General features: G+C 52.1%; 3 protein-coding genes across 5 annotated transcripts in view; 2 read left to right on the top strand and 1 right to left on the bottom strand.

Annotated features, from left to right (window-relative positions):
* The window catches only part of LOC144942923 (carotenoid-cleaving dioxygenase, mitochondrial-like), a 23,307-nt gene extending 13,518 nt beyond the window's left edge, over positions 1-9,789 (top strand). For all 3 annotated transcript variants that reach the window (XM_078869952.1, XM_078869953.1, XM_078869951.1), the window contains exons 6-13: positions 56-158; positions 686-829; positions 1,157-1,320; positions 2,184-2,396; positions 2,951-3,052; positions 4,447-4,635; positions 5,724-5,834; positions 7,067-9,789. In XM_078869952.1, coding sequence (XP_078726078.1) covers positions 56-158; positions 686-829; positions 1,157-1,320; positions 2,184-2,396; positions 2,951-3,052; positions 4,447-4,635; positions 5,724-5,834; positions 7,067-7,183 — 1,143 coding nt within the window. In that variant the 3' untranslated portion in view covers positions 7,184-9,789. The remainder of the gene's footprint in view (positions 1-55; positions 159-685; positions 830-1,156; positions 1,321-2,183; positions 2,397-2,950; positions 3,053-4,446; positions 4,636-5,723; positions 5,835-7,066) is intronic.
* A 2,885-nt stretch (positions 9,790-12,674) lies between these two features.
* On the bottom strand, positions 12,675-30,636 carry LOC144943037 (uncharacterized). The gene is made up of 8 exons (XM_078870204.1): positions 30,385-30,636; positions 24,938-25,110; positions 23,677-23,875; positions 22,532-22,696; positions 18,674-18,796; positions 18,269-18,422; positions 17,072-17,275; positions 12,675-13,507 (listed from the first exon to the last, which is right to left on the bottom strand). The coding sequence occupies exons 1-8, from the start codon at positions 30,518-30,520 to the stop codon at positions 12,901-12,903; spliced, it is 1,761 nt and encodes a 586-aa protein (XP_078726330.1). The 5' UTR covers positions 30,521-30,636; the 3' UTR covers positions 12,675-12,900.
* Positions 30,637-62,621: 31,985 nt separating this feature from the next.
* LOC144943038 (uncharacterized) lies at positions 62,622-67,510 on the top strand. Its single transcript, XM_078870205.1, has 2 exons — positions 62,622-63,039; positions 66,854-67,510. Exons 1-2 carry the CDS (start codon positions 62,693-62,695, stop codon positions 66,957-66,959), a joined length of 453 nt encoding a protein of 150 aa, XP_078726331.1. The 5' UTR covers positions 62,622-62,692; the 3' UTR covers positions 66,960-67,510.
* The last annotated feature ends 3,845 nt before the right edge of the window (positions 67,511-71,355 follow it).

A 71,355-nucleotide genomic window follows, 5' to 3' on the forward strand; every position in this document is an offset into this window, starting at 1 on the left:
CAGGGCTGCACTGTTACCTTTGTGGCTAGCGGTGACCCCACCTTGACCCCGCCAGGTGAACTGGAGCGACCTGGTGGCTGTGAGCATGGCGACGGCGCACCCTCACTCGGACCCTGATGGGACATCCTACAACTTGGGCAACAGCTTCGGCAAAGGTGGTGAGTGTTGCACCCCCCCTCCTACCCCCCCCCTCCACCCCGAAAGGCTTCGCACGGCCAGCAACTCCACTTCCTCTCTTGCCAGCTACTCGCAGATTCAATGCCACAAAATTCGTTAATGACAGTGGCCTTAAAAGTATACAATAGTTGACCTTTTTAGGCAATGGCTCTGCTTCACATCACGTGAAAGAGGCCGGAGAGAGGTGGAGTTGTTGATGAGAGTTGGAGACTGCAGTTTACACCATGCGGCCTGATAAGAATTACATAAAAAATATATTTTCCTGATGATCCGTTTCAAATTGGCATAGCAATCATCATCACTTGCACGTTATTAACAAATATTTAAGTGCTTGGCTCCCTGCGTCGTTCTTTGGTTCAATGGGCCACTGAATTTTGTACAACACCATGGGAGAGAGAGGGGGAGAGGTTCCCCGTTGAGATGCCGCGTGAATCCACAAGGTGCTGCGTGTCGTAAGACCCTCCGACTGACTGTGGCTCTTGCTTCCCTCCACTCGTCCTCTTTGCAGGCCCCAGCTACAACATCATCCGCATCCCGGCCAGCAAGAGCGGCCGGCAGGCGGACGGGCGGCCAGCGTTGATGGAAGGGGCCACTATCGTGGCGTCCATCCCGGCCTCGTCACGGCTCAAGCCCTCGTACTACCACAGCTTCGGTGAGACCCACTTGGGGGTCGGTACCTCGAGACACAATCCGCAAAGCCATTCTGTTGTTGGTACTTCGAGACACAATCCGCAAAGCCATTCTGCTGTTGTCAATCCACTGCTGGACGAGGGCCTCGGTCCCTGCGCCGTGCCGATGGCCTCGATCCCTGCGCCGTGCCGATGGCGAGGGTTGTCGGTAACGAGCGTTGCTTCGACGCGCCGGTCGGGGCCGGTTGGTGATGACGAGAGGAGCGGGGCGAAACGTCGGCCTTCGTAGGCGCTCTCTGAAAGACCGTGGAGGCTACACGGGGCGTCTTTTGCCTTTTGCGCGTGGCCAGGCATGACGGAGAACTACATTGTGTTCCTGGAGATGCCCCTGTGCATGGACATGGTGAGGCTGATGAGCTTGCCGTTCCGCCACAAGGCCACGGTGGAGCAGGCAATGGTGTACGAGCCACGGCGCGGCACGCGCATCCACGTGGTCAACAAGCACACGGGAGAGGTACGCCCCCTCCACCTCCTCGGACCCACCTCCATCGGACCCACCTACTTACCCACGTGAAGAACCACAGTGTTTGCAGGTGCCTGTCCTCGGTGTCTGCAATTAATTAGCTCCACCCCCCCCCATGCACCCTCCCCCCCCATGCACCCCCCCCCCCTCATCCATCGTCACCCTCTCGGTCCTTCGTATACTACCCTTAGTCAGTGAAGTGCGCGCTGTCGGCACCCGCTAACAGCACGTGCCCCAAGAGTCTGCTAGAGGCTATACGGGGGGTGGGCGGGGGGGTCTTTGTCTTAGCACGTGTGTGTGTCCATGTGCGGTAATGTAGCTGTTGGATATATTTTTTTCGACGTGGTTTAGTGATAAAGTTGACACAGTAGGGGGGGGGCACAGGTGGTGCATCAGCCAGTCGTCTCAGTCAGTCGACCCGTGGCACCTGGGTCTGCTCCGTGACCTCCTGCCAGCGGGCGTTCGACACTTCACGTGGCCTCAAGGTGCACATGGCCTGGCACAAGCGTCGTGGTGACGTCACCGCCACTTCGTGGCGAATGGCGGTTGTGTAGCTGGTAGCGCACTGCGAATCTGGCAACCCGGGTTCGATTGCCGTTCACGGTCAACACCAGTGACGATTATCTGAACCGGTCTTGGGCCTCCCCTAGGTCGACTCGGCCTCAAATGAGTACGTAGTGTAATGTGTAAACATCGCCACTAGGGAGACAAAGGCGGCAGGGCGTGGTGTTGGCTACCCACCCCCTCGTGTGCCGTGCCGTCCTTCATAGGCGCTCTCTAATAGCACTTGCCCCTACGGTCTGTTAAGGTTATACGGGGGATCTTTGTCTTTGTGCATGTGCCCACCCGCCCAGCCCGTGCCCGTGGAGTTTCGGACCCGTCCCTTGGTGTGCCTGCACCACGTGAATGCGTACGAGGAGGAGGAGGAGGAGACGGAGGAGCCGGGGGAAGGGCGGCACCGCGTGGCCCGGCGCCTCGTGGTGGACTTGTGCGTGCAGGAGGGCAGCGGCGCCTACTCCGCCTACCACCTCGTGAACATGCGGCAGACGGGCGCCGCCCTGCGGAAGGTTCTCCCCCCCCCGCTTCCTCCTCCTCCCTGCTCCCCTCTGTAAATTGTGAGCGACGACTCGTGTGGCGGTGTGCGTGCGGTGGGGGGGGGGAGAGCGGCGGTGTGGCGGGTAGCGCGCTGCGCTACGAACCCGGCGACCAGAGTTCGATACCCGCTCAAGGCCAATACCGGTGATAAAGATTATTTTATCCGGTGTCGTTCCGGCCTTCTTGGGTGCTGCTTGCTTAAACAGCGCTTGTCCCAACAGTCTGGTAAGGCTACACGGGGGATCTTTGTCTTTGTGGGGAGCAGTCGCACAGTCGTTAGCACTCTGTGCTGGAAACCCGGTGACCCCGGTTTGATTCCCGCTCACGGCCACCACCAATGACATCCGAACCAGTCCAGGGCTCTGCCATGAATTGACTCAAATGAGTGGTACCTGGCTTGGCGGTGTCTAAACATCGCCACTGGGGAGACGGCGGCGGCCGGGTGTGGTGCTTGCTTTCACAGCACTTGCCCCTACGGTCTGGCAAGGTTACACGGGGGATCTTTGCCTGTTTGCTGGCTGTGTAGATCTACCAGAACGGGCCACGCTACGGTCTCCAGCGCCTGCTGCTGCCCCTGCCAGAGGCGGCGTCGACACCCGCAGGGACCCCGAAGAAGACCAAGAGCAAGGTGCGTGCGCGACACGTGTGTGTGTGTGTGACGCGTGTGTGTGTGTGTGACGTGTGTGTGTGTGTGACGCGTGTGTGTGTGTGTGTGACGCGTGTGTGTGTGTGTGACGCGTGTGTGTGTGTGACGCGTGTGTGTGTGTGACGCGTGTGTGTGTGTGTGACGCGTGTGTGTGTGTGTGATGCGTGTGTGTGTGACGCGTGTGTGTGTGTGACACATGTGTGTGTGAGACACGTGTGTGTGTGTGTGAGACACGTGTGTGTGTGTGTGAGACACGTGTGTGTGTGTGACACGTGTGTGTGTGTGTGTGACACGTGTGTGTGTGTGTGTGACACGTGTGTGTGTGTGTGTGTGACACGTGTGTGTGTGTGTGTGTGTGACACGTGTGTGTGTGTGTGTGTGACACGTGTGTGTGTGTGTGTGTGACACGTGTGTGTGTGTGTGTGTGACGCGTGTGTGTGTGTGTGACGCGTGTGTGTGTGTGTGTGTGACACGTGTGTGTGTGTGTGTGTGTGACACGTGTGTGTGTGTGTGTGTGACACACTCGTGCATTGTGTTCGCAATTGTGGATGTGTGTAGTGGAACACGATCGCTGTGAGGTTTTTCCTCGTGCTGAAAGGAAACGAGGGGCTGTGTGGTGTATGTTGAACTTCTTTTGCACCGTACGTTGCCAAACACGTTTAATAGGTGCGGGGGAAGGACAATAAACTAAACACAAGAACAGTTCTAAAGAAATGAGTTTTCAATCTAGATTTAAAAGTGCATAGCTCTTTCGGAGGAGCTTTTGTGGCCGTCTGGAATGTTCTTGCTTGAGATATTTGGAAGCCACTGGAGCTATGTACATTTACATAATCTAGATTCAAGTTTACTCGTTTCGTTAGAACTGCATGTTGTGTTTAGTTTGTTGTCCTTCCCTCTCAACTTCCATTAGCACAGTTGGCTACGTACGGTGCGAAATGAGTTCTACGTACAAAGAAGTTCAACGTACATATAAAACAACGGGCTGTTGGGGCAAGCGCTGTTAGCGAGCAGCACGAAACGAAGGCTGGCGCGCGTTGCGTGTGGAGTGCGTGTGTGTGGCGTGCGTGCGTGCAGTGTGCGTGCGTACGTTACATGTGTGGCATCTGTTGTGCGTGCGGTGTGCGTGTGTTGCGTGTGGTGTGCGTACGTTACATGTGTGGCGTCTGTTGTGCGTGCGGTGTGCGTGTGTTGCGTGTGGTGTGCGTACGTTACATGTGTGGCGTCTGTTGTGCGTGCGGTGTGCGTGTGTTGCCTGTGGTGTGCGTACGTTACATGTGTTGCGTCTGTTGTGCGTGCAGTGTGCGTGTGTTGCGTGTGGTGTGCGTACGTTACATGTGCGTGCGTGTGGTGTGCGCGTGCCCCCCCCCCCCCCCCAGGTGTGGGTGGAGCCTGAGGCGCTGCTGAGTGACGAGGAGCTGTCCCGCACGGGCGGCTTCGAGCTCCCCGCCGTGAACTACGCGCGGCACAACGGCCGCCGCTACCGCTTCGCCTACGGCTGCGGCTTCCGCCACCTGGTGGGCGAGTTGCTGCTCAAGGTGGACGTCGTGGCCAGGGCGATCGCGGCGGTGAGCAGCCGCAGCGAGGCCAAACCTCGGCCGGAGATTTCTATTATTCATTTATGTATCTACTTATTCCCCTCCCCCCCACAACTCAACGTGGGCCCAGTACATTGCACCGACCACAGAACAAGAAGGAGGAGGGGAGGAAAAATGATTCCAAGCAAAATCCCGAGATGGACGCGGCAGGGTTTGGGTGTAGGGGGCTGGGGTTGGGCTTGGTGGGGGGGTGGGGGGGGGCAGCGGAGAAGTGAGGCACTGGGGAGGCGGCCTGAACGATGACGCGCACCACCGATCGGTTATTCGCCGAGAGCCCTTTTCATTCTGCCGAGTGTTTGAAGGCCTCTCTCGACGTGAGGTTCAAAGGAAACATTTCAACAGAGACAAGTGGTGTGAGAGCACCTTGAAAACACAATGATGAAAATGCGGTGAAGGGGAAATGAATGGGGTCGGTAAAATAATCCCAAGATGCCAAAATGCAACCGGAAGGATCAATTGTAGGAAAAGGCCTCGAGGCTTGCTATGAAAGTAGCCGCTGTGACGCGCTGGGGCAGAGTTCCTCGGTGATGGAGCCCAGACACGAGGAGCCTCGGAACCCACAGCAGGCGAGGCCACGATCAGCTGACCGCGATGCACGCCGAGGCTGTTGGGCTGAGTGTGTGTGACCCCCCCCCCCACATAATACCAACCTGCACTCCGGGTGATGTCTCAATTGTGTGTTTGTGTTTTTTGGTGTTAAAGTGAAAAACACATTATTATGGAGTCGACCCAGCCACTGATGTCAGCCATGGTTGAGAATCGAACTCGGGTTGCCGGGTTCGTAGTGCAGCGTGCTGAGAGATGGGAAGAGGAACGCTTGTATTGGAGAATACGCAAGCGAGAGATATCATCCTAACGATCAAGAAATGTACTTAAACAGGTTCCAGACGCGCAGAGCCAGGCAGTCATCCCCCCGGCTCCAGCGCCTGTAGACTGAGCAACACAGAATATGAGCAACACTACTCACATGTTATAGTAAAGTGTGAGTCTCGAACAGAAGTTGAGAGTCGCTGCCCTTGTGCCCGATGTTGACGCTAACGCTGCTGCTGCCGCCGCAGGAGTGGAGGCTGCCGGGATACTTCCCGTCCGAGCCGGTCTTCGTGGAGTCCCCGGACGCCGAGCACGAGGACTCGGGGCTGCTCCTCTCCGTGGTCGTCTCGCCCCTCCCGGTGCGTGACCCCCCCCCCCCCCCCGAACGCCCCCCCCCTTCCACCCCCCCCCCCCTACCGGATCGCGCCACGACGGTGGGACAACGCGGCGCGATGCAGTATCGCATTCTCCGGATTCTAAGACGCTTCGTAAAGTAAAACGCACGACAAACCTTGTGGTCATTTAGGCAAAACAACAACCTTGTTTTACTGTCGGCGGAATATGGTGTTGCTACGGGGAGAGCAGTCCACCTGCACGTGGCTGTGAACGCACCGCTTCTACCACGGAGGAGATTCTTCTCGAAGGCGATCCCGAAGGGGTCGGTGGTGTCATCTGCCCTCTGGGTGGTTGCGTGTTCATGACCTCGTGGGTATCCAGGAGGTCGTGAGTTCGATCCTGACCCTGACGCTTGTATATTTGGAGAGTGCATGTTCACCCCAGGGCTGCGTGGATTCTTCTCCAGGTCCTCCGGTTTTTCCCTCCAAATTTTAGAAACGTGCGTTTAGAGTATTTGGCTGCTATAAATGTCCACGTGATAAGCCACTTCGTTGAGCTATCATTTGTGGCCAGGTCGCTTCTGAAAAAGAGCTACATAGCTCAGTGGGCCTTGCCTGGTAAACTATAAATAGTTTAGGATGAGAAGACCTCATGGCAAGCTGCGTGGCAAGTGAACCGCAGGAGATGAAACTGCCAAAGAATCGACTTAATTTGCGTGTCGAATTCGGGCAACGGAGTGGACGAAACGCCAAGACGGTGACATTGAGAGAGACGAGGTTGTGGGATGCTGATATCGTGATAAACGTCATTCTGTGCTAAAAAAAACCCATCGTGTTGATGTAACATCGATGCGGGATTCCTACTACACCAGTGGGCCCTGTCTAGTAAAATAATAAAGTTTGCCTGGAGAGGAGTTCTCTGAGTAAAGGTGTGGAGGAGGTGGAAAGTGCAAGTGGATGATGAGTAAATGACGCCTCATCGTGGGCAGTAGGGGGCGGCACCGACTCTCAGCGCGATGCGGCGCAGGCAAATAGCCGGGACTCGCACGGGAGGGGGCTGTCATCCAGCAGTGGATTGACAAAAGCCATAGACTCGTACATGACATCGCACAGTATCGACGAGAATGGCAAATGACAAAACGATAGCTCTAGGAATCTCATCGCAAAGAATGAGAAATTACATGGGAATGATCAGAAAATGCTGAGTGTGGTGATTGATGATGGTGATGATGAAAGTTGGTCTGTCCCGTGTTCAGGACTTGCCTGCCTTCCTCCTGATCCTCGACGCTGCCACCTTCGCTGAAGTGGCCCGGGCAGAGGTTCGAGTCGCCATCCCTTACGGCTTCCATGGCAAATACGCTCCGGGGATATGAGTGAACGGGGAGCACCACGTCGGAGGAGGGAAGGAATGAATTCGTGAACAAGTGCCTGGGTTTCCAATTTGAAGCTGAACTCGAACTTACGCAGAGTAATTTCTCCTTTTCACACTCGTACGACTTGACCAATGGTAATGAAACCTTTCGCAAGCCCCACTTCCTCGAGTGTGTGACTTTTGCTCCTATTAATCTTTAGGTTTTTTAATTAGTTGATTTCATCCTAAGCCACACTTTTGCAGAACTTTTTAAAAATATAAATCAAATTCTTGTAATATTCAAACGTCTCCACCCTGGCTGCGATGGTTAAAGATCTTGGACCCTGACTGGTACAGGCACCAGGATCCCAGCATCCTGTTCCGTTCCCCACGCTTGAAGCCTTGAACACAAGTTGCTGGTTGAGTTGGAGCCGTACCAGGGCCCACCCCCAGGTGGACTCAGACTTAATTTGGAACCCAGTTGTGGACTACCTCACCCCCCCCCCACTGCCCTTAGTCACCTCTGCAGTGAACTACACGATTGTACTTTGTTCATGAGTGTTAATTTTGTATGCCTTTTAAAACAACATCTACAGTAGAACCCCTATTTACGACCACCCCTGTAAGCGACTAATCGCTTAATGACAGGCCTCCAGAGCCCAATGTTGATTTGAAGCGTTAGTGATTGCAGGAATCCACACTCTTTGGTTCTTTCGGTAAAGTCACGGAGGTAGAAAAATAGATCACGACGTTTCTATCGCCACACAAGGAACCGTCTTCAAGTGGGAAGACGATTCAGGTGGGAAGACAGACGATTGCTTGTGTGGCGATCGAAACGTCGTGATCTATTTTTAAATCCTTTATATTAAGTTCGCTTGCTTGCTTACGTGCTTGCTTGCTTACGACCGTGCAAATCTTTCGGTCGTTTTATAACCCACTTCCCGTGATCCAATCGAGCTCACATTTTCCACACAGACTCGTTGTGCGAGACAATTAATGTTCGTGAAAAAAAATTCCAAAATGTTTACACTTTATAGGGAAAACAAATTAAATATTTAATTACCAATTGCTTAATATTGGCAGACAATCATCTGACCCATAGGTGGCAGCCATCTCAAGCCAGAGGACGAGAATACTCTAGTCGCCACGAATATAAAGGATTTATAGTGAAAAACTTTGTTTTTACGGGTTATACTTGTTAAATCCTTTATATTAAGTTCGCTTGCTTGCTTGCTTGCTTACGACCGTGCAAATCTTTCGGTCGTTTTTTAACCCACTTCCCGTGATCCAATCGAGCTGACATTTTCCACACAGACTCGTTGTGCGAGACAATTAATGTTCGTGAAAATTTTTTTTCAAAAATTTCACACTTTTTAGGCAGAAAAAAATTATGTTACATTTATTCAAATACAACTCATTCATGGCTTTGGCTGAACGTCACAGTGTAAGGAGCCCAGAGCGTAACCCCTCCACAGGCCGTGGCGGAGTAGCGCAGTTGGTAGCGCCCTCGCTTCCCATGCCAAAGGTCGCGGGATCGATCCCCGCATCCTCCACAGGCGAATATATTTTTAAATCCTTTATATTAAGTTCACTTGCTTGCTTAGGACCGTGCAAATCTTTCGCTCGTTTTTTAACCCACTTCCCGTGATCCAATCAAGCTGACATTTTCCACACAGACTCGTCACAATTAATTTTCGTGAAAAAATTCAAAAATTTTACACTGTTTAGGGAAAACAAATTAAATATTTAATTACCAATGGTTTAATGCTGCCAGACAATCATCTGACCCATAGGTGGCAGCCATCTCAAGCCAGAGGACGAGAGGACTCTAGCTGCCCCGATGCGACGCATATAAAGGATTTATAGTGAAAAACTTTGTTTTTACGGGTTATACTTATTCTACCTCCGCGTCTTTACCGAAAGAACCAAAGAGTGGAGCCCAATGTGTTCGCTTACCGACCATTCCCTTATGAATAACGGGCTGTTGTATGTTAGTTAATGCATGGATTAACCATGTTTATTTTAATAGTGTGCTTATAATGTAGTTAGTAGCTTTCTGTATTAATATCCATTGTTTAAATATTATAAAGAACGTTGCTTGGGTAAAAAAAGGCGTAATTCTTCTATGCTATGGGAACGAATTAAGCCTGTAATGTGTCTTTTCTATACTCTCAAGATTGCTGTGCCACGGCCGTGCAAGGAGTGCCAAGTTATTGTCCCCACGTGGTGGCACAAACAATGTTTTAATCGACACCCATTTCAAAGTGATACTTTTTCTTTTTCCATCGGTTGATAATCAAGGTTAAATGTCTAAAGCAGAAAGAGAAGCCCCCAGGCATCGTGACGAGGCTAACACCGGAATCCCCTCCGCGCCCATTGACAATCGCCACGCAAGCAATCGCCCACGTGGCGCTCACGCGGTCCGCTGGCAGGGTCGAGGTGGACTGCTTCAGCGGCTGGGTTGGCACGAGTCGAGGTGCGGTAATCGTTAGGCTCGTCGCGATGTCACTCCATGCAGTGTTACTTTTCCCCAATGTCGATTATTGGGATATTTTATTGTTAAATGAATGACCATTTTATTGTATTTTGTGCCGTCTTCAAATCCGAATAAAGATTATTCAAAAGGTTCTTTAGACTACAGTTTATGCAACGTGCATCATTTAATCGCAATAACTTCAAACTCCCAAATGCTTATAACAAAACAAAACTGCACATTTTCAATAACCGCTGCCACTCCACCTCTGGCCTATCACACAAGGTCCGTGGCCTGAAACGTCACCTAATTATAGTTTTTCCTCTTCTGAGGCCCGCAGTGTTATTGACGAATGTGAGCTCGTGGTAATTGTGCTTGTGCATCACTGGATAGATAATTCGTCTTATAGCTGAGAACGCATGCACACGGTTACAATAAATAATTCCGTACTCAACATCGCGATGGAAACGAAGACGCCATAGCCATGGCACCGTCAATTACTCTGGACAACATTTACAAATGCAGTTCTTTAATAGGTAAAGACCCCCACCCGCCTGCATGCAGTGCGCTAACCGCGACACTGCCACCCCTACTGCACACATGACACACTACAATCTCCCCAGCCCATCTTTGTAAAAGCCACTTTCTGAACAAAACAATTCAGATCCTTATCACTAAACATTTGCGTAGGGCAACTTTCGACAGCCAGATAGGAGTGATTGATTACAACAAAGTAAAAAAAATCAACTCGCGGCACAAATACGATTAGAATATACAAACGAGGATACGGATTATTATTCAACGAGTTTAATGAGCTATAAAGTTACAAAAGCTATGGCCAAACATTCCACTAAGACCGCGATATGACTAATGCACTGAAAAATAAATCTGTCACTTATTTCTTAGATTCTAGGATCTAAGACGACACTAGGCCCGAATGTGCGTATCGAGTCAATATCAAATCAGTTTCTTACGCTCCTGCTACGTCTGTAATCGTGTCTGAGAATCGGTGTACTAATTATTAAAATACATTGCTATCTATATGCCGTTTGAAAAAAACCGATACTAACGAGACAGGAAAGCCACGGGTCATAACCCACGTGCGTTTGGTTGCACAATGTCCAACGTTTCGCACGGTGTGCCGGAACCTCGGGGAGTGAAAATAAAATCAACTTCCAGCGCGCGGGAGGGGAAAATTTACAGCCGGTGGCACCGCGAACGAAACAAGTGACGATACAATCGGAACCAGGCACGGAGGGGAGGGGAGAGCCGTACCGCAACAGCGAGAATGTCCACGCGAGTTGGGACGGCGAGCACGGAGACGAAAGATTCGGTTGAAGAGCGCCAATTCACGCAGCGCCAGAGTGGTGACGCGATTTAAACGGAACCGTTGCGTTCGGTGGCCGTGAGCACGAGGAACGCCGGCAGATTTGAACTCTGCTGGAGTCATGTGCCTGGGGTGTCGGATGGGATTTGATGATTAAGTCCGAGCAATACGCGAGTTTCGTACACAGACCTCTCCGTGTAGCCTTAACAGACTGTTGGGGGCACGTGCCGATAGCGAGCACCTATGAAGGCCGGTACGGCACACATGGGGGTGGGGTGGCCAGCACCACGCCCGGCCGCCTTTGTATCACCAGTGGCGATGTTTACACACCACATGGCACACGTATAAAATATTATACAGACATCCACTTTGACAATAATCTCCCAAACGACCGCTACCAAAACCTGCTCTTTAAAATCAGACAAAAACACCGAAGAATGCATCACCGCAATGAAAATAATAAAATAAGGTCTCTCTAACGCCTTAATTGCATGAAATTTCAGCAAGAGGATGCTCGCCTAAATCCAGGCAATTTGTTTTAATCGTAGCCGCGATTGGTCGTCACATCACCAAACACGACGGTCACACGCAGGGAACCGGCTCGCAAAATTGGCCAATTGGTCGGCGAAGAAACCCCAAAACCCCCGAGCGCGAAAACTGTGGATGGTAAAACAGTGGCCACGGACGTGGATGGCGATCCAACCGTGGATCTCGAACAAACACCAACGTAAGCCTACATTTTTTCCCAAGACAGCTGAAGCCAAATGAAAAATGACCGACTAAAAAAATCATACGAAAAAACGAATAACGCCGAGCAATAGATGGTGCTAGTAATGTAATGTCTGCAGGACTTTACAGGGTTAAAGCCATCCGCGAAATTGTTGGGTCACAGCCGTCCTGGTGGATCGCAGAGCCCGTTGAGAACCACCAAACTGGATAACAGCGCTGCGTGCATTTGCCACCACTGCTGCTAAGGACGTGGTGGCGTGGATGATGGATACGATGGAGAATTGCAGGTGGTGTCATGGTGTAGGTCATGTGGATGGCGTGTGGAACGTGGAATACGGTTTGTGTAGATGCTGCCGACTGTGCAGTTTATGGACTAATAGTGTACGGTCTATGGGGGTGTAGATGTTGTTTAGTGTATGCAAACGATATCCATCTTAAATAAGCTGCAGATGGTGCAGATTATGTGGACAGGCTAGTTGTATGCGGTGAAGGGCGTGTATGGTGTAGGCGATGCATACAAACGTCGTATACGCTGTAGAAAAGGGGTGAGGAACATTTTATTTACCTAGGACCGAAACGGATATTAAAACATCTTAAGCAGGCAACCACGTGTTGACACACACACACACGCGCACACGCGGTCACACTTCATCCACTGCAGAAGACCCTTGAAGTGCCAGGAGTGCATGCTAAAATTAGAGACCTAGTGTGGCCAGCTCGAAAATATACCCCTCTAGCACCTGATTAGTGTGGCCAAGAAGCATGCATCATCGCCAGCCATGGTCACTTCACTGCTGGATGACGGCCGGGCGAGTGATGATTGTACGAGCGAAGGCGTTTGTGGCGACGGAAGAACATCATTTGCGAGACATTTCAAAGCGGTAGGCCTCAGGTGGCCAGCGGGGCGCGTGGACAAGAACCGTGCGTTGTCCGGCGTTTCCGCTCCACGTGCCGGGAACTTCATCCAATTCCGCTCCCGAAATCCAGACACGCGTCGAGCCGAACAAGCTGGAACCGCATCGGAACGCTGTACGGCGCAACCGCTTCGGGCTCGTGTGCAGGTGGTGCGGGCGGTGGTATGGTGGCAGAGGTGTGGCGGGTGGTGCGGGTGTGGCGCAGGTGTTGCCGGTCTTGCAGGTGGTGCGGGTGCGCTGCGTAGACGTGCGGGCGGGCGTGGACCAGGGCCGGCGTGTCGCGCGCGACCCTCGGGTCACACGTCGGCCGTCGCGTCGGCGTTGCCGAGGATGATTTTGGGTTTGTTGGGCGGCGGCCTGGGCCTGGTGTCGCGCGCCACCGACGACGCCGTCTCCGAGTGAGAGTCGTCGTAGCCGCCGCCGCCGCCGTTGTCACGCCATCGCTCCCCGCCGCCCCCGCCCCCGCGGTACTCGCTGCCCTCCCCGTCGTCTCGATCCAGACCACGGTCGCGGCTCCTGGAGTACGGGCGATCGCGATCGTCGTAATCCAGGTCGCGGCTGCGGCTGCGCGGGCGATCGTCGTCCAGACCCCGGTCGCGACTGCGGTAGTGCGGGCGATCGCGGTCGTCGTCCAAACCCCGGTCGCGACTGCGGTAGTGCGGGCGATCGCGGTCGTCGTCCAAACCCCGGTCGCGGCTTCGGGATTGCGGGCGATCGCGGTCGTCGTCCAAACCCCGGTCGCGACTGCGGTAGTGCGGGCGATCGCGGTCGTCGTCCAAACCCCGGTCGCGGCTGCGGGAGTGCGGGCGATCGCGGTCGTAGTCCCCTCCGTCCCGGTCGTGCCGTTGCCGGGACTGGCGCCCGCGGCTTTCGTCGTCAGAGTCGTCCGAGTATCGCCGGTTCCTGGAGACGGACAGTGGCAGGAGGTTTGTTACGTCACGATTGTTGCTCATTTCAGCCTTTATTATTTTATTTCCCAACAGAACATTTATGGAATACATCATCTTTGTTCTTTCGGTAAAGTCACGCAGAAGGGAAGTAATAAAATAATAAAAATAAAACATAATAAAATCAAAGAATTCTCACGACGTTTCGGCTACAACGCAAGCAGCCGTCTTCAGGTGAAGAATGAGACACTGCCATGCTAGGAGCTTATATATAAGCTGAGTTGGAGGTGGAAGAAGAAGAGAGCCTTAACAAAAGAATGTGCATATCAGGAGGAATTTAGCATATTCATGGGAAATGCGTAGGAGGTGGGCGGGGGGGTTTCAAAGTCATATTATGCCCATGCATTATGCAGGATCAGCAGCACCAAAGGGAGGGGGGGGGGTAGCATTAACAAAGGGAGGGCATGTTAATAGTATGTAGAAGCAATGAAACATGTGAATGGGAGAACGGTGGCAGGAGACCCGCAGCGGTTTTCCCTGTCCCCAGACGACCTGCTTGTCAGTTTTGATGTGGTTTCCTTGTTCACCAAGTATCCTGTGCCTGACACCATCGCAATCATTGAAGACTTGGTTCATCAAGGACTGAATACTGGGGTACCCCCCCTGGTGAGACACTGCTTAACCAATACATACTTCACCTGGAATGGAACCTTCTACAAGCAAACTGAGGGCACCCCAATGGGCTCCCCCCTATCTCCGGTTGTAGCCAACATTTTCATGGAGAAATTTGAGACTGACGCCATCCAGACTGCCACTCTACACCCGACTTTATGGAAGAGGTACGTAGATGACACTTTTGTCATCTGGCCACATGGCCGGCCTGCTCTAGACCAATTTCTCGACCACATCAATTCCATACACCCAGCCATCAGATTCACCATGGAAGTCGAAAAAGATGGCAAGCTACCCTTTTTGGATGTCCTAATTAAAAGGAGACCTGATGGTTCAATGAGCCATTCTGTCTACAGGAAAGCTACCCATACGGATGCCTACCAAAAACCGGATTCCCACCACCATCCATCCCAGAAGAACTCCCTCATCAAGACTCTATACCATAGAGCCCAATGCATCTCCGACCAGGAACACATTGCCAGTGAACTCAAACACGTACGCCAAGCTCTTAAGGCTAATGGTTACTCCGACTACACAATCCGCAAGGCCTTCACTCCAACCGTCAAGAAGGATCCTGCTGAGGAGCCTTTCAAAACCATCACCTTACCCTACATTGCTGGGGTCACAAAAAATATCTCCAAAATCCTGATTAAACACAAGATTCAGGTACGATTCAACACAGTACATAAAATCTGTGATCTGGTCCCGTCTGTAAAAGACGTGGTTCCAGACATACAGTACCCTGGCGTCTACAAACTAAGTTGCCTCTGTGGTAGCAGTTACATTGGAGAAACCAAACGACATGTCTCGGACCGCATCCGTGAACATAAAGCAGACCTGAAACACGGTAGGACAAACACCTCAGCCGTGGCAGATCACTGTTACAATTCAGTGGGCTCACATGACATTGACTTCTCCAAGACAGAGGTTCTCTGCAAGCCATCTGGCTACCATGAGAGATTCGTTCATGAGGCGATCCACATATACAAACACAGAGACAATTTCAACCGAGAAGATGGATTCTGGCTCAGCAATCATTGGAAGGACGTAATAAACCACTTCGGATCTTAACTGATTGTTGTTCACGTTTATGGTGACTTTCAGACCGCAGTCCACTCACTGGCATTAACTGTGTATCTTGTGTTCTCCACAGGGAAGGCATTATTTGCTCCGCTGCGGGTCTCCTGCCACCGTTTTCCCATTCACATGTTTCATTGCTTCTACATACTATTAACATGCCCTCCCTTTGTTAATGCTACCCCCCTCCCTTTGGTGCTGCAGATCCTGCATAATGCATGGGCATAATATGACTTTGAATCCCCCCCGCCCACCTCCTACGCATTTCCCATGAATATGCTAAATTCCTCTTGATATGCACATTCTTTTGTTAAGGCTCTCTTCTTCTTCCACCTCCAACTCAGCTTATATATAAGCTCCTAGCTTGGCAGTGTCTCATTCTTCACCTGAAGACGGCTGCTTACGTTGTAGCCGAAACGTCGTGAGAATTATTTGATTTTATTAGGTTTTATTTTTATTATTTTATTACTTCCCTTCTACGTGACTTTACCAAAAGAACCAAGAAGATGAATCCCTGCAGTCACGAAAGCTTTAAATCGAAATTTATGGAATAACAAAAAAAAGTCACGACTATGATTAAACTTCAAAAGTGAATTAAACAGAGATTACGCTTTAATTTAGCGCTTTGTAATACGAGACCCGTAATTGACGGCGTGGCGGTTTGTACAACGCCACTCGGGGCAGGCGTCCGCCAATTGAATTGCAGTTGTGCAACTTTTAAGCAACCATTTGCATTGAAAGTTCACGCCATATTGCCTTCTAAAATCCATTTGTCCTCAAAAATACAATATTTATTATTTGCGATAATGTTATTGGGTAAGCGATCGCGCATGGCTGGTGGACCTCAGCATCTTGGCCCGAAAAAAATGCTACTGCCTCAAATCGCCAGGTCTTGGCTAAACCTCAAATAAATATTGTCCGATATTCTGTAGGGTAATTGCCCAATTGCAACGCAACTTTAGACTAAATTTTCATTTCAATTTGATCATCCCCATGATAATTCTCATGACCCAACATTACGGGTAGACATGACGGACAAAGTTAGCGCATTAATATTTCAAACATAAAAAAAATGCTATTCACAGTTGTGAGGGGTGATGGGGGGGGGAGAACGAACAAGGCAATAACTATACTCTTTGGTTCTTTCGGTAAAGTCACGTAGGTAGAAACATAATAATAGATCACGACGTTTCGATCGCAACACAAGCAATCGTCATCAGGTGGGACAACCACGGCAAGAAAAAAACTGCTGAAGTAGGCGAGAGATCTGCCGTGGCACGAGGTTATAAAGTAGTGTATAGTGTAGTGTATAGTAGTGTATAGTGTAGTGTATAGTAGTGTATAGTGTAGTGTATAGTAGTGTACAGTGTAGTGTAGTGTATAGTGTAGTGTATAGTGTAGTGTATAGTGTAGTGTATAGTGTAGTGTATAGTGTAGTGTATAGTGTAGTGTATAGTGTAGTGTATAGTGTAGTGTATAGTGTAGTGTATAGTGTAGTGTATAGTGTAGTGTATAGTGTAGTGTATAGTAGGCCTCGGCAGCAGGGGGAAAGAGAAGGGGAGGGAAGGGGCGGGGCAGAAAGTGGACCCCGCGGCAGCACCCGGGTCACTGGAGTAGAGAGATCGGAGAGAGATGCACAGAGAGAGCGAGAGAAAGACACACAGAGGGTCGGAAATAACAGCTGACGTAGGCAGGTATGATGGAAACATCACCACGTGACTCAGAGGATGGATTCCTGCAGTCACGAAAGCTTCGAATCAAGATCGAAGCGATAATTGCTCGTACTCGTCCCGGAAGGCATCCCCCCCCCCCTCCCCCGTGAGCGCGTCACCTGCGCTGGCCCGTGTCCCCGTTGCCGCGCCGCGACTCGCTGTCCGAGTAGTCGTCGTCGTCGTTCCGGTAGCGCCGAGCGCCGCCCCTTTCGCTGCGCTCGTCGTCCTTGGTGACGCGCGGCACGGCCAGGTACTTCTCTCGCGGGACGTCGCGGTCGGCGGCGTGGCCACGGTCGCGCTTCTCATCGCGATCCTCCTGTCCCCTGGTGCGGAGAGAGCCGAGCGTGTTGGTGGAGTGCGTTGGCGGAGTGCGTTGGCGGAGTGCGTTGGCGGAGAGCGTTGGCGGAGTGCGTTGGCGGAGTGCGTTGGCGGAGTGCGTTGGCGGAGTGCGTTGGCGGAGTGCGTTGGCGGAGTGCGTTGGCGGAGTGCGTTGGCGGAGTGCGTTGGCGGAGTGCGTTGGCGGAGAGCGTTGGTGGAGTGCGTTGGCGGAGTGCGTTGGCGGAGAGCGTTGGCGGAGTGCGTTGGTGGAGTGCGTTGGTGGAGTGCGTTGGCGGAGTGCGTTGGTGGAGTGCGTTGGTGGAGTGCGTTGGCGGAGTGCGTTGGTGGAGTGCGTTGGTGGAGTGCGTTGGTGGAGTGCGTTGGTGGAGTGCGTTGGTGGAGTGCGTTGGTGGAGTGCGTTGGCCGAGTGCGTTGGCACGTTAACAGCCAGGAGTCAAAAAGAGCGGTTTCCTCGCTCTGGACAAAAAGCTCCCATGGGGTGAAGATGTACGTTTTAATCGATTTTATATACTTTGAACTAATGTGTACACTTCCTATTGTTTTGTGTTACTTACATTGATTGTATCGATGTAATGTTACGTTTACTTGCAAACTTGAATTTATTCGAGATTGGAAGGAATTACAAAGGTGAGCAAGTGCAAGGGAAGTAGCAGAAAGAGCAGTACTGTGACCTGCAGCATGGGGAGTGAGTTGTTGTGATCTGCAGTGTTGGTGGTTGAATACCGTGTGGATTAGATGACGAGACAAAACGGTCAGTGTCTGGTAGACCCGAGTCCTCGGCATGAACCAATGAGTAGAGTTCAGGGGAACGGCGACTACAGCTGTAGCGATAGACGAGTGACGTGGTGGCGACTGAACCTCGACGGGCTGCTGTTGTCCGGACTCGTTATGGTAATCGATGGGGGGGAAGTTACCGGCCGCCGCGTTAATCGAGCGGACGCTGGCGGTGCGGCGGGCGGGCGCTTGCGCGTACTCACTCCATCTCGTACTCCCCGTCGCTGTAGTAGCCTTCCTCCTCCCGCCGCTTGCGGTTCCTCCTCCGCACGCAGTAGATGATGATGCCGGTCAAAATCAGGAACCCCAAAAGCCCGGCCCCGATTATGATTCCGTACATCATCGCGTTGGTCTGGGCTGCGTTCGGTTAAGGGGAGGGGAGAGGGGTAAACACGCGAGCGCACGCATTCACGCGCAGGTGGTGGCAGCGGCGGTCACAGCGGACGGCGCGCACGCCACGAACCTGGCGCCGACACGCTTCAAGACAGGCACCGTCAAGCCACTAGCGGCGCTGCGGCGAGGCAGAGGGGGCAGCGCAGCGACGGCGAATGTTGTACCGTACTGCTACGCTCCGAACGGATGCTCGGTGCTGGCGGCGAGGGGCTCACGGTAGGTGACGGAGAGCGTGCCGTTGGTCACCACCGTGCCGACCTTGTTTTTTGCCGTGCACTCGTAGGTGCCGCTCGACTGCAGCGTGAGGTTCTTCAGCAGCAGCGTTCCGGCGGCAGGGTCTGGGCGCACACGAGGGGGCGTGGAGAGGTCAGCGCCGGAGGAGGAACGGCAATAAGTGTCAACCGCTGCCCTGTGCCGTACGAAAAACGGACGTCGCTCCAAGGGATATCGGGGATGTAGCGGTGCGATATCCGCCTCAGCGGGTCGCACGGATAGGCCGTGTGAAAACTGGGGGGATACAAATATACAAATAAATAAAAAACGAAACGTTGTCACGCAACTGTGATCCAGCGCTTTGGAGGCAAGGACTGGTCTACGCGGACCACTGCTTGTCATTCCATCAATGTGGGGTACTCCCGTTTTTTATTTCATGATACAAAACCCTCCGATTTAAGATGAAATAGGCCAAAACATCCTTGCGCAGCACTCTCCCAGTAACGAGTTAGCGAGGTTCACTTTCTAAACAATAAATGGTATGAACGTAAACACTTTAGCGAGGACAACATCGTTTAAACGGAGCACGAGACAGGAACGGTGCTGCAGAATAATTAACGCCGTTCTCGCTTGTCCAGTTTTGTTTGCTCTCTTAGCCTTGATGTAACATTAGCACGATTACCTTCTATCATAAATAATTAATCGACGCACGAGTGATTCGAAACGCGTGCCGCGAGCAGGTTAAGCGATTGTAAATTGATCGACAGATGGCGTCCTTACATCACTAATTAACACGATGCCATCGAGATGAGGAATTTTACTTTTTTAACGCTTTCACGTAACGCGAGCGCCGTGACGGCAGCGCAACTTAACCCCGCAGCGCTGCGGGGCCTGGAAACCAGAGCGGGAGAGGAGGGAGGTCGTGTGACGCGACAACGACGCGAGCAATCCGAGCGAGCGTAGCACAACATTCGGGGTAAAACCGGACTGAGGGGGGGGGGGCAGCCCTGGTCACATCGCCTGCTTGCGGACGAGTGTTTTCATGCCCATTACGTCGGCATCGTTCAACTGCCGCGACGAGACGTGAAATGCTTTAAAAAAATCTGCTGTGTTTAACTCAACTTGGGAGCCACCGTGGAAAAATGTTTACTACCTCGCATGGTATGCAGGAGGTTGTGGGTTCGATCCCGACCCTGATGCCTGTATATTTGGAGTTTGCATGTTCTCCCTGTGGTCGTGTAGATTTTTCTCTGGGTTCTCTGTTTTTTCCCACCACATTTAGAGAATGATGCTGCTATAAATTTCCACATGACGAGCCACTTCGTTGAGCTATCGTTTGTCGCCAGGTCGCTTCTAATAAGGAGCTACATAGCTCAGTGGGCCTTACACCTGCTAAATAAAATTAGTTATAGTTTAGTTAATGTGGCATTTGCAGCGAGAGGGGGATTTCTGGGATTTAGTTGGGGTGGTGTTCGTGACGAAAACGGTGGCATGATAGTGTCGGTATGACGTCATTTTTTTACGATAACCCTCCAATTAAATCAAGTTGTCACGTGCGTGATTTGATTGGGTCTATCAAGTGGTGGAGGAGGGTTATCGATAAAAAAAGTTACATCATACCTACACGATGATCTGACCCAATTTAAACTGATAATTAATCATATTATTGGTCGTGAAGACCTACGGATATAATTGGCATCTAATTGAGACTGCGTATTAAATCTTGATTTGAAGCTTTCGTGACTGCAGGAATCTTTACTCTTTGGTTCTTTCGGTAAAGTCACGTGACTTTACCGAAAGAACCCAAGAGTACTTCGTATTAAACTTACGCTGTACAGAGGCAGTGAGACACGGGTAACCTGGGGAAGAGGCGAGGTTATTGATCTTACAGAAGACTGTCGGTCAGTCACAGACTAAAGGAAAAGACGACCGATGCACACAGATGACTGACTTGCAATCGTTATATGTAAATCAATTCTTAATGTGTATTCACTTGTACAATATAGGACCTCCGGAAGGGCCACAGCAAACACACCACTGGCTCTACGTAGTGAACAAACTATCTTACTACGTCTCTCTTCTGCCCTCATCCACCCGTGGACGTTATTGGCTACCTGGGGGGACACGACTCGACTCCCAGTGTATCCGAATCCGCGGTGTAACGAGCCGTGGTACATCATGGGGCTTTTACCGTTGAATAATAATTATTATTCTTTTATTACCGCGCTCATTTGCTCAAGAGAGCCTCACGACCATTTATCAGGAGGGTCCTGCCAGGGTTGTGTTATATTCGCAGTTAGGGGGCGATGTTTGCAATGTGCATTCCAATCGAGTAACCCCCTGGCTTAATTTACCGTGACACCGATTGGGTGTCAGAACGGATTTAGTGCACTGATGTTAATGATTGTCATGCGGCTGTATACTATATTTGTTTATTTAATATAACGAACAAACTGTTACTCATGAACAAGCGTGGACTTTGCGCCCTGCTATCAGAAAGTGGTCAGCTTCCGTTTTGTGTCTAAGGCGTGTGTGCAATACACTGGGTCTGTCTGTTTCAGCGGCCAAAGAATGTGATTGAGTAACAATTAGCTCCAATGCTTATGGCCAAATCGCCCGGAATGCACCCCAAATTCATTCACTCTCAGAAGCTAAGCAGTCCTGAGCCTGTACAGTGCTCCCATGGGCGACCACCGCGCTAAGAACAGGTGCCATAGACTGCTGCTGCCGCGACGGCAAGCTGCACAGCAGAGGGCAGTTATTGTTGTACTGTATCTTCTAGGTTCTTTCGGTAAAGTCACGTAGAAGGAAAATAATAAAATAATAAAAATAAAACATAATAAAATAAAATTCTCACGACGTTTCGGCCACAACACAAGCAGCCGTCCTCAGGTGAAGAACAGAGCTGCCGGAAAAAACATCTGTTTTTCACCTGAGGACGGCTGCTTGTGTTGTGGCCGAAACGTCGTGATAATTTTATTGTTTTATATTTTTATTATTTTATTATTTCTCTTCTACGTGACTTTACCGAAAGAACCAAGAAGATGAATCCCTGCAGTCACGAAAGCTTTATGTCGTACTGTAGTTACATGCTCCTAAGAAGAGCTGCGTTTGTTGGGTTGCATCTTCCCTTTGCCAAAGACCGAATCAGGCCGGACAGACGTGCCTTGATTGTATCTCAGAAGCAAAGCAGTGGGTTGAGCCTGGTTAGCACTTGGATGCTGCCTGGGAATGACCAGGCGTTGCAGGCTTGGGTTGCAGAGTTGGACAGGAGATGGTACTATAGCAATAAAGTATTGAATTCATCTAGATTTGAAGCTTTCGTGACTGCAGGAATCCATACTCTTTGGTTCTTTCGGTAAAGTCACGTAGGGAAAGCCGCTTTCCCACCTGATGACGGACGCTTGTGTTGCGCCCGAAACGTCGTGATTTATTTTATTTTATACCTACGTGACTTTACCGAAAGAACCAAAGAGTATTGAATTCATCTGTGCAGAGCTCAGTGTTACTCTTCTTGCCTGTGTGGGTTTTTTCTCTCCGGTTTCCTCCCACGTGCTCTGCAGTATCAATCCAAGTAATTCACCCTCATTAACAGAACTGGCAAAAACGTCCCAACGCAAGAACCGTGTGAAGACAGTCTTCGGGCCCAGTGAGGCTTTCCTAGATAAACAAAATTAAAACATATAAAAAACTAAATTGCTCCTCACTCGTCGAAGACCGCAAATGTGTCGGCAAGTAAGCCGATAACCTAACTTCCCAAACGAGTCGACGTCTCTGCTCCCATTGTAAATGGGCGCTCACAGCGTGCGCGCGCACGTCCCCGACTGCTGCCGGTTCACCTCGACCACGCGCCCACTTACCGTCCACGGAGCCGACTGGCAACGCAACGGAAATGCCGTTGGCGTCCAAGCGCCGCCAAGAAAACGACGGTGGCGGAGAACCCTCGTCGCAGCGGCACACGAGCTTCACGTCGTGGTAGAACTCGGCTTTGCCCTCCAAAGAGAAAACCGGCTTGGTTGGAGCCACTGCCCGGCGGTGGCGGTTGACAGTGGTGGGGGCCACGAGCAGTTGTGGTTGCGGGTTCGCGGCACGGAAACCGGAGAAAATGGGAGGGGAGTGGGACAGCAGATGAGCCATTGTTGCATTCGCCAATTTCGCCGTTTGATAAAATAAGTGTGGAACGACGCACCGGTTTATTGACTCTCTGTGTTACAGCAAGGCTCACAGAAGTGGACAACAAAGCTTCTGAGATCACTGTAAGTGACCTCTGGTCCACAGCAAGGGGTAGCATTTTTAGACCCGCTCTGTCACTATGACAATCAATCCCACATTTTTAAAGTCATAATTCGAAAATGAAAAATTACATTTAACGCGATTTGAGAACCCGGTTTAATTCAAAGGACAAGCTGCCTGGATTCAAACCCAGGAATTCAGCGGTGCCGGCTCCATGCTGTTGTGACATTCCAGCCACCCACTCACCGCAATTTAATATTTGCCGATCATAACATGTGCATTTTATATGCTGTTATGTTTATGATACTGGCGGGACCAAAAATGAGAGGGGAAAAAAACGAACAATACAAACGAAATGGAAAAAACACGAGACAAAAAAAATTCCAGATTCCAGAATAAAATCACGATTGTGAAGTGTGTTAGTTGATTCAGCGGAGAGTGAAATCGTCACGTGCCTACTAACTAACGTAACCATAAAAACTTGCAAAATTCGAAATGACCCACAAATTACGCAACTACAGTTAAAACAAAGCGGCGATCAACACCCCATCCTGATGGGACTAACGCCCCAGGTCACTCTCGCAAACGAGACGCTAACCTGATCTCTCGAGCTCTCGTCTGGGTTCATCAAAATCAACTTGAAAACCCACGATCGACAGGATCACGGTGAGATGGCTCGAAAGAGAATCCATCTTCGCCGTGTGCACATGTATGTTCGTATGTACGTGCGTGCGCTTGTTTGCGTGGCACAGTGTCGTGCCAACGTGCTCACCCAGGACAATGAGATTGATGTGCCCGTTGTCTGTGCCTGGCATGTTGGTGACGCTGCACTTGTATACGCCATTGTCCTCATTCCGCAGCTTCGTGATCTTGATGCCCGCGTTGTTTACGAGGTAGTCTCCGGCGAACGACACGCGACCAACGAAGTATTCGTCCGACACGGACGTCTGCTTCCCCAAGTACACGATCACCTGCACATGGGCCAAGAGGCAGAAGGCAGTGCCCCCCTACTCAACGGAGCTCCGGTAAGGCCCAACAATAAGACATTTGGTCGACGAAACTAAACTCTTTGTATTTTACTAGGTAAGGCCTACCGAGCTATATATATACTAGCTTTACTACCCGGCTTCGTCCGGGACTTGGATTCACCACGCCCGGCCGCCTTTGTCTCCCCAGTGGCGATTTTCACACACCACACGAATTACTCGTTTGAGGCCAAGTCGACCTAGGGGAGGCCCAGGGCCGGTTCAAATAATCGTCACCGGTGGTGGCCGTGAGCGGGAATTGAACTCGGGTCGCCGGGTTCGTAGCGCAGCGCGCTAACCACTACACTACCGCTCCCCACACACACACGCGCGCGTCCATAGGTACACACACACGCGCTTGCAGCAGACACACACAACTTTCAGGGTGCGTACGGCAGTAAACGGCTGAAATAATAAAGCAGCAATGCTGCGCGAAGAAAGCCTTAGACCTGCAACACATTTGTATTTCACTTTACCAGCGATCAGCAGGCACACTTCGTTACGCACATGCGTCACATGACAGATGTGACGTCACAGCTCACTTGCTGTGCAAAATATATGCATTATTGCTCCCCCCCCCGCCCCCCCCGAAAAAAAACACAAAAGTGTATTTTTATAATTTTTGCATGGTGTACAGTCTGGAAAGTACCCACATGACAAATCTCAAGTTTGTTGCATGTCGGGAAGTACGCTAAACATTTTGAACAGACACACAATCACAAATTTCCCTTTTATATATGTAGATATATCTTTTTTTTAAGAAGCGACCTGGTCACCAATGATAGCTCAATTGAGAGGCTTATCATGTGGAAATGTATAACAGTCAAATACTCCACATACATGTTGACTCTAAATGGAGGGAAAAACCGGAGGACCCAGAGATAAATACGTCCGACCACGGACGCGCAAACTCCAAATATACAGGCGTCAGGGTCGGGATTGAACCCACGACATCCTGCATACCAGGCAAGGGAGTTAACATCTCACCGTCGCGGTGCCCCCACTCACCATTTTGTCGCTCTTGTCCTCTTCCTTGGCCCACGAGATGTACAAGTTGGTGCGGTCTGGCACCGTGCTGGTGTAGGTGCAGGGCAGGGTGATCTCTCCATCCCGTGCCGCCTCCAAATCGGAAGAGGCCATGGTCACCGTCAACCCGCCCGAGCCAAACGTGCCCGGAGGAACTGCGTGGCACCCAGGGAGCGGTCAGAGTTAGAATGAGCGTCGTCACAAATGTCATTCTTCACGACAAGATTGGGAGATTTCAACGGGGACGGAATGACTACAAAGTACGAACGGCTGTCAAGGGGCAGATGACCGAACGGGGAAAATGGGAGCTAGAAGCCACTCTCGGGCGTGGAAAATGAATATCTGGGAATGCGTATGATGACAGAAATTACATGGAGATTGTGTATAATACAAGGATGTACACCTGCACAGAGATCACGAGGAAGACCCAAAAGGCAATAGGCAGATCATGGAAGAAGTAAATGAACTTGGATGTGGATCAGGGTGGCAATTGACGAGATCAATTTTCATTAGATGACGATTTTCCAATTTAATAAAAAGTAATGAAACTACAAAAAAGATGAGGTCGTGATTGCTGTGCTGTCAGTCATGCCGCTAAAATTTATAAAGCATTATTATAATTAAGTTATTCACAAATGTAATGATTGGATTTTGCTATTCGATAAACAATCGGTCAGGACTATAAAACATTTCCAAACGTAGGCTTTCGCGACCAATATCATCCAAAAGGGTTTTTTGGGTTAGAACGCGTAAATATATGAATGGTAAAATAACACACGCTGTTTACCGAAAGAAAACGTATACTGACGCCTATCTGAACGCAGTCACACCATTACCCCGCACAGAAATCTGCTCTTATCAAGACGCTCATTCATCGAACTAAGAACGTGTTGGATGTTGACAGTTTGAGAAGTGAAATTCAACATTTTAAAGAAGCACTGCAAAGGAACGGTTACAATGATGCACAAATCAACAGGGCACTGAATGCCAAAACCAAATCAAATAACACGAGCATTGAAACTGCCCAAGTAATAAAGAGAGTAACTGATTAAACTAGCCAGATGTTTGCAAAAACAAAACATCCGAGTCAGATTTGGCACGGTACATAAAATACAGAAATTAATATCTGGTACAAAAGATGTATTACCGAAGCTATCAATAGAAGGTGTGTTGTGGAACATCCACCGCAGGCTCAGGGATAGCAGAGGACAGCATTAGTGCCATACTGGACGATTCTACTTTTCACAGCGCAGCTACTCTCTGTGGCATATGACATCATCATCTGCCATGATAAATCCACTGCTGGTTGAAGGCCGTCCCGAGCAATCGCCAACTCTCATTGTCCTGCGATAATGGAACACTCCCGCCCGAGCATTGGGGCACATGCCGCTTTCATCGCTCCATCTCTACTTGTGGACGACCTCTCGGGTCTGTGCCCTCCTCCTTTTGACTTGCCACTTCGTCATTCGTCTGGGCCACCATCCGTCAGCGAATTCTAGCGACGTGCCCTGCTCAAGCCGACTTACTTTTCTTCAGTCAAAATGACATCTCCAACATCCATCCACACGCTGTTCCGTTGCTGCCTCGACACTATTCCCCATCTATTCCATCTCGCAACCCACGACGCTTCAGCGTTACCTTTTCCAGCTTTTATTTCCTTAAAAATGTTTTTATCAACGACAACTCTTCCGACAGATGTCCCTGGACGCTGTAATGCAGGGTAACGCAATTTAAATTAAGTGCATACTATACACCAAACCTCGGATCAAAGGTAGGGCCATCTCCGATTAGCACGGTTGGCTACGTACAGTGCGAAGGAAGTTCAACATACACAAATATACATTACAAACCTGCTCATCTGGCTACTGGCCCGGCAACGTAACCATCTTGCCAGCGAGGTGCGTCCTCCCGCAGGGGGTACGCCGCGGGTTTTTTTTGTTTTGTTTTCTACCACGACATCGGCGGCGACCTGTGGCGACTTGCGCGACTGAAGCTTCGAGGAGTCTAATTAGACTCTGCCGGAACGAAGCCTCGGAAAATGACTCATTCATTAAAAGGGAATTATTTTGGTGATATGTTGGATGTTTATTATTGCCCCGAGTAAAGGGCTGTTATAATGCCTCTCACCACCAGTAATGTGCACACAACCGTACATCTCAGGAGTGCTGTACCGTATGGTGCTGTACCATCTTACAAGGAGTTTTCATGGATACGATCGCAGGTCGATTAGGTTGGCGGGTGTGTGTGGATAGGGGGTAATACAATGTTATAAACCTGCGGTATCTTTGAAGGCCTCCCCCTACCCCGTGCCCATCCATGGGGGCTGTTGGACGATACTTCGCTGGTGCCGGCATTGTGGTCCAAATTGCTCGCAAATTACCCCAGTTGGGAAAAAACACCCCCCTTACTGCTCAACTACTGCCAGCGCCTTAAGCGATAGCCTTACCACTGTAAGAATGGCACGAATACCAAATACTTTCATGGTTTGATTTGCTACAGCCTATAAATGGGCCAAATGCAGTGTTAACGACAAACAATGCATTCCCTCCCCCTTTTAAGGAAAACAAATACACATTGACACCCCGCCTCCTCCCCGAGTTAGACAGGTGAGGTCGACTCGATGTAACTGGACACAGAACCCGGGGAGGGGTTCTGTGTTAACGCAGCTACAGCCACAATGGCTCGTGCCCTGGTGGTGGTCATGGGTCAGCACACCGACCCCATTACACCCGGCGAGGTAGGTGGAACAAAGGTGCACATTTCTTAACCTGCCATACCAGTGTCGATCCAGCCAGCAATAAATGGGCGCACCACAGTTAGTCCATCGGCCGGTCGCGTGTGGTGGGGTACAAAGTGTGGCAACTCCTACGTCTGGCCCGTGTGGAGAAGTAGGCCAAGTTGTTGCAATAACTTCAACTTAACGGTGCCCAGCGTTCACTCGCTCTCGAAGACAGGAAACGACGCGGAAGACGAGCGGGAAGGCGGCAGCCACGCGGTGAGCTGGAAACCAACAAGTGCCCAAGCTCTGCGGTCCTATATACATAAAGTTGTTACAGGCCAATTATTACGTGTTTACGTGTGGGAGCAAGCCCACGCACGCGACGGGGGAAAATTCTATCCCATTCAGACGGAACACGTGCAGTCCACACTTTTTTGCGGTGCCGCTTTCTCTTGGCGAGCAAAGCCAGGCGAATGGCTCTTCCTCGACACCGACAGGGAGTTTCGCAATAACAGCGCGGTGGTCCACCAACCCTCGCAGCTGCCTCCACGGCGGCGCTGGGTTACGGGCAGCCACGTGCGTAGCCACAAACGCCCCCCGGCTAATATAAATATACCCCACCCCTCTCTGTAGGGAATTGGCGATGTGAGCAGTAGCGGCGGCGCTGACGGGTGGTGGTGGAGGCTGGGTGGGCGTGTGGGGACACGCTTGGCAAGAGAGACGGCGATGTAGGAGGAGGGGCCCAGAACCGGTTCAGATATTTGTCCCCGATGTTGGTGGTCGTGAGCGGGAATCAAACTCGGGTGGTTCTGAGTCCGTAATGCGCCGCGCTAACTATTTGGCCACCACTCCCCGCAATACGACCCATGTACACTGCCGCTTGTTCACCCATCTGCTGCCGGGCAGAAACAACGGTGGTGCAGGGGCAGGATGCGCAACTCCACATGGCAACGGGAAGCCGAGAAGTGGCCCTTCGATCGGTTGTGTTTGAGAGGTGCCCGGTATGGGCAGACCGACCCGACACGTGGCAAGGCTGCTGACTGTTGATGTACTACGCTACCCTGTGAGCTTTTATTTTTATTTTTTTGATCACGTACCGGTTTTCCAAAAGTATTTGCGAACCTTTTATAAAGCACGATGCTTTACGATGGGTTTGTTCGTAAACATTTTGTGTGTGTGATTGCCACAGTTTGTGCAGCACGGAGCACAGGTGGTGCATCTGCCGTCATGTCAGACAATGTACTGTATGTATGTTGACCTTCTTTCGCACCGTACGTAGCCAACCTTGCTAATTCGAGGTGCGGAGGAAGGACAACAATCTAGACACAAAAAGCAGTTCTAAAGAAAAGAGTTTCCAATCTAGCCATAACACCTGGGTCTGCCCCGTGACCTTCACCTAGCCTGGCACATCAGTCAACCCATAACACTCGATTCTGTACCGTGACCTCCCGTAAGCAGCAAGCCTTTTGACACGTGCACCTAGCCTGGCACAAGCCCTTTGGTGACGTTACCACCATCTCGTGGCGGGGATTGTGCGCTTGGGTAGCGACAGTGTAGCGGTTAGCGCACTGCGCTACGAACCAGGCCACCCAAGTTCGATTCCCGCTCACGGCCACCAACATCAGTGACGATTATCTGAACCGATCCTGGGCCTCCCCGAAGTCGACTCAGCCTCAAATCAGTACCTGGTGCGGTGTGTAAACATCGCCACTGGGGAGACAAAGGGGGTCGGGCGTGGTGCTGGCCACCCACCACCCCTCCCCCCCCCCCTCGTGTGTCATCCCAACCTTTATAGGTGGCTCGCTAACAGCACTTGCCCCTAACAGTTTAAAAATGTTCTACGGGGTACCTTTGTCTTGGGACTTTGGTTGTGTGTCCCAGTAAACATGGAACGTTGCGGCAACGTTGACCGAACGGTAACCAACCACGAGCCAAGGTTGAGCCAACGTTGTTAGCTCAACGTTGGCTCGTTTACTTGAGTTGCCCGAATTCTTCTTCAAGGAACTACGGGGCGGTTAAAATATCCGCGGTGGAAGTGTTTTTGTAAGAGTCGAGTTGTTTTTTTGTAGAAACGAGAAGCGAATCCGTAAAAAAAAAGATACCCCCCCCCGCAACTCGATTGCCTTAAAAGTGATAATTGCTTTTTTTACCCTTCTATCTGGCAACAAAACTGACACCTTTTTACAAGGAGTCATGTTTGCATAGACCGCAATACCTGCAGTCATAATACAAACAAAAGACATAACTCTGATAATGTGCACTGTCCTTTCAAGCACTGTCCTTTCACCACCACCACCACCACCCACACCACCACCACACCAACACCACACCACCACCCCACACCACCACCACTCCACCATCACCCACCACCACACCACCACCCCACACACCACCACACCACCACCCCACACACCACCCACCACCCACCACACACCACCACCACTCCACCATCACCCACCACCACCACCCCACCACCACCACCCCACCACCACCACCCCACCACCACCACCCCACCACCACCACCCCACCACCACCACCCCACCACCACCACCCCACCACCACCACCCCACCACCACCACCCCACCACCACCACACCACCACCCCACCACCACACCACCACCCCACACACCACCACCACCCACCACCCCACACACCACCACCACCCACCACACACCACCACCACCACCCACCACACACCACCACCACTCACCTGCCAAGGAGAAGACAACCGCCAGCAGCAGGCCCGGGACGGACATCTTCGATGCCCACATCGCCGGTGACTGAATTACAAACAGATTAAGAAGAAACGCAAGAAAACAACCCGCCCCCAACGAATACGTGGGCATCTATCTCCCCACAGAGTTCCTCGGTACGCGTGTGAGGAACTGGATGCCTCGTGTCGAGTTTGGGAGCACAACGCCCAAGTCGCTACTAACACGCCGCCATTTTCACGCCGCGCCTGCAGCTCGCTGACGTCACCAGCCCCCCCCCCGCAGGTGAGCGTGGCGGGGGGGAGGGGCGTCGACGGAGGTGTTGGGGAGGGTGGGGGTAGGGTGGAGGTAGGGGGTGGGGGTAGGGTGGAGGTAGGGGGTGGGGGTAGGGTGGAAGTAGGGTGGGGGTAGCGGGTAGGGTGGCGGTAGGGTGGAGGTAGGGGGTGGGGGTAGGGTGGAGGTAGGGGGTGGGGGTAAGGTGGAGGTAGGGGGTGGGGGTAGGGTGGAGGTAGGGTGGGGGTAGCGTGAAGGGTGGGGGTAAGGTGGAGGTAGGGTGGGGAATGGCGAGTAGGGTGGGGAGAGGGCGGTAGGGTGGGGAGAGGGGGGTAGGGTGTAGAACGCCGTGCTACCCACCGGGCCTGCCGAAGTTCGATTCCCGCCCACGGCCAACGCCGGTGACGAATAACTTAACCGGTCTTGGGCCTCCCCTAGGTCGACTCGGCCTCAAATGAGTACCTGGTGCGGTGTGTAAACATCGCCACCGGGCGACAGATGCAGCCGGGCGTGGTGCTGGCCACCCACCCCATCTTGTGCCGTTCCGGCCTTCATAGGTACTCGCGAACGGCGCTTGCCTCAACAGTCTGTTAAGGCTACACGGGGGATCTTTGTCTTTGGTGGGGTCGGGTGAGACATCCACCTCCTTCCCCCCACTGCCCCCCCCAGGGATGTGAAGTCGTCACATCACATACGCGTGTGTTGAGTGTCAGGGCAGTCAGTCAGAGCCGGCTGGCTCAGAGATGAAAATACCTAAATAGCGAAAACAACCCCATCACAACAGGAATATAGTGTCGGACTTGAAACCACTACACATTAACAGATCACGCATCGTATGTGTAGCCAGACACACCCTGCTGATGACTCAAAAAATATAAACTGCCTCAGCGCGGCACGCAGGTGACTCAGATTTAACCATGACCATTTGTAACAATTACAACAATGCAACGTGGATTTACAATACTGGATTGTAGTGTCTAAATAGCCCATAGACACCGATAGAGACACTTCTACCTAGAGCCACATCACAGTGACATAGACTCGCACAGAGACCCACAGACTCACACAGAGACCCACAGACTGGCACAGAGACCCACAGACTCGCACAGAGACCCACAGACTCACACAGAGACCTACAGACTCACACAGAGACCCACAGACTGGCACAGAGACCCACAGACTGGCACAGAGACCCACAGACTCGCACAGAGACCCACAGACTCGCACAGAGACCCACAGACTCACACAGAGACCCACACACGCACACAGAGTCCCACAGACTGGCATAGAAACCCACAGACTCACACAGAGACCCACAGACTCGCACAGAGACCCACAGACTCACACAGAAACCCACAGACTCACACAGAGACCCATAGACTCGGAAAGACCCATGAACTCGCACAGAGACCCATTGACTTGGACCCATGTACTGACTTATATCAGAATCGCAATATGTATTTAGACTGGAGGAATCCATGAACACACAATGATTTCCTCGCACTAGCATGGAGATCCACATACTAACACACAGACGAATACGTGTACAGAGACCCATACAATTATACAATGAGGATGTACAAGGCCTATAAAGGGGCCGTTCATAAATGACGTCACGCACCTGGGGGGGGGTCAGACATTTGTGACGATGCATGACGAAGGGGGTGAGAAATGTGACGTCACATCAAAATGCGCAACTTAAAATAAATATAGAATTGTTATAACAACACTCCTGCAACATCAGAGTGCAGCGCCACATTAAATACGCACTACAATGACGATAGTTTAAAGCGATTTGAAGCATGTTTTATTTTCAAAATGGAAATATGGTTTTGAGGGGGGGGCAGAGCTTTGTGACGTCATATTTGAGGGGGGGGGGTCTGACTTTTTGTGACGCCGTGTGACGAGGGGGGAGTCAAAATCGTACAAAATCGCGTGACGTCATTTATGGACGGCCCCAAATCCCACCCCATATCAAGGTGCTGGACAGCAACGGGGAGGCAGTGGGAGTGGCAGTCATGCCCCCTCACCCCCACTTTGCGCTCGAGCGCAGAAGCGTGGTCGCCACATCTCCGCCTCTAGATAAGGAACGAAACGGGTAAACTCCTCCACAAATCTGGCAGTCGCCTGATGAAGCTAGTTGTAATTACTGGCGAAACGTCGTACTCAGATTGTAAATGTTGTGGCTTGGCTCTCCAACACACCGGTGTGCTGTACTAGTGACGAATTGGCACGTTCTGTTTACGTGACAAACCTTACTAGTTGGCTGTGTCGGGTGGTGGGGGGTTTTAACGACACATTTATATATTTACACCATCTGAGGGCCGTCCATAAATGACGTCACGCACCTGGGGGGGAGGGGTCAGACATTTGTGACGATGTGTGACCAGGGGAGGGGGGGTTTGAGAAATGTAATGTCACATCAAAATGCGCAACTTTAAATAAATATAGACAACACGTTCTACTTAATTACAAAAAGTCAGACCCCCCCTCAAATATGACGTCACAAAGCTCTGCCCCCCCCCCAATAAAACATGCTTCAAATCGCTTTAAACTATTGTCATTGTAGTGCGTATTTAATGTGGCGCTGCACTCTGATGATTTAGGAGAAAACATGTATTGAAAAGTCTATTTAATTAAGTGGAACGTGTTGTCTATATTTATTTAAAGTTGCGCATTTTGATGTGACGTCACATTTCTCAACCCCCCCCCCCATCGTCACACATCGTCACAAATGTCTGACCCCCCCACCCCCTAGGTGCGTGACGTCATTTATGGACGGCCCCGTATACCGCGTGACCGAGTCGAATCGTGCGCGACGAAACCGTGGCAATTCAAACCCCAGTGCTGTCCTCTGGCAGTCACTGGAAGCTCTGTGAAATTGCGGGTTGGGTCGCAGGCTGGATCGCTTGGCCAGGTGACCAGAATGTCTGGGTGAGTGGCTGGGTGAGTGAGTGGCTGGGTGAGTGGCTGGGTGAGTGGCTGGGTGAGTGGCTGGGTGAGTGGCTGGGTGAGTGGCTGGGTGAGTGGCTAGAATGCCGTGTGGTTTGGTGAGTTGCAGGCTGGTTGGCAGGGCAGGAGACGAGGACTGGAATTTGAATTCCCAGCCTCCCCTTCGTCTCACCAGTTCTGGGGGAACCGGTATTTTCAGTTTCACGTGGCTCGATGCCAGGGGGTAGCTCCTGCTGCTAATTACATTCTCTTCCAGCTCGACCTCGGCACGCCGGTTAACACGCGTGCGTGTCTATCTCGAGGACGTGGACACGCTGGGTGGATGCGTTGTTTCTAAACGCACGATTAAATGATAAAATATATATATTCCGTCTCGTTTGTGTCTGGCTCGTTTTGTTTGTCGCATATGTTCTTACACCTTGTTCTGTTTTGCGGGTTCCGTCTTCCGTCTCGTTTGGAATGTTCCGTCTTTTGTCGTGTTTCATTTGTGGCTTCGGCCTTGCGCTGTCACGCGAGGCTGATCTTTTGAGAGTCGGCGGGGGCTTCCCCCAGATAACCAAGAGGACATTGTCACCCGCGTCACGGGTCACGCCGATTACGCAATTTTACCGCGAGGGCGGTTGGGCACCTTTGAGATGTGAAACAACGAGACCCGAGTTTGAAAGCGAGGACTCGTACAGTGCTAAACTTGTCTTCCTGCTCACATGAGAGCGGTGGCTCGTATCTGCTGTTGACGGTCTTTTTGGTGGTGGAATTTCAACATTCTTATAAGCGGGCCAACACCGATGACACTACCAATGCCTCATCATTGCTGCCTTTACGCCGCCCAGATCCTGTGTTTGTAAAGTTGACCTCCAAGGACTATTCTTACCGTCTCCTCACCATCACCTTCTGGCTAGAGGTCACCTCCTTGGTAGATAGTTGACATGTCCTCCAAGGACCGCTCTCACAGTCATTATCATGATCACCATTTGGCCAACATATTTTGGGGGAGGAGGGGGGGGAGAATCACAATGATGTACGTGTTGATTTTAACAGGGAATTTAAGGATGAGACTCTCAGTTAATTGGCGTTTGATCCAGCATCGGCGCTGTTTGAGTAAGCATGATTTTGGAAATGGAGATATATTCCTTGAAGTGTGTACCCGTTTAAATAAGGGACCGTCCATAAATGACGTGACGCACCTAGGGGAGGGGTCAGACATTTGTGACGATGTGTGACGAGGGGGGAGGGGTTTGAGAAACGTGACGTCACATAAAAATGCGCAACTATAAATAAATATGGACAGCACGTTCTACTTAATTAAATCGACTTTTTAATGTTTTCTCCTACAACATCAGAGTGCAGCGCCACATTAAATACGCACTACAATGACAATAGTTTAAAGCGAATTGAAGCATGTTTCTTTTTGGGGGGGGGGGGCAGACGTTTTGTGACGTCATATTTGAAGGGGGGTCTGACTTTTTGTGACGCCGTGTGACGAAGGGGAGGGGGGGTCAAAAATCGTCCAAAATCGCGTCACGTCATTCATGGACGGCCCCTTACCTGATAAAATAAACACTGCAGTTTATACTGGTAGGAACCTCCTGGTTACACCAGCCCACAGGGGATTATTGTGTCTGTCCGTCCGTCGTGAATCCAAAAATGGGAGGGGTGGGGTCGGGTGGAGAGGGGAGGGTGGGGAGGGGAGGGGAGGGTGGGGCTGGGTGGGGCTGGGTGGGGAGGGGCTGGTCACCCCGTGGTGCCCTTATAAAACTCAACGTTTAACCTACTCACGCCGGCTTGTGCCCGCCCTCACAGTCGGCCATATTTGCGGAATACACCACGCCGCCGTTGACCCTGACCATTGACCGAGCAACGCAACGTTCCTACCAGCTCCCTCCGCAGAGATGTGTTCAGTTTGAACCAGCGAAACGATTCCACGTGCGAGACACGAGGTGGCACCACAGACCGCGGAACCGCCACCCCCCCCCACCAGGCGCCGTGTCGAGGCCGCAATCCCAAGCCCCCCGCTGGGCGAGTTGGCGTCTCGCATTGCGATGAGAAGAAGGGCGGGAGGGGGGGGGCAAATCGGTGTGGGTGCGGAGCGCGCTTAGCCATAGACCGACCCTGAACCCCAACCAAGCAGCCACTGGCACGAGTCCTCCCACTGACCCTAACCTAACCCTAACCAACTAGCCACTAGTAACACTTTTCCCCTGGCCCTCATATTAACCAACTAGCGGACCAGCAGCTCGTTCTTCTCACTGCCAAGCTGTTCCGCTGACTATAACCAACACGCGAACAAGCCACCACTACTACTACTACCTTTACCACTGATCCTGAGCAACAAGGAGTACCCAGCTACTAGTACGAGCCATATAAGTTACCAACTAGCAAAGCAAGCCGACAGTAGTAGCTCGTAAACTGACCAAAGCCCCAACCACTCACCACACACACAACCAACTCACCACACACACAACCAACTCACCACACACACAACCAACTCGCCACACACACAACCAACTCGCCAGACAGACACACAACCAACTCGCCAGACAGACACAACACCGACTCGCCACCTCGGCCCCGAGTTCTCTGCGGCCCATGAGCCGCGTGTGCTGGCGCACTACTGAGAGCGGTGCGGCTCTTGAAATGCAAAAATAGTTTTTCGTCTCTTCTACTCATTCTCGTTTGGGACCCCCTGCCCTAGGGATCACCTGTCTCACTCTGCCCGACCAGCGCTTTGCCAAGTCCCATCCATGCTGGTGCTTTGGGCTTGGCCTTTGAGTGCAGTCGGCGCCCTCTAGCGGGCACACACAGAGCCTACCAGCTCTTGGTGTGTGACTCCAGTCACGACACACGTGCACGGCACACACGGACGCGTTGTCCACCGCAGGCGCCACTGGCGCAGAGGGTGGTGGAGTAAATCACTAAACAGTGCGCCAAGAAGCATGGGGGAGACGCGTGCGCGCTGGTCATCGCGCCGAGGCAAAGGCACGTGAACACGTGGATGAGAGAAGACGGCTGGTAGCAATACACCAAGTGGCATGGGCTGGGCACGTTGCAGGAAGGCGAGATGACCGGTGGGGAAGACGAACCATGCACCGCAACATCCAGCAGGCCGATGCGCGTTCATCTCCCTCGGCAGGAGGGCGATGGTGGCCGTGCAACCCAAACTCCGGGCCATGGGGGGGGACCACTCTCACGAGGGCACCTTCAACGGAGGGGGAACGGAAAAACTACACAAAACTCTGCCGAAATGCAAACTAAGCTGCTGAATTTAACACAGCCTCACACACATGAACACGCACACAGCCTCAGGCGTATGACCGTACACACAACCTGACACACGTACAACGACAGAGACCCCCCCCCAACACATATAGCCTTTACAGACTATTGGGGCAAGTGCTGTTAGCGAGCACGCACCGATGGAGGCCGGAAGGCCACACGGAGGAGTTGGTTGACCACTACACACGAACACACACACACACACACGAACACACACACAAACACACACACACGAACACACACACGAGCACACACACGGAGCTCCGATAAGTCATTGTGTGGGAGCCCCCTAAATCCCGTGCCCACCCCCCATACTCCCCAATTCCCCCCGTCAATCCGCTGGCCGTGCCAGCATATGCCACCCACCACAGGGCCATAAGCGCCCTCTCAGTCCAGGGATTACTGTCATTAATGAAGAGGATTCCCATTTTCTGGGTATTAAAACTCTGTAATAATTGCTCTCGCTGAGATCACGAACACTGCAGGCACGGAGTGGTACCCAGCACCCTCGCGGATTAGGGCCACGTGTCAAGAAAGCGAGGCCACAATCCAACTCAGTTGTTGTTGTTGTTGTCAGCCCGTACCTTTCCACCGCTGAGCACAGACCTCCCCCACCACCACCCCAATAATCTCTTCCGTGCCCTCGTTTCCCCAAGTTGCCCCCTGTCCAGCCGTGGCCTCGGGACTCTGTTGATGTCGTCTCGCTGATGTTAACTACCTCGCCTGGTGTGCAGGAGGTCGGGGGTTCGATCCCGACCCTGACGTCTGCTGCTGTATATTTGGGGTTTGCGTGTCTCTCTCTCATCATCATCATTAGGGTGGCTAGTAGATGTTAACTACCTCGCCTGGTATGCAGGAGGTCGGGGGTTCGACCCCGACCCTGACTCCTGCTGCTGTATATTTGGAGTTTGCGCGTCCACCGTGGAGATGGAGCTATAAAATCGGGCCCTGTGCAGTTGCCCGGTGGATTGTTACATCGAAGGACTGCGAGGGACGGTGATGGCTTCGCCAAATACTTCATCCATCAGTGGATCGATGATGATTGATGCTGATTATAATAATGAGTGTATTGTGAAAATGTTTATTTAGTTAACGATGCTTCGCCGAGCCTCAATTTCCCCTTTCTGGAGAGTACCGCATTGGGGTGACAGGGAAATATTTGTTGAGTGTGTTTGTGTGAGTGAGACAAGCCAGGGCGACCAGATGTGTGCCCCGCGCGAATGAGAAGATAACACCGACGAACCCGGCGACCCGAGTTCGATTCCCACTCGCGGCCAACACCAGTGACGATTATCTGAACCGGTCATGGGCCTCCCTCTAGTTCGACTCAGCCTCAAATGAGTACCTGGTACGGTGTGCAAACATCACCATCGGGGAGACAAAGGCGGTCAGGCGTAGTGCTGGCCACCCACCCCTCGTGTGCCGTGCCGGCTTTCATAGGTGCTCGCTAACAGCACTTTCCCTAACAGTCTGTTAAGGCTACACGGGGGGTCTTTGTCTCTGTGTAGGGAAGGGTGGGGGGGGGGGGTCCCAGGACCGGTTCGGATATCGCTCGACTCTGACGTTTGCCGACGCCGCGGAATCTGCCTGATTCGAGTCGCTACGTTCACGGCGCGGTGCGCGAATCTCCATCGGCCCACGCTGCCCCGACTTAAATTCCCCTACGCGGTCGGTAAAACTGACTTATGTAATAATAGTTTTCAACTGAGTGGGTCGTCACATAATTTAGTTTTACGAGCCACGTAAATCTCCACCGCTGCGGCTTTGTTGCTGTCAGGTGCTGCTTCGGAGTGGGCCACGCGCTCGGTCAAACGAACGTCGGCAACTATGCACACAGAACACTGGCGCGGCTCAGTGTTCTCCTGCCGCTCGGAGCGAGACGCAGCTCCGCTCCATTTGGGATTAGCGCTTTTGAGGGCCTCCGGTGGGCTTTTATTTTTTATTTGACTTGTACGTCACAGTCGAGAATAAAATAGTGTTTTGGAAATGAACCGAGGCGCTGGAATGCGAGGCTCAAACATTCTGTTCAGCCCTAGACCCCCTTTTAGGCGCCTAAGTGGGTTGTTTGATTCGCTGCTCGGTGGCGCTTTGCAAAAATGTTTACGCGCCGCGCACTTTTCTGCAATTTGTATTTTAAATAATGAATGAACACCTTGTTGGCGCGGTGGCGGAACAGCGGCAACCGCGTTGCGCTCTCAGCCTGGCAGCACCCCAAGTTCGACTCCCAGTCACTGGGACTGTGCACTTTTAAAGAATCTAGATTGAAAACTCATTTGTATATATGTATAAAAAACTGAATTTTGTGTTTAGTTTGTTGTCTTTCCCACGCACCTCCGATTAGCACGGTTGGCTACGTGCAGTGCGAAAGAAGTTCAACATACAGGTACATACAAATATGGTAAAAAAAACCCCCATAATCTACATGCCGATGGCACGGGCGTTGTTGTTGTTGTTGTACCTGTTCGTTGCTGATTCACCAGTGGTCTTCCGAGCAAACTAGCTGGGTGATTGACTAAACGGGACTTTCTGAGTAACAAATACACATTGATTTGATTCATCAATTGGTGGCTTTAGAATGACTGGATTTATTTCATTATATGATATGATCCTCTGTCAATTCACTGCCAAATGAAGGCCTTTTCGCGTGGTGTCAATCCATACTTCTCCACCATGTCGATGAGCGCGTAAATGGTACAAGGTGAGGCACAAGACCAGTTCAGATATCGCTGACCACTGATGTTAACCGTGGTCAGGAATTGAACTCAGGTCTCCGGGTTGTATAGGTACAGTGCGCTCACCGCTGCACCCTTCACAATTTGTGTTTTCTTTTGAAGAAACGAATTAACTTTCTGCATAATTAAATTCATCTTAGCTTGATTGGGAAAGTCAGTCAAGAGCGTTCCCTGCTATTTAATGGCGATCATCAATCTGCATTGGCCTGAGTTTCCCACTAAGTCGTGCTGATTGATATTGGTTCTATCTTGATTTGAAGCTTTCGTGACTGCAGGAATCCATACTCTTTTGTTATTTCGATAAAGTCACGTAGGTATAAAATAGATAAAATAGATCACGACGTTTCGGGCGCAACACAAGCGTCCGTCATCAGGTGGGACAGCATGATCTGCTGCTGATGCAGACTGTTTTAAAATATATTGGTTCCTGTGCGATCATGTGGGGCTCAAAATCGCCTCCGATGTGGCATTGAACGCTGCCTTAAGTGGTTCAAACCCACAACGTCCTGGCTGGATCGTTATATATTTGTTTTGGTTTATTCATTATTATTGCTATTACAAAAGCGAGATTATTTTACTGGTGCAATAACATATTTTGGCCAAAATTGTGCGGTGCAGGCTGTACCGCAGCGAAATTTGGAACGCTTCGTCGCCCTGCTAGACGAGCGAGGGTTCGCTCGCTCTCTGTCTGACACCTTGGCACGTGCCCACGCTGGGGCTCCTCGGCCAGGGCTTGGTGGTGGATTGCTTCGAGATTTGTTTAGAAACTCCCAAACCCCGCGGGGGGGGGGGGGGGGGGCGAGATGGTAGCGCGAGCGAGTGGGACTGAGCAGCGCTCCTCCGAGTGGTTTCCCCTTGCGTGTACGCGGTGGTTATCTCCGGGTCTCCCCGGTTTCCTCCCACGCAAAGTGAAACTCCCCCTTAATATATATACGTATATAAAATAATTGGCCAAACTTGTAACATGACCCTCATTTGAATAAAGCAATGAGACTCAATGAGCCTTCTCTGGATAAATACACACCATGATTACTTTGATTATCATCACCATTCTGATATATATTTTCATAGAAATTGATAGTGCAAGTTCTGTTGAATATTTTTCTATGGGGTTTGAATGACTAAGCCAGGAATGGGAACTCTATGAACTGTGGGGCCGCATTCATTGCATAAGTGCCGCGGCTCCTTGAGACCCAAAAATGATATCGATCCGTTACTACAAGCATCTTGGCTCGACTAATCGGGTTACTAGAGGGGAGGGAATATTTTCGACCGGGAAAAACTTGTTGTCACCTTTTTACATCCCGCTGTGGTCTATTGCAGCGGCCAACATGAACGATGTGTGTGGATGTGTGCGACAATGTGCGGTTGCCCCTTAAAGGTGCTTGTAAGTCGTGTTTGGCCCTCGCTAAGGAAATGATTCCACAGCCCTTTGCACTGAGTACTGAAGCGCGGTTACATTTTTCAGGAGGGAGGTTTTTTTTTATTGGACCAAAGCGATTCGCCTTTTGAACAAATAACTCAGCCAAGATCCTAACGGTGCAAAGGCGGCGAGCAATTTATTGAACATTAAAGTCCATTAGTGATTATTGATGTCTTGAAAACTGATACGCAGGACTTGCACTGCCAACACGCACAGATCCCTTGCACAGCCTGCTTCAGTGTTGGGGACAGTGCCGCGGCGAGCACCGATGAAAGCCGGCACGACACGTGACGGGGTGGCATGACCGGCATCACGCCCGGCCGCCTTTGTATCCCCAGTGCTGATGTTTAAACATCGTCCCAGGTACTAATTTAAGGCCGAGCCGACCTAGCGGAGGCCTAGGGCAGGTTCATATATCAAACCACATCATAGGTTTTCACGGTTGCGCTGCTGTGTAGCTCCTGATGGGTTTTCGGGTTGTGTTGTCCGACGTTTTTCTCCACGTGCTTCGAAGCTTCTGCAGGAACTAAATCGTCTTGAAAACAACCCGCCCCCCGGCACGTGGAACGAAACATCGGACGTCACCAGAAACCACAGCGGACAGTGACCAGGGATGCTTTCTGTCGTCAGGAATTACATTCACGTGGCCCAAGGAGTCGAGTCGTGCTCAGAGCACGAGCTCTGCACACACACACACACACAACTGGTGAATGTCAGATGATGTATATATATGTGTGTGTGTGTGTAGCGGGGTAGTGGTGTAGTGGTTGGGGCACTGGCGCTATGAACCCGGCGACCCTGGTTCGAATCTCGCTCACGGCCAACATTGGCGGCTAATAACTCAACCGGCCCTCGGGCTCCAAGTATTAAAATGCGGTGTGTAAACACCAGCACTGGGGAGACAAAGGCAGTGGGGAGTGCTGCTGGGCACCCACCTTCTCTTGTGCCGTCCAGGCCTTCACAGGTGCTCGCTAACAGCACCTGCCCCAGCAGTCTGTTAAGGATATAAAAACAGAGTTTAGGACGCTCTGCTGTAGAGAGAACTTGCAAGTGCTCAAGTCAAGTGCTCTGCATTTCCACAACATTTATTTTATTCTTTAGTTTATAGTTTGAGTTTTGCTTATTCGCATTGCTACTACCGTGTTTTTTTTAAAAACACATTTTTAAAAGGATGTTTCTCTTTTCTTGCCCTTTTCCCCATTCTTTCACAGTTCTGCTACTGGCGTCATTTGGTCTTGTGACAGAGGCCATTGTGAATGCTTGCTGAGCAGCGTCTCATCACCCCGTATTAGGAGAATCACAGAACTCCTTCTGAGACCCCTACAACGATAATCTTAGTTTATCCACACACTAAATGGGGTGCGCTTTGACGCACACACCAATGTCTGTCGAATGGCAGTCAAAATAGATGTTTGTAATTCTCATCGCTGGACTTTAGCCAGGTTAAGTAACATTTGTTTTTAATGACGGGGTTATTTTTTGTGTGCAGTCATTGGTCAGGCTGTGAGTGGCTCCACTTGAGAACACGGTTTCATGACACCTGGCTGATTTCCAGATTCAAACCCAGCATCTCAGCAGTGCCAGCTGAATGTGCTGGCGCCTGAGCCACACCAGGTCACCTTGTAGTACTCTATTATTATCACCATCAGTCTAAACTAGACTATTTATTTTATTTTAACCGGTAATGCCCACTGAGATATATATATCATTTTCAGAAGCGACCTGGCCACAAATGACAGCTCAACGAAGTGAGGTATTACGTGTACATTTAAAGCAGCCAATACTCTAAATGCATGTTGATTCTAAATGTGGAGGGAAAAATCGGAGGATCAGGAGAAAAATCCACGCGACCACAGGGAGGAATACACGCAAAGTCCAAATATACAGCAGGCGTCGGGGTCGGGATGGAACCCACGCCCTCGTGTATACGAGGCGAGATAGTTAACATCTCCTAGCCACCACGAGTGTCGCTGTCGGCCATCAGAGCCTTGCGAGTAGTTTTGCACAGAGCAGGACACACCGATGGATAGGGAGTCGTTTACCGGATTTCCAGGTCACTGCTCCATTCGAATAGGCGCCGTTTAGACAGGCGCCGTTTAGAGTGTCAGCAAGTAGGGGTTTTAAAGTCGAAATGAGCGACACGTGATGTGTTTTATTGAAAGTTTAGAATAAGGCCGCCACTGTAAAAGCAACGCGTAACTCTCAGCACACACGGCCCCGATAAAACAGCAATCATTATGTTTTGGAAAACGGTAAGCGTTCCCAACTTTATATTAATCAAAAGGCACATTCTTTTTTTATTGGACTAAGTTGAGTTATATCTTCTGTTTCTCAATGCAACCCATTGCAGGTGTTTTCCGTCTATAAGGTTCGCAATGTGTACACGTTGCATCGCACCTTACTTTGAGATTTACACTAATTATGTTGGCGCTGCTGCTGCTGTTTTGGCAGTGGTGTACAAGCACAAACAACATCAACAACAACTCAACACAATTGAACACATTCGTCCAAAGATGTGCCTAAAACGTCGCCAATTATATCCTTTTTCAATTTGACGAATGCGGGAACGCTGGCTGGCGAGTGAGACCCAAGGACGGAGTGGCAGTCAATGGCGGGAACAACACCGCGGTGGCTAGGAGGTGTTAACTACCTCGCCTAGTATACAAGAGGTCGTGGGTTTGCTCTCGACCCTGACTCCTGCGGTATTTTTGGAGTTTGCATCTCTCTCTCTCTCTCTCCCCGTGGTCGCGTGGATTTCTTCTCCGTGTCCTCCGGTTTTCCCCTCCGTATTTAGAATCGACATCACGCGTATAGAGTCTTTTGGCAGCTGTACATTGCCACGTGATGATAAGCCAGGTCCGTTGAGGCATCATTTGTGGCCGAGGTCGCTTCTGAAAACGAGCGATGTCAGCTCAATGGGCCTTACCCGGTACAATAAAGAATAGTAGTTTATATTATTGGTTCTTTCGGTAAAGTCACGTAGAAGGGAAATAATGATATTGATAAATTAGTATTATTTTATTATTTCCCTTCTACGTGACTTTACCGAAAGAACCAATAATATGAATCCCTGCAGTCACGAAAGCTTTAAATCGAAATGTAGTAGTTTATAGTTTATAACGCCAGAGGGCGTCCGCCGCGGTTGTGACGCACGCGATGACGTCATCTCGTGGACACGAGGCGGACGGGCAGCATCGAAGGGCCGTGAGAGGGGGCGCGGGAGGCCTTCATCCAGCAGCGGATCCATCATGGCTGATTATGATTTGGTCGTGGCGGCGGGGAGGGTGGAAGTCACGCTGGTGTATCACAGGCTTCATCTTCTTGGTTCTTTCGGTAAAGTCACGTAGAATGGAAATTAAATAAATAATAATAAAACATAATAAAATAATTCTCACGACGTTTCGGCCACAACGCAAGCAGCCGTCGTCAGGTGAAGAACAGGTCTGTCGAGAAGACAGAGTCTGAATGACACACTCCAGGCTTGGAGCGACTATTTAAGCTGGGATGGAGGGGGGAAGGGCGCCTTGACAAAATAATTTGCATATCAAGAGGAATTTAGATGAATCCCTGCAGTCACGAAAGCTTTAAATCGAAATATCACAGGCTTGTTGTATAACATTCGTTTTGGTTCGCAATCGGGGGGTGATGTGAGAGCAAGGTGATGGTGAGAGAGAGAGAGAGGCGGGGGGGGGCAGCGACCTTTGGTCCACTAGAGCCGAGCGGGGGCTTTGCGCAGTGGTGTAGTCGCGCTCTGCAGGTGCGAGTGTTTGGGTTGGCAGCAGTAGAGGCCCCCTCCTGCCTTAACACAATATTCGCACACACACACACGTGCACACACACACGTGCACACACACACACGTGCACACACACACACACGTGCACACACACACACGTGTATAGCCTTTGTTGGGGCAAGTGTTGTTAGCGAGCACCCATGAAGGCCGGCACGGCACAGAAAGGAGTGGTTGGCCAGCAGCCACGCCCGGCCGCCTTTGTCTCCCGAGTGACGTGTGCACATCGCACCAGATCAACTTGGCACTCACACAAACACACTCAGGCGCGCACACGAATAACGCAAAGGCAAATAGCGCGCGCACACGAGGGGCATCCGTGAATACGCACGCGCTCATACACGCTCCAGAAGGGGCATTGCCCGAAACGTCGTCGCCTATTACATGTTTTTTTCTATTCTTTTCAAGGCCACACAGCGGTTATTGGCGAATGTGCCGAGCGTTTATTGTGCAGCGAGTTAGTCCGAGCACGGCCATGAATGCTCCCCCCTCTTCCCCACAGAGGCACAGCTGGCAGGGAGGATGAGGTGGGGTCAAAGGGGCAGTTGCCTCATCCCCCCATCCTCCCCCCCCTCACCTCATCCGCCCCCCCCAGTCTCCCATCCCCACATCCTCCTCCACCCCCCCCCTACCCAGGCCCCCCTTACCCCCCCACTGCCCACACATTGTCTTGGTACCATACATGTTTCCACGAATGTGAAATGTCAAATCAATAATGAATGAATGATCGATGTATTGTCCAACGTTTCCTTTGTGCGTGTGTGTCTCGCTCTCGCGCACGTCACGTGATGGCCACGTTCGCGCACGCGCAGTCGGCGTTGCTTACCCCCGAAACGAGCGACTTTGTATCTCAGAGGGAGCCCCTTCGCCCCCCCCCCCCCCTGGCGTATTGCTGCACCCTCCATTGATGACCCACGCAATGTCGTATTCAAGCGGCCGCAGGGTACCATTAGCACGGTTGGCTACGTACGGTGAGAAAAAAAGTTCAAGGTACAGGGTGCTTCAAAGAAATGTTAACACTTCGGAGAAAGTGCACCGCGAGAATTGCGCCTCCTCCGTGCTCTGGAGACCACCTGGAGAAGATTCCAGGCCACGTGTCGACAACGATGGCGAACGAGTGGAGACTCTTTGACTTTCTGAAGCTATTAACATGAATTTGTTATCATGTCACAGTGTGGTAGTATCCGTTATTTTTACGTTAAAAACGATAGTCCCACGTAAGTGTTAACACTTTTTTGAAGCACCCAGTACGTACGTCCCAAATCGTGGAACTTCTTCTTCCTTCGTATGGCTTTGGGTTGGTGTTGGTGGGGGAGAAACAGTTTGTATATGTATATGGAACTTCTTTCGCACCGTACGTAGCCAACCGTGCTAATCGGAGGTGCGGGGAAGGACAACAAACTAAACACAAAAAGCAGTTCTAAAGAAATTAGTTTTCAATCTAGATGATGATTTAAAAGTGCCATAGCTCTAGTGGCTTCCTAATATCGGCCGCAGAAGCGCATCTGAAAGCGCCCAATGCAGCTTGGAGATGTCCTCGTCTCCAATGCTGAGGTCCCTCCACTAACCCAGGGCGGCAGGGGACTCTGTGCGGACTGCAGCGATGCCGCAGGACGCGTGGCGTTCACGACGGTGACCTCGTCTGACGGTTCGCAATTGACCATAGTCGCAGTTTGGCGATTCTTAGATTTTACATTTACGGTGGAATTCCCACCCCGTCCCCCAAGTGTATTCCAGGTGACGTGGCGCGCCCTGCCGAATCGATATCAAAGGGCGAACGGGATGCGGTCACTGGACCTCAATCGGACAGGGCACGGACGCTGGTATTGCTTCCCGCGATTGTCAGGAGCGCGGGGAACACTCCCGCCGCAGTTCCTGCCCCTTCGCAGAGTGGCGTTGGCGTCATCGCCGCCGTCAATCGTGCCAGGCTAGGTTCACGCTAAGGCCACGTCACTGATGAGCAATACGCGGTTGGACATTATGATGATGGTGATGGTGGAGACAGAGAGTCTTGATATGATTACAATTTGAATTCAACAAGTTGTAGTTGATTGTATTGGATGATGTTGGTAGGATAGACCTTAATGATGTTGGTAGAGAGTCGATGATTGGAAAAAAAGTCAGATAACACAAATTATGAAGATAATAGTGATGGCCGTGGTGATTTTTTTACGACGATGGTGATGGGAGAGACCCAGGCAACCCGGGGAAGACTCGTCTCCCTCGAATTGAAAGTATGAACGAAGCAGCAGCTGTCTTCTCTGTAAAGAAGCTGAAGATCCATCATTGCCTTCGACCTGACGTGACGTTGTTTTTAGCACAGCTATCGTACAGCGGGGGAAGTGGCGGGCGGGGGGGGGGTCAATCGCCCCCCTGCCACCCCCCCCCCCACTTCTCCTTCCCGTGACGCCACTCTACCCCCCTTAGACGGCGCTTGCATCAAGGTCGTGACGGCGAGGCCGTCATTCACGAAGGGCGTACTGCTGCTGCTGCAGTCAGCGGCGGATATGAGGTCACGTGTCATGTTTTATTGGCTTCCTCTGCCTCTGGGATGTCCGATGTGTGGCCCAAGCGTTCGTGGCTCTGCCCGTCACCCGCCCCCCTCCTGTCCCCCTTTCGGTGGGGTGTGCCCCAGGGCGTGTACCAGGCTGGGTGTTTATCTTGGCCCTTGCGGTAGAACTGCTCTTCTCTGTCGTGATGTGGCGACGCCAATACACGTGGGGCACCGTCGATCCTAGAGTCCGCGTGGTTGGCCCGCAATCTTTTGCTCCAATTATCTGCGGGGATTTTTTTTGGGACGGTTAACCGGAAGAAGAATCGCCGATGATGGGAGTGTTTGCAGGTCCAACGGCTCTCGCGGATAATAGGGATCATGGGTAACGGGTGAGAGGAGTGTCCCCTGCGTGCTCGCGTGGTAAGTGAACTCTGCGTGGGCCACTGTGGTGCTGACACGGGACCGGGCAGATTTAAAGAAGCTTACCACCACCACCACATCTCTTCTGGCGGTCGGCTGTGTTGACGGCACGTGTGTCATCCAGCGCTATGGAGGCAAGGGTTGGTGGATCACTTCGAGACGGCGGCTCGCGCCGTGGCCCACAGGCGGGGATGGCCTGAGGCACCGGATCACAGGGCCCCATTTAATTTCTGAAACCAGGGCCCATCACAACCACGTAGTATGTTGAACTTCTTTCGCACCGTATGTAGCCAGCCGTGTTAATCGGAGGTGTGGGGAGAAGGACAACGACACTAAATCACGGAAAACAACACAGTTCTAAATAAAAAAAATTCTTCCCAATCCAGAAGTATCAAACTCACACACGCAACACCAAAAAGCACCAACATCCCAAGCGTGCAGAAAACCTGGGGCAGATCCACCGCGTCGCAGGAGCCGGTCCTGGATTCTCATTTCCCGCCGCCTCTCCGCACAATGGTGGGAAACGCGCGCCTCGTGGGAGGGACGCGGCGTTATTGTGATTGTTTGTTATTCTTTGGTGGTTTAATGTGCGCGGAGTGCCCCAATATTACGCGCCCATAGGAAGGCGCAAGTGCTGGCTCGAGTGCAGCGTTCTCATCTGCGTCCCCGTGGTAGCAATTAGGAGGAAATGTGGCAGGCAAGGCTGGCAGTGCCGGGAAACTGTGCAATGGTAACAGGGACACTCGACTCGATGAGGTTGTATGGGTCGGCCTCCCAGTGGTGTGTGACCGAGTGGGTGTGTGTCGGTGCGTCTGCATGATTGTGGGAAGCAGCGGTGCAGCGGTCAGCGCGCCGGGCTGCAATCCCTCCGACCCGAATTCGATTCTCGCTCACGGCCAACAGCAGTGACGATTTTCTGAACCGGTCCTGGGCCTCCTCCCCTAGGTCGACTCAGCCTCAAATGAGTACTTGGTGCGGTGTGTAAATATCGCCACTGGGAAGACAAAGGCGGTTGGGCGTGGTGCTGGCCACTCCACCCCCTCGTGTACCGTGCAGGCCTTGATAGGTGCTTGCTAACAGCACTTGCTCCAAGTGTGTCAAGGCTACACGGGGGATCTTTGTCTTTGTGTGTGTGCACGTTGATTATGGGGAAGCGACGGGTGACGCAGTGGTTAGCGCATCCAGGGCACTGCCAAGCAGACGACCTCGTTTTGATTTCCTCTCACGACCAATATCAGGGGCAGGAATCTGAACTGGACCTCGCACGAGGTCGACACGCCTTTAAATGAGGCACACAAAGGCAGCCGTCTGGAGTGATTGCTGCCGCTGTTCGCCTTGTGGCGTCGTTCTCTGCTCTGACACCGCTGGTGAGACGAGGCCATTCAGAAGGCGACTGTCTCTGGTGTAGGCCAATCAGTTTAAAAAAAAGCATAAATTATCAGAGCCACGTGTTTGTTTGCATGTTCACTGTGTGTGGTTAATGCAGACTTGATTCCTTGCAAAATGTTTCTATTTGGTGTTTGAACATCTTAACACAACTCCTGTGTTATTGCCATACAGGGTAATACCTATTCACGTTTTTCATATCTTGCTCACTCCTCGTACACCGAGTCGGCCCTCATAGGGGCTCACCTGACAGCACTTGCCCCAGCAGCCTCTAAATACTATACGGGGGCATTTAAAAAAAAATATTTTTGTCTGGGGGGATTGTTGGCGCAGTGCCTCCTTCAGGTCTACTGGGCCTTAAATGAGTACCCGCTTCAGGCTATGCTTGGTCACTGTGTACGAGTTGCGTGTGCGTTAGCTCGTTCGCGAGCCAAGAGGTCACGAATAAGCCGAGGAGTTTCCAGTCGCAGCAATTACAACGCGAGCAAAAAATCGTCACGATATCAATGGATGTGAAAAAAAAATTACGGGCACTGCCCATTCATCAGCGGGAGCGTCGCTGACGCACGCAGTTCTGGCTCGAACGTCAGTGCCGAGGCGTGGGTGAGTGGTCTCGACTCGGGCCGTCATTACGGGCTTCACGTAGCCCGTCGCCCGGGAGCTCAGCCAGAGATTTAATTTGGCAGAGGGAGGAAGCGCGAGAGGGAGGGGAATTTTTGAAAGGAAATCAAATTAATGACGTTGCCTGCGTGCAAGCACAGAGAGGGGTGGTTGGGGGGAAGTGGGTGCACGGTCGGTGGCTAAGTTACGTGGGTAGATGGTTGGATGGTTTTGGCAGGAGGGTGGGTAGGTTGGTGGGTAAGTGGTTGGGTGAGAGGGTGGGTGGGTAGGTAGGTGGGTAGGTGGGTGGTTGGGTGAGAGAGTGGGTAGGTGGGTGGGTATGTGGGTGGTTGGGTGAGAGGGTGGGTAGGTGGGTGGGTAGGTGGGTGGTCTTGTGAGAGGGTGGGTAGGTGGGTAGATATGTGGATGTGTGGGTGGTTGCGTGAGAGGGTGGGTAGGTGGGTGGGTAGGCAGTTAGATGGATATGTGGGTGGTAGGCGTCCACCCAGCAATATACATTTGTACGCTGCAGTCGATCGACAAGTGGCACGTGGTGGCGTAAAGTGTGGGCACTTCTCACCTCTCCCAAGACGTCAGCGTAAAATAAGTCGTTCAGCCGAATCGACTCACAGGAGAGGCCCGTCTGCCAGCAGTGGCTTGAGCGAGAAGTTGCAGGGCTGCACCCGATCTTATGTATACTGGAGGAATCCGATAAGCTATGAAGCTCTTTTTCACGGGTGTCCAGTCGGGGCGGGTAAGAACGTTACAACAACAAAGAGTGAAAAAAAAACGATAAGAGAGAAACGAGGGCAAGTAGAAGCACGAGGTTCAAGTTGACTTTGTTTGACCCGGGCGAGAACTCTAGACCAGGATGGGTCTCCTCTGCAGGAGTGGAACATGGGTTTACAACAGTTAATAAAATTAAAACAAACTAAATAAAGTACGGCAATGAAGAAAGCATCAATCCAAATACAAACTCACAATCAAAAACAAAAACACAACCACGAGGGAAACGTAAATCAACAAGGTTCAATGAGAACAAAGCGAAATCACGCGGCCGATCAGCGCATTCACTACGAACGTTCCACTGTTAACTTTCAGAACCGCTAAATCGATTATAGCAACGTGTTACCGGTTTATATGATTTAACAACCCTAACTTGTAGATATACAGGTAGGTACGTACGTGAATATGTAAATTAGTAGCGAGGTAGGTGAATATAGATAGAGGTTAATGTGTGTCAATAAGTAACCCAGTAAGAATGGACCTTTGGGCCAACGTTGGCTTAATGTTGACTTGGCAATCAACGTACCAATGTGCCAGCCAGTGCGCGTGTTCGTGTGTGTGTGTCAGTGCGTGTGTGTGCGTGTGTGTGCGCGTGTGTGTGCGTGTGTGCGTGCGTGAGTGCGTGTGTGTGTACGTGTGTGTGTGCGTGTGTGTGCGTGCGTGTGCGTGTGTGTGTGCGTGCGTGAGTGCGTGTGTGTGTACGTGTGTGTGTGCGTGTATGTGCGTGCGTGTGCGTGTGTGCGTGTGTGTGTGTGCGTGTGTGCGTGCGTGTGTGCGTGCGTGAGTGCGTGTGTGCGTGCGTGTGTGCGTGCGTGAGTGCGTGCGTGAGTGCGTGTGTGTGTGCGTGTATGTGCGTGCGTGTGCGTGTGTGCGTGTGTGTGTGTGCGTGTGTGCGTGCGTGTGTGCGTGCGTGAGTGCGTGTGTGCGTGCGTGTGTGCGTGCGTGAGTGCGTGTGTGTGTACGTGTGTGTGTGCGTGTATGTGCGTGCGTGTGCGTGTGTGCGTGTGCGTGCGTTCGTGTGCGTGTGTATTCGTGTGTGTGTCAATGCCGTGCCGTGGGCAATAGGAGGCACTGTTGGACTGCAAGAGGCAAAAACATTCTCAAGACTCCCCCCCACCCTCTCGTGTATTGTGTGCGCATAGGCAAAGGTGCAGCCCTGCATTGTGTTGGCTTCCGCCACTGTTGGCGGACAGGCCCTACGTAACACATTTATACTCACGCGATCTAACCTGAGTCGTAACACATTTATACTCACGCAATGTCACCCAAAAACCTTAATTAGGAATCCTTACCACACGCGGCCCGCTGATCAAACTAACAGCTACGGTGTGTCCAAGAGGTAGGTGGAGTGACGTGGTAACAACACTGTCAGTGACGTAATAACGACAAGTGACGTAGTAACGACATTGTCAGTGACGTAGTAACATTGTCAGTGAGGTAGTAACGATACTATCAGTGACGTAGTAACGACATTGTCAGTGACGTAGCTACGACATTGTCAGTGACGTAGATACGACATTATCAGTGACGTAGAAACGACATTATCAATGACGTAGTAACGACATTATCAGTGACGTAGCAACGACATTATCAGTGACGTAGCAACGACATTGTCAGTTTAGGAGATGCGGCAGTGGGTCAGGTGGGGGCCCCCCAATATTTAATTTCCCGCACCTCCGATTAGCACGGTTGGCTACGTACGGCGCGAAAGAAGTTCAACACTCGCCTCGCACGGTCACACCTCGGCTATTTTATATATCGCGGCTCCATCATTACATTCGTGTTTGTGTCCTTTTACACCGTGGTGGTTGTTGTTGTTGTTCAACACAAATCTCATGGTGGGGGGCACCCCGTGCCGGTGCCGCGCTCGTCACGCCGTGGGGAGGCGGCTCAGACCCATGGAACGTGCCAGGAGATCGAACCGGCGGTCGCTGGATTGGCGATCAGTTGTGCAGCTCGCTATCACACCCCGCCGTTATGGCCTTGTGTGCAGGGCGTTCCCAACTAATAAGCCATGCGGAGGAAGAAGAAGTTCCACGGTTTGGGACGTTTGTACAAGGTGCTTCAAAAAAGTGTTAACACTTGCATGGGAAGTTGTTAATCGATCGCGACGTTTCGATCGCGATCTATGAATCACTTTCTACCTACGTCACTTTCCCGAAAGAACCAATGAGCATGGATTCCTGCATGCACGAAAGCTTCAAATCAAGACTTATAAAGAACTTTCGTTTTTAATGGAAAAATAACGAATAATACCAGCACACTGTAACATGATAACAAATTTATGTTAATAGCTTCGAAAAGTCAGAGAGTCTTGGCCAGGATGCGCACACCGAGAGAGGCGGAAGAGCCAATCGTGCCGACTTTAGTTGAGTGAGTCAACTTCGTGTTTTGAGCAGGTGAGAGAACTCAGGTCTCATTCTCACGTCACCGAAATGACACTCAAGGGGGACACACACCAAGTGCAGTCCAGAAGACAATGCGGCAATTTAAACTGCGCGCTCGCGCTCCAGGGGAAGACATACCCCAAAGATATCTCTATGTTACGTAAACATAAAATACTCCTGAAACCATTCGTTGGCTCGGTCGTATTCCTTTGAAAGCGTTTGCAGTAGAATTTTTTTCTACCGACGTGACTTTACCGAAATAACCAAAGAGTATGGATTCCTGCAGTCACGAAAGCTTCAAATGAAAAGTAAAAATTAAGTTGGAGCATTTACACAAAGTGGAAGGTAAATCGTTGCGCTGGCGGCGAAAGTGTTGAGGGGCGAGGCTCTCTCGCGCTCCCTCGTGGGTTTCCGCGCCTTCAAAACGGAGGCGCCGTGCATCGCGTGAGGGCCCCATGGAGGCGTCTTTGTGCGATGACTGTGGAGAGGTTTGGGATTAGGGAACCTTCAGCCCTCCACAAGGACGAGTTTGAGATGTTGAACTGCACTTCTTTCGCACCGTACGTAGCAAAGCGTGCTTATCCGAGTTGAGATGTGTGGGCGTTTTCAGTAGCCTTCAACATGCCAATCCTTAGCCTCAGACTAGGGCGGAGACGCTAGTTGTGGCTAGCTGGCCATGGTGGTGGCCACGGTGGTGGTCATTGGGGTGATTGTGGTGAGACTGCTCGTGGTCAGGATGGCGCTGTGCTTGGTGAGTCTGGTGACGGCGGTGGGGAAAGCTGCTTCCCACAACGCCGCCATCCCGCACCTCCGATTGGCCACGTGGCGGTCCGGCGCGAAAGAAGTCCAACGCGCATAAACCCCGGAGACGTGGAGGTTCGCAACTCTTTGCCACGGTTGACATCGTTGGAGGGCGATGTCTGAACTGGGCCTGTAGGTCCACCCGGTTTCTCGGACGGCGATTCTGAGTAGCGGCGGTGTGCCACCCCCCCCCACCCCCCGTGTTGAAGTCTTCAACTCTTCTGCAAGTGCTCAACCCGAGCTCGTCGGCCGAGACGCGCCGCGTCCAAATCCCTGCCGCATTCCAGACGGATCATCCAGATTGTTGGAATCCACGACAAGGTGCGTGACTGCAGGAATTATTTGGACGGCTTTGCAGAGTTCACACTAATGGGAGTGGACATTGGGGGGGGGGGGGGGGGGGGTGGCATGCGCAGTGTTTTTACCTTTAACTTGTTTTAGACACTCACGGCTTGACACCGCCGGGACTGGCAGAGAAATGCCTCGTCCGATCCAGTGCTGTATCGTCATTGAATATTAAAGGTTAAATAACAACAACCACAATTTGCTGCAGCTACGGCTCATCGTCTGCTCGTCTCACGCCCCTTGCCCTTCTCTATTTTCTCACCTGAGGATGATTACTCGTGTTTCGATCGCAACACGAGTAATCTGCTTCAGGTGAGAAAATATATCATTTTTTAAAATATTATTTTTCTATCTACGTGACTTTACCAAAAGACCCAAAGAGTAAGTCTCCCTCTATTCGGAAGCCTCTCTTGCCGGCAGTGGCGCGAGCCGGCACTTGCAGCGCTGCGCCTTCGCATCGTGCCACCACCCCGCACACCGCCGGTTGACCACGGCTGGCTGCGTACGGTGCAAAAGAAGTCCACCATACATGCACACGGTACTGCGACCCGGTCACGCGCCAATTGTCGCGTCCGCATCTCCGCCTGTGGCAGCGTTACCACCAGCAGCAGTAGCAGCAGCCGCAGAAGAAGCAGCAGCAGCAGACGCAGCAGCAGCAGCAGCACTAGACGCAGCAGCAGCAGCAGCAGAAGCAGCAGCAGCAGACGCAGCAGCAGCAGCAGCAGCACTAGATGCAGCAGCACATCGTTAAATAATCTCCAGTGGCGCACGTTCAGATATCGCCAAGAAGCATTCCTCGCCGAAGCTTTTAAACCGCTCGCGTTTCGTGCCGTCGTTCACTCCACTGCCCCCGCCACCCCCCCCCCCAGCGCTTCACGGAATCTCCGTGCACGACCAAAGGGGCAGTGTCGTGGGATCCGAGCGGCGTCTCCGTCGGCCAGCGACCGACCGACCGACAGATCGCCGGCCAGCCAGCCCCCCCGCTTCTCCTCCGCCGCACCCTGCCGGGTGCCGAGCTGCGATGGTCTTCCCGGTCCCCTCGAGGGCAGGAGGATTCCCGTGAAACGTCGAGCCCCCGACGCGGGAGAAGCCCCTTTGCTTGTCACCGCGAACGTTCGGTTGACGTTGAAGGATGCTGCGTGGGGGTTGTGCGCCCGTCTATCTGCCGCAGGGGCCGGGGTACATTTGATGGGGGGAGGGCAGGGGGGGGTCTCGTACAATATTCAAAACTTATGCCAAATACTCCACTGTTATTCACCTTGGTTATTTCAGTTTCTTTCATAGTGATATATGAAGTGTTAAGCTAAATCAGAGTTAAAACGGACAAATCGATTTTCATTTGTGTCACGTCGCCGGTAGAAACACGGGATTTTATCACAGAGCTACAGGATTGCATTTCAATCATTACAAAGCAGCGTGTATATGTGTTGTGTGTACACCATATATCATTTTGTGGTAGCCCAGACCAGATCTGGTGGATGAGGAAGGACAGACCAGATCCTCCTGAGCGGGCCCGAGCTCGTCGCAACAGACTCATGATGATGATGAAAATTCGCCCGTGTGTCCCGCCCGACACTGTAAAATCACATTGCTATCACGACGACTACGACTACCATGGTTTAGAGTTGCCATGAACTTAACTCGTGGATTCCTCCACCCGTGTTGAGGGTTTCGGTCTGCCAGACGATGATCATTTCGACTCATTCACTGTATGTTCAACCGCTGCACTGCAGGTCACAACAACCTACTCACCCACCCACTCACCCACCCACTCACCCACTCACTCACCCACCGACTCACTCAGTCACTCACCCACTACTCACCCACCCGCTCACCCACCCACCCACTCACCCACCCACTCACCCACTCACTCACCCACCGACTCACTCACCCACTACTCACCCACCCGCTCACCCACCCACTCACCCACTCACTCACCCACCCACTCACCCACTCACTCACTCACCCACCCGCCCGCCCACCCACCCACCCACTCACCCACCCACTCATTCACCCACTCACCCACCCACTTACCCATCCGGCCACTGACCACACTCCAGGTCACAACGAGTCTCTTTCTGCTTCTTTGCTTGCACTGCTGCAACATTGGGAATTCTCTCCTCCCATCGTCTCTATTTTCCGTATTCTTACAATCTCGCTCAATTCAAGAATGCACCTCTCATCCACCCCTCGATCTATTTACAACTTCAGCGGTGGCTGTTTGTTTCTAACCACTTAACATGCTTGGGCCTTTGGGGATGTGATCAGCAAAACCGTGTTTAAGGAAACAACAATAACGGGACGGAGTTTGTGGCCTAACATGGGAGCCACGACCTGCTGTCACTGTGCCACAAGATCTCAAGCACCTCATCCTCTGAGAAGCTCGGAGCCTCAGGGTGGATGGATATCACATCGCGTGGCTCCTGCTTCGAAGCAGCAGGCAGACCTCAGCAGTTTCTGTGCGAATGGGCCTGCAGTAATTCTTCCGAGTAGTTCTCTCATTACAGCCTCGTGAAATGGTTGCCAGGGACTCCCCACTGTGTTCTATCGACTCTCGGGTCCTTGTGGCTTGGCACGATGGTGGCCCACGCCTGTGATCCACGGCCTTGGAGGGCAAGGAGGTTTTTGTGGATAATGGCGACGTTTTAAGTCCTTACATTTTTTCTTCCCTGCCCCCTTGTGCAATTAATTACAATTTCCCGATCGACATCTTGTCCCGAGATGAAGAATCCACTTGGAAATCTCGCAGAGCGAAAAGCCCCCAAGTATCAGGCAGTGGCTCGTGGGAGGGCAATTTTCACGACAAATCATTCGAGCGACTTTCTTCATCCTTGACGCGTTGGTGGGGTGGACTTACCAACGCACCCTCTATGACGTTAAGCACACTCGACTAAAGTCGTTATTTAGACTTCTTAGAAGAGGCATTCATAAAAAGAAAGTGTAAAAGTAAAAAACTAATTTTTTCGCGTGTGTGCAGTTATTGGTAACCGAAGAACAGGATTGATTAATCATGGGTGGCTGAAAACCTGGATTCAAATCCAAGATCACAGTGAAGCCGACCCAGCGCTCTGATCATTGAGCCATCAGCCACACCTGGGATTCACTCACTCATCGCATTTTTGACAAACATCCCAATTCTATTCTCGCGCATGATGATGGCAGCAGCAGCAATATTTTCGAGAGATGAATGCCAATTGTCGAGGTCTGCTGCTGGTCACGACGAGAGGGCTTCGGCAGAGACAGGGTTCGCGTCGTTTTGTTGTTTCTCCTCGTCCGTTGAATGAGTGCAGACTCCAATGGTTTACTATGGCTACAATAGCACTGACTGTAGCTTGTGTGTATGTTGAAGTTTTTTCGCACCGTACGTAGCCAGCCACGATATTCAGAGGCGCGCGGGGTGGACAACAAACGACACAAACATCAGTTCTAAAGAAATGAGTTTTATGGCTTGTAACATCCAAATGCATGACCGTCTTGAAAATGAGTCTTGTGAATCGGGGATGCTTTCTCGATTAAACAAACAAATGCCACAATTATTATGATAACAGTCTTCACAACATTTTAGGGACAGCGGCTGAGTTCAGCTTTTTAAAGGACAAATGTATTGTTTGATAGGAGATTTTAGCGCAACAGTGAAGAACGGCGCTCACCGCATGGACAGCTGATTACGTAATGTGTGTTTGAGACACATACAAGGGTGGAAGTTGACTGTGCCCTTCGGTGTGGGCGTGAAGGGCAGTGTGCCCACGTGCTCTGCTCCAGTGCAGCTCTGATCAAGAAGGCCGGAGCTGCTACCCCTGATGAGTGGACGGTAGCTCTTTGAGTGAAATCAGTTTAATTACCTACCCCCCCTCCAATTTCCCAGGGCCACAAATGGAAAGCAAATGTGAAAAACCGTAGGAAGATCCATTGCAGATTCATTAAAGTGTTTAAATCGTGCACTTTCACCAGCCACTCCCATCACACGGCTTTCGTGCATTGATGCGGTTTTGGGGGTTGGAAGCCTGCGGTGTTTTACAAGGAGCTGACCGAGCGTGCACGCAGAGACACGATTCACAGCGCCCTTTCGGAGTCTGTGGTCTTGTTCCTGTCGCTTGTTCCCACTGGGCCGGGGGAGTGTTGCAGATAAACCGGGTCGTGTGTACGATAAATGCCCCTTTGATTGTTTACATGTTCAATGGAACTTCGATATAACCCTATTAGGCTGTCCACACAATAAGTATTTACACAATCCATCGGGGCCCGCGGCTGTTTGGGGGGTGAGTAAATTGAGCAGCGTTGATTCAGTCGGAGGGGAAAAAAAAACCTCTGAACCGGTTCCGACACAACTTTGTCTCACCCGCAGGGTCAGAGGCCTGCCGGAATCATTGCCAGACGCTCAAGGCAAGGACGCCAACTCCTCCGAGACGTGGGTCCCATCTCGACGCGAACCCACACGACACGCAATGCAAGAGAATCATTGGGGTCGTCGTGGAGAATGTAAAACGCATAATTCGGTTAGCACGTACTATTTCTTTTACTACGTTTATTTTACACACTTAGCTATATTGTTTTTTTGCAGAAGCAGCCTGGCCACAAATGATCGTTCCACGAAGCGGCTTATCACGTGGAAATTTATAGCAGCCAAATTGATCTAAACGCGTGATGTTGATTCTAAATGTGGAGGGGAAAAACCGGAAGACCCGGAGAAAAATCCACGTGACCACGGGGAGAGAGAGAGGGAGAGACACGCAAACTCAAAATATACAGGGATCAGGGTCGGGATCGAACCCACAACACCCTGTATACCAGGCGAGGGAGTTAACGCCTCGCCACCACGTGATGTAATACAAGTACGTCTTACCCAACTGTGTGGGTTGCTGTTGCACGCTCGCGTTCATCTCACAGGTTTTTGTTCTTGTACCTCGGCTTCGTAAGAGGGCGCAGATTGAGGTTCTGAACAGCGCCGAGGCCCAATCCGACGTTACGTTGTCAAAGGCAAGGCGAGCGTAGATGTGCAGCACAACGACGAATGCTATTCTGCGCTGGCTTCTGCTACTCAGCAAAAAAAAAAGGAATTGGCCCCAAATCGTCAACAAACCCGCACGCTCGACGAGGTTTTTCCGGATCGTGAAACAACACGAGGGCGTTTTGCTTGGTCGCGTGTTTTGTGTGCGTGTGACCTTTGGGGTCTCTTCCGTGATGCCACAGCGAGCGGTCCGACACTCAACCGCCGCGCAACATTCTCTGCATCTTTACCGGAGCCCTTCGCAATTAAGCGGGCTTTGGTTTTTTGAGATTTATTTTTTAAGGCCACTTAGCTGCCCTAGAACATTGCAGCGTTGTTTACAGCTGTTTAGACTCGTCGGCTTACTTAAAGGCTGTTTATTTATGTATTTCTTTACGATTTGGTCGGTTTGATGCACTGCAGCTGCCTGCACCTCTCTCTCTTGGCGTTGGTATGCGCACAGGTCAGAGGCCAAGCACAAAAAACCCGCTCAGCCCACCGCGGTCTGAGATGCCTCGCGTCTTGATTTTTCATTTTTTGTCTGAGAGTGGAGGAGGGTGGAGGGCGGGAGCGGTGGGGGCCTCCAGACGGTTGCCGATCGCGGCAGCGAGAATCTCTCTCTCTCGTCGTTTTGCTTCACGGTTCATTGGTTCTAACACCGCGCTCAATCCCATCCCGTCCATCGTTTCACAGTCAACCAAACCCTTATTTCTTTAACAGGCGCCTTTCTCAGAAACCAGGGCATCTGTACGTCAATTGTGATTTTTTTTTCAGTACAACTTGAAAACTGTGAAATTAGAATAGTGGCTAGACTAACAGCCTAAACCAAACCCGCGCACTGTGCAGACGCAATGCTAATGTTCATATTTAAATGCCAGGCTGAGCACGTGTCCTCACACCACCGCTTCAGCACAGGGCGGAGTGGCTGTGGAGTGATTATCGCATAGCGCTAAACAACCGCCCACCTAAGTTCTAATCCTGGCCATGGTTTTAATATAGCGGTGAATGATACTGGTAGGAACCTCCTGGTTACATCAGCCCACAGGGGATTATTGTGTCCGTCCGTCCGTCGTGCAGGGAGGGGCTGGGTGGGGAGGGAGGGGCTGGGTGGGGAGGGTGGGGCTGGGTGGGGAGGGGCTGGTCACCCCGTGGTGCCCTTATAAAACTCAACGTTTAACATACTCACGCCGGCTTGTGCCCGCCCTCACAGTCGGCCATATTTGCGGAATACACCACGCCGCTGTTGACCCTGGCCATTGACCGAGCAACCCAACGTTCCTACCAGCTCCCTCCACAGGAACGTGTTAATCTAAGCTCAGTCTGGGTGCTGGTTTTCACCAAGCCCGCATGAATCAGGGTGGTGAAGTATGGTCAAACAATCCTCTTGACCGCATTGGCATGGGGAGACACAGAATACCGTATATGATCAAACTCGGGCAGTCAGGTTGTTTGCAAAGTGTTCTAACCACTGCACCACCACTCCTCCTTCTGTACACAGATTATAACCATCATCCAGAATAAGTTACACAATATTTGGTGCGTTTGGTATGATGAGCATGTGTTTCTATCATATATCTTCATTCTCGGGTTACTTATATAAACTACAGTAACCCTTGCCAGCTGAGACATTATACACAGAGTGCCTTGTAGAAAGGAGGATTATCAGACCCACAGAAAGAAAGATCACTTCTGAATTGTGATGTAACAAACTTTCAAGTCGATGATGATTTTCAAGGTGTGCATCTGATTAGAAAGGAGACCGATATGTTGGTCTGCGCCGAGTGCAGAGGACTTTGAATATTCGTGACCTCTCAACGGCTTTCATTGTGCCGTGACAAATACATTAAACAATAATATGTTTTTTAATCCATCAGCTTATCGGCTTTCTAGACCACCTATTATACAGTAGCAGCAGCGAGAGAACTCGGCACCGGTTCAACCTTCCAGGTCTTATCAGCAGCGCACGCAAACGCCACTGGGGATACGGGGACGTTACTGGAAAGAGCTCTCCGACTGCTAACCACGGGGGGGGGGGGGGTGTGTTACACAAGCAGAGCATTGTATTCATTCCGATAATGCGTCGTTGTGGAGAATCATGCGTAAACTCGCATACTTTACGTGCAGACCGCTGCTCTGTGGCTTAACGTATTGTAGGGCTGTTACAGAGAGCCCGTTATGCATGGCAGCCTATGGTAAACAAGCACAGTGGGCGGGGCTACGTCAGTGCACGGGCAGGTGCCCTCTACGACGTCCGCGCTTCGGACGTTACGATCCCCCGGGGCCCCACCCCTCAGGGAGGGGGGTGTATAAAAGGGGAATGTATCGGGGGGCTCGGGAGTGTTGTGTGAGCTAAGAAGAGGAGACGGAAGACGTCCTAGATAGAGCCCTGGTCTCCCCCTGGCACGCCGTCCTTATCAGGACCGCGCAGGCTCGAGCCAGTGGCGTGGTACCAGAGCCAGAGCCAGTGCTGGTCTGGACTCTGGGTACCGGGCCCGACTGACCAGTGTCGGGCCAAGATAGCCTCCCCTAGCCCATTAGAGGAGGACTCAGAGGCAGGCTAGGGTTAGCCTAGAGGTGTGTCCTCAGATAGACGGGTGAGGGGGCCGATACCCCCTCAGTGTGTATGTCACAACGTGTGGTGTTAAATAAACAAGTGTGCCTCCAACTCCGGTGTGAACGAGTCATAAGCGTTACTACATCTGGCGTCAGAAGTGAAACAAAGTACGAACATGGATACACGCCGGACGACTCGAGTCGGAGTACCAGGAGCAGAGGACACCGCTGCAGTTGGAGAGCCCGAGACGGCTGAAGATGCCATCGAGCAGCCGGGGCTGGGTGCATCCACGCCACAGCAGCTGGAGGAAGGGGAGCCGTCGACGGAGGGGCTGAGGCAGGCGCACGCGAAGCTGGCCGAGCTGCTGTACGCCGCAGCCGCCATGCTCGATAACATCACACGGCTGGGGGCTGCGGGACCGCCACGAGGCGACAGCAGCCAACGACCACAGCGCCTTCCCGCCATTTCAACGGAGCAACATTTTGAAACTCCCGCCATCGCCGCAGCTGCTGTTGAGGGCGTGGCCGCTCTAAGCATCGCGTCCAACGGCGGGAGTACAGTACCTGCCGCGTCACCACGGGTGCGACCGGCGATGCCATCGCTGCTTCGGGCCGACGCTGAGTCGAGTGAGGGAGACGAGGGAGCGCGATCGTCCTCTGCAGCCGCTGCCTTACATCAGCAACTGCCGCCGCTCAATGAATTTGTGGGCGAGGAGGGCGACTGGGGCGGCTTCCAGCGGCGCTTCCTCGCTCACCAGGAGATGGCACAGTGGACAGACGCCGAGGCTCTCCGAGCACTGCCAGCACTCCTCGACAGCGACGCCCTCGCCACACTAACATCGGCAACGAAGGAGAGGCGTTCCACGCTGCGGGAGGCGATGCAAGTGCTGTCCGCTGTGTATGGGCCACCATCGGACTGTCGTCAACTCTTTTACGATCGCCAGCGGGGGACGAAGGAGTCGCCCCTGGCGTACCGTACAAGCCTCCTGGCGCTGGCAAAGGAAGCCTTTCCACGAATGGACGACGAGGGGATCGACGCCATGGTGACAGAAAAGATACTTTTGCTGGCGGACGACTTAGACATCGTCATTGTCGCACAGGACGATGCAGAAATGTGCTCCCTCCAAGCGGCCCGTCTCCTCCACGCAAACCTGTCCTCTCAATGACGGAAGGCCAGCAAGGCGGCGAGCGGGCGCGCCGTCGCTGCGGCCACCCTCCCGGCGGAAGAGGTTTGCGCCATCAACCATCGACGGCAGCACGGAGCGGGAGCGCGGGGGGACCGGGCCGGTTCAAGCCATCTACAACGTCCATCGTCGCCACCAGCGCTTCCACGCTGCTACAACTGCGGCATCCGGGGCCACGTCGCCTCGGGGTGCCGCTCTCCTCGGCAGCGCGGGACGACACCTCAACGGGACGCCGGCCCTCGTCACAAGCTCCACCATCATAATCCGGCGAGTCGCGGCACCCCTCACGTTTGGCCCACGCACACGCCCGTCGCACACTTAAACACCGCAGCGAAGGGGGGGCCAATATCGCGTACCATGGCACCAACACGCACCGCTCTGGGTACTCACATTGAACCCAGCCAGTGGTCCGTGTTGGCCCATCGGGTTGTAGCCGCGTCGTCGGGGTCGTCGGCCGTTGTGGGTCACATCGATGGGGTGGAGGTTCGCATCTTGGTCGATACAGGAGCATCGGCGACCATTATTTCGGAGTTGATTTATAACATTCTCCCTGCCCAGAGCCGTCCTTTGATGCCTGTTAATGTGCCATTCTTTGCTGCTAACGGGGGTTCACTTGGCATCATCGGACAAATTCGAGCCCAAATTTGTGTCGGGGATATTAAATTATCTGGGCCGATTTTTGTTTCCTCCTCGCTGGCGGTTCCGTGCCTGCTGGGGACGGATTTCCTGGCCAAAATGCCGATTAGGATATTAATCGACCAGGGATGCATTGAGCTCCCATCGGGCCGACGCATGGCGTTTTTGCCATCCCCCGCTACGAGCCGGACGGCGTTCGCGACGGTGCCGGCGTTCGTAGATAGAACGGTGCGCGTTCCTCCGGGGGCGCAAATGTTAATTCCTTTGAGACTTCGGCGGCCCTTCGCTAAGGGCATTGGGGCTCAAGGGGTTTTGCTGGGACCGTCTAGGGCCGGGGTCAGTGGACCTAATTTACTCCCGGCCCAGACCATAGTGAGAGGGGATGGAGAACCCTTCATCGCGGTCCTCAATGTGGGCTCGCAGACGGTGGTGGTCCCACAGGGGACCGTGCTTGCTCACGCAACGCCGGTGCCCTATGAGGAACCCGTCGCGAGTCATGTCGGCGCTGCCCCTGCACCGCGACCACATTCAGACAGCGATGAAGGGTGGCTCGAGGCGCTTTGCGCGGGATCGACGGACCTGTCAAATTTAGAGCGCCAACGTCTTAAGACACTACTGAGGGAATTTTCCGACGTTTTCAGTCGGGATAAATACGATTTGGGCTGCACTCATCTGCTGCGTCACCATATTGATACGGGTGACAGCGCGCCAATACGCCAAAATCCTTTTCGGTTGAGTCCCGCCGAAAAGGACCATGTCAAATCGGCTGTTGATGACATGCTAGCCGCCGACATAATTTCTCCCTCCAACAGCCCTTGGGGAGCGCCGATCGTCCTGGTTAAGAAGCAGGACGGTTCGTTGCGGTTTTGCGTTGACTTTCGGCGCCTTAATAAAATTACGGTTGCCGACGCATACCCGCTCCCACGGATGGACGAATCGCTTGACGCCTTGGCGGGAGCGCGATTCTTCTCCACATTGGACTTACTTTCGGGATTCTGGCAGCTTCCTCTGGACGATGATTCAAAGCCTAAAACTGCTTTCCGTACTCCGCACGGCCTGTTTCAATTCAACCGGTTGCCGATGGGCTTACACTCAGCGCCGGCAACTTTCCAGCGGTTGATGGAATTGGTTTTGGCTGGATTGCAATGGGAGTCGTGCCTGATTTATTTGGATGACGTCATTGTCTTTGGCAAAACTTTTGAGGAACATCTCCAGAGGTTGCGGGCGGTTTTCCTAAAGATGCGGGCTGCTAATTTGAAATTTAAGCCCCAAAAATGCCATTTGTTACGCGAGTCGGTGCGTTATTTGGGGCACATCGTGGGGCGCTCAGGTATTTCTACCGATCCCGCCAAAACGCAGTGTGTAAGCTCCTGGCCGACTCCCACCTCAGTGGGAGAGGTTAGGAGTTTTATTGGGTTTGCGTCGTATTATAGACGCTTCGTCGCTAATTTTGCGACTATCGCCAAACCCCTACATGCTTTAACATCTAAAGGGGTTCGGTTTTGCTGGGGTCAGGAGGAGGAGGCTGCTTTTTGCTCCCTTCGGGATGCTTTGGTAAACGCTCCTCCCCTGATTTACCCTGATTTTTCAAAACCGTTCTTGCTCGACACCGATGCGAGCAACACGGGCATTGGGGGCGTGCTCTCCCAGGTGGTTGACGGCGTGGAACATGTGGTTGCGTACGGCAGTCGGGTGTTGTCTCCAGCGGAGCAACGGTATTGTGTCACCCGTAGGGAACTGTTGGCAATTGTCCATTTCGTCCAACAGTATCGCCCATATCTGTACGGTCGGCATTTCACCGTCCGAACAGATCATGCGGCACTGCAGTACGCCCTGAGGGTCCAACAGCCATCGGGACAATTGTCCCGATGGTTGGAGGTCCTCCAGGATTACGATTTCCAAACCACATACCGTAAGGGCGTTCGCCACACCAACGCGGACGCTCTGTCACGCTTGCCAACCACCTCCGAGTGTGCATGCCTCCTGGGATCTGGACGTTGCAGGCCTCCAGGGGACACATCGGTACCTGTCTTGGCGGCCGCCAACGACGACGATGCAATGGTTCCTAATTCGATCGAACAACAGGGCAAAGATTCCCTGTTGGGGTTGCCCGTCATTGAATGGGGGCGCCTCCAGATGGAGGATGTCTCCCTCCTCGGGTGGCGACGTCGCGTTGGCGGTGCGGCGGGGGGAAAAAGAGGTGGTTCCGACGCATGGGAAATGTGCCAAGGTCTGCTAATGCATTGGGACGGGAAGTCACGTCGACATCGGCTGGTTGTCCCTACTGGGTTGCGGGGTAGGGTGGTATGGGCCGCTCATGAGCGCCTCCTACACCTGGGGACCCAAAAGACTCTCGCCTTGCTGCAACTTGATTTTTACTGGCCTGGCATGACGAGGGATGTGGGGGATTTGTTGGGATCGTGCCCTCAATGTGCACAACGCAAACCGCCGGCACGGGAGTCTAACCCGCCCTTGCAATCGATCAAAGTGTCCAGGATAAACGAGCTGGTCGCTCTGGACATTTTGGGACCATTCCCCGCCACCCCCAGAGAGAATAGATATTTGCTGACGGGTGTCGAGTATTTTACACGCTGGCCTATGGCCTGGCCTTTGGCCAACCAGTCGGCAGCAGCCATCGTGGAGGCCTTTGTTCAGGGTTATGTCCTGGACAAAGGTGCTCCGGAGAGGCTGCTGACCGACCAGGGCAGAAATTTTTCCGGTAAACTACTCAGACAAGTCTGCGATCTCCTGGGCACAAAGAAAATTCGGACCTCCCCATATCACCCACAAACTGACGGGATGGTCGAACGTTTGCATCGCACCATCTCGTCCATGTTATCACAACAAGTTTCGGACTCACAAACGGATTGGGACCTACAAATTCAGGGGGTCTTGGCGGCGTACCGGATGGCACCCCATGCGGCTACGGGGTTTTCTCCCTTTTACCTCATGTACGGCCGAGAACCAGACCCGCCTGTTCGTGCCCAGTTGCGGATCCCCGTGCCGCAGGGAAAAACTAATCTGGCTGACCACGTTAAATTTAATCTGGACAAATTGACCGAGGCACGGGATGCTGCAATGCAAAACTCTGACCTCCGTCAGAAGGCAAATGAGCGCCTCAGATTGAGTCGAGCGCACATGCTGCAGTGGAAGCCGGGGGACAAGGCATGGTTGCACTGCCCCCAGGTGCCACTGGCAACCTCCTCTAAACTTGTGCGGCCGTGGCGGGGCCCTGTGGAAGTGGTGGAGGTGTTACGTCCGCAGTGCGTGCGCATCAAGTGGGGGAAGCGGCGATGGTTCGTGCACCCCTCCAGATTAAAACCCTTCGCTGCGGTACACAACCCCACTTCACACGCGCGTGGCCAAACGTGTGGGGGGTCGGCCGACTTGCTGGGTCCGTCTCTGTCGCTCTCACCTAATGCCTTGCCGGCTGTGCCACCTTCAGGGGCATCAGGAGTGACGGGCTCACGCCCGATCACCCCTCCTGCGGATACCGAGGGTCACGCGGAGTCAGAGGAATGCTCACCTCAAGACGGACAGTCGCCACCTGATGGTCCGCCACGCGGGGTTACCCCGTGTGAGGGGCCCGCTGCAAGGACGCGCGCTAAAATGCGCAAACTGTTGTGAGGCCGGAAAATGTGTACATAGCTGTTGTGTTTATTGGCTGTTGTGTGGATGGTGTGTTTCCCGCTCCTCGGATGTACATATGTTGGGTTCACCGTTTGTTGTGTGTGCGGGGTGGGTTCCCTGCTGGTTGTATATAAGCTGTTTTTTTTACGGAATTCGTATTTATTCGGGGGGGTGCGACGGGTTGTTTCTCATCTTGTTGTTGTGTCTTGTTCTGGTTCCTGTTATGGTTCAAAAATAGTGAGGCACACGTCAGGGGGTGAAGGCACCTTTATTGTCAAATTTTGTATGTTGGCAGCCGGGACGGCTGCATGCTATGTGGGGGGGAGTGATGTAGGGCTGTTACAGAGAGCCCGTTATGCATGGCAGCCTATGGTAAACAAGCACAGTGGGCGGGGCTACGTCAGTGCACGGGCAGGTGCCCTCTACGACGTCCGCGCTTCGGACGTTACGATCCCCCGGGGCCCCACCCCTCAGGGAGGGGGGTGTATAAAAGGGGAATGTATCGGGGGGCTCGGGAGTGTTGTGTGAGCTAAGAAGAGGAGACGGAAGACGTCCTAGATAGAGCCCTGGTCTCCCCCTGGCACGCCGTCCTTATCAGGACCGCGCAGGCTCGAGCCAGTGGCGTGGTACCAGAGCCAGAGCCAGTGCTGGTCTGGACTCTGGGTACCGGGCCCGACTGACCAGTGTCGGGCCAAGATAGCCTCCCCTAGCCCATTAGAGGAGGACTCAGAGGCAGGCTAGGGTTAGCCTAGAGGTGTGTCCTCAGATAGACGGGTGAGGGGGCCGATACCCCCTCAGTGTGTATGTCACAACGTGTGGTGTTAAATAAACAAGTGTGCCTCCAACTCCGGTGTGAACGAGTCATAAGCGTTACTACAGTATGAAGGCACGTATTTGTGAGTGAGTATGCAATGACGTGAATATTCATTACCACCTACGTCGTGCGTCAACCTGAGGGTTGCGTTTTATCCTGAAGCGGAAGATTCGTGCCAGATGGAGCCACAGCTGCCAATGTGACCTGTCACGTGGAACGCGACTCGTGTTTTGATAGTTCGTTGTTAATGTGCAATGTAATTGAGGGACTGCGTGTTGTCTCGGTAAGGTCTGGGACTCTTGTTGTTGTTGTGTTGTTGCCTTGCCATAAGCTTGCATTTGGCGTTGACAATTGAACAGAAATATATGTGCACTTTGTACTTCTATACGTTATATATATTTGCAGCGGCTTGCTTATCTTTTCTCTATCTTGCACTCGCATCGTCGTTTGTTTGTATCGTTTTCCGATGTAACTCGGTTAACCTCGCCCGTCCGCCCATACTGGACATCCGTAAAACAAAGAGCTTCATAGCTCATCGGATTCCTCCAGGATAATTACAGATTCTCATTCTGAGCCCTGCGTGCGATCTGCTGAGACGTCCGCCCCCGGGGCAATGCGATGTCTTCTGGCTCCGGACACTGACGGGCACCGCGTACGAGGGGCAGAGCACCTGGGTGTCGGGTGATGTTGCTCGCTGAAGCTCGTGGCAGCAGGGATTTTCGAGGAGGACTTGCAAGGGCATGGATCTAGCGGGGAGGCTCGGTGGCTCGGGTTTCAGAGCGCTGAACCAACACCACAATGTGGTTGGCTACGTGGCGGCGCGAAAGACGTTCAACATACAGACATACAGACAAGAGCATCCTGGATTTGAATTTAGGCTCCAGTCGCCTGTGATTAACTCGCGGGCTCAAGTGGTTTCAGCCAAGTCAAATATGACCCAACAAAAAAAGAGCGTCACTTCAGTTTTACTTTTCATCCTTGGATATTTTTCATCGGCGCCAAAGAATATTAGATTTGATTGCCATGCCATGGACATTTTCTCCTCGAATGTGGGCCAGCATACTTAGCTGAAGGGATCTCAGAAGTAGTTCTGTGATATATATATCGCCTTCCACGGGCCCCATTCTCTTAGACGCAATGCTCTGCGCGAGTTTCTAACACATTATTCGTTTCTTGGCATGACGGCGACCGGGAAATTGGAAGAAAATTTGGTTAAAAAATAAAGTCCACAAAAATGGAACTTGACGCCAGCATTGGCCGGTGAGAGGACCTGAAGAACCTGGTATAGGCATCGATCGAAAGAAGTTTAACTCAGAGCGTCAGCTGTCTGCAGGCTCCCTGGACGCCACCACTGATGTCAGCAATGGAAATATTCGCTTTGGCCGCTCAAGGAGCCACCGTCATCCTCACCCTTCCGCGCGGCTTTCCGCCACCCTCTCACACCCAGAACAAAAATACACAGAGACTTCACTTTGACGGGGACAGGCGTGTTGCTCCACAGGGGGGAGGGGTGCGGGGTGGGAAGAGGGCGTGTGTGGTTTGGGTGGCGGGCGGCACACGCACGCACACGCCACCTTATTCTATCGTCACGACGAGCTATTCCTGCATTGTCCTCGGAGAGTCGCCTCGGAGGGGGTCACAGGTCAGTCTCGTGCCAACGATTGCCGCAACTCTCCCCCCTCCACTCCTGTTTCTCTTCCAGCCCATCCCACCGCGCCCCGGTGTAAGTAACACCCACCGCGCGCCACCCGGCGGCAGGAGCTCTCCTTGAGCACGGTGAGTGGCTGGAGGGGCGGGGTGCTCGCGCAATTACGAGCGATCATTGTTTTGCCGAGGATGATGATCGGCGGCGTAGTTGGCTCGTGTGCAGGCGGTGCAACTGCACAGAGGGCCCGTAGGGGCACAGGGACCCAGGCAGCATGATACATGCCCGATCAAACTATGCCACTGATGACGATTGGGGTGACCTTTATTGGGAAGTGGATAAGAGCTCTCGTTGGGTTCAGAAGTTTATCAGAAGTCTCTTCGACGACGACGATGATAATTCTTGATCATCAAAGGATGGCGCGGGGGGGGGGGGTGTCCGAGCGCTGAACTGGCGCCACTAAGATTCTGGGTTGAATCCAGATTTCCACTCCCCGTGATAAAACCGGCTTCTCGAGTTGTTGTAGAGAGGTGATGGCCTCCGCCGAGTCACCGAAGACTGCACGCTAAACAAACCACAACTACATTGGATGTTTCACTTTATTTGACGAAAGTCCAACTCTGAGAGAATAAAACATGACAGTCTGATCGATCCTGGCGGCACTGTGGCACGTGACGTCACTCGCACAATTGGTATTAAACAACTACAAAAGATGACGATATTTTGAGAAATGGACGATTTGATTATCGTCGGCCTTAAGTCCAACGATATACATCGCAGTTTTGCAGTACCACGGCTAACCGTATTGTGAAATCATACTCTGAAGTCCTCGTTTAACGCGGTAAATACGTCCCTAAAAAAAATCCGCGTTAAGCGAAAACGCATTAAGTGAGAAATCACTGCATGCACTGAATTACATTTGCACTATAAAATCAGCCTGCAGTCGTCCCACGGCAGAACAAAGAACTGAGATGAGGGCATGGCGCCCTGTACCGTATCACTCCGCGTGCTGTATCGCACCGTTCAGCAGCGCAGCTGCAAAAAGTAGTTCGTCCTTGACCGCTCAGAAGCCGCGTTATCACGCTTTCTGAGCGTGAGAGTGTGAGCACTGCGCGTTAAGCGAGGAGCTACCGTGCCATGGGTCTCTCTTGGCAGCGAGCCGGCGATTCGGGGGGTTCTCATGCTCCTGTTGTGCTAGGGATGAGCTCACGCATTATTCAGCTGTGCTTGAATAAGCGAGCCGTGATGCAATGTTTAAATAAACAAATCCGGGGGGGGTGGGGTGGGGGGCAACAAAAAAATCTTCATCCGTACTTTTTGTGCCGATTAACAAAAAAAAAGTCTGAGCAAGTTACACCTGCAGATTGGGGTCGTTTGCTTTCCAATCATAATTATCGTAGTCATCGTCATAATTAATCGATCTATCCACTGCTAGATGAAGGCTTTTCCGTGAGCAGTCACCATCTCTCTCTCGTTGCTTCAGCAGCGACCCGTCGCGCAGCTGCACACAATCCAATTTCATCGCTCCATCTCTGCGGGCGACGTCCCCTCTCGGACGCGTTTCCTCCCTCGGCCACCAGAGCGTTGTCAGCGTCGCCTTTATTTCACGAAGGTGTCCTGCCGAATCGTAATCTTTGGCCGTCATAATCTTCAGGAGCGTATTGCGGTCGGTGCTTACATGCAGATTGCTCCGCCGCCACAGCGCGATTTGCACCTCGAGAATTTCACAACGCTGCGTGATCCACCAAATCCCTTGCCTCTGGATATGACGACTGCTCACGGGTTATCAGCAACACGTCCTGTGCGCACACGCGCGCAGTCACATCGCTCTGGAGGTATCACAAGAAGCTGGTCCTCC

This window comes from Lampetra fluviatilis, chromosome 29, assembly GCF_964198595.1.
Source record: "Lampetra fluviatilis chromosome 29, kcLamFluv1.1, whole genome shotgun sequence".
In the NCBI taxonomy this organism is placed as follows: Eukaryota; Metazoa; Chordata; class Hyperoartia; order Petromyzontiformes; family Petromyzontidae; genus Lampetra; species Lampetra fluviatilis.

Excerpts from the sequence above, each read along its gene's own strand:
- LOC144943037 (XM_078870204.1), bottom strand. The coding sequence starts at position 30,520 with ATGCCCACGTATTCGTTGGGGGCGGGTTGTTTTCTTGCGTTTCTTCTT. Across the intron at positions 23,876-24,937 it reads AGGACAAGAGCGACAAAATG|GTGATCGTGTACTTGGGGAA; the intron begins GTGAGTGGGGGC and ends GCCCATGTGCAG. Across the intron at positions 18,797-22,531 it reads GCCAGTCGGCTCCGTGGACG|ACCCTGCCGCCGGAACGCTG; the intron begins GTAAGTGGGCGC and ends GTGTGCGCCCAG.
- LOC144943038 (XM_078870205.1), top strand. The coding sequence starts at position 62,693 with ATGCAGAAATGTGCTCCCTCCAAGCGGCCCGTCTCCTCCACGCAAACC. Across the intron at positions 63,040-66,853 it reads AGCTCCACCATCATAATCCG|GGGCATCAGGAGTGACGGGC; the intron begins GCGAGTCGCGGC and ends TGCCACCTTCAG.